Source organism: Castor canadensis, chromosome 5 (genome assembly GCF_047511655.1).
Source record: "Castor canadensis chromosome 5, mCasCan1.hap1v2, whole genome shotgun sequence".
Lineage (NCBI taxonomy): Eukaryota > Metazoa > Chordata > Mammalia > Rodentia > Castoridae > Castor > Castor canadensis.
In genome coordinates, this window is record NC_133390.1 from 76,458,014 (window position 1) to 76,529,125 (window position 71,112).

General features: G+C 46.4%; 1 protein-coding gene and 1 long non-coding RNA gene across 3 annotated transcripts; one reads left to right on the top strand and one right to left on the bottom strand.

Annotated features, from left to right (window-relative positions):
• Window positions 1–24,721: 24,721 nt before the first annotated feature.
• Window positions 24,722–27,261, bottom strand: Hes1 (hes family bHLH transcription factor 1). The gene is made up of 4 exons (XM_020181696.2): window positions 26,879–27,261; window positions 26,626–26,721; window positions 26,290–26,377; window positions 24,722–25,633 (listed from the first exon to the last, which is right to left on the bottom strand). Exons 1-4 carry the CDS (start codon window positions 26,984–26,986, stop codon window positions 25,083–25,085), a joined length of 843 nt encoding a protein of 280 aa, XP_020037285.1. The 5' UTR covers window positions 26,987–27,261; the 3' UTR covers window positions 24,722–25,082.
• On the top strand, window positions 25,629–48,453 carry LOC109697830 (uncharacterized). 2 transcript variants are annotated; one of them, XR_012447988.1, is made up of 6 exons: window positions 26,610–26,865; window positions 27,332–28,449; window positions 32,936–33,033; window positions 35,363–35,473; window positions 40,062–40,215; window positions 43,269–48,453. It is a non-coding gene; the product is annotated as an uncharacterized lncRNA (long non-coding RNA). The 2 variants fall into 2 exon arrangements; XR_012447989.1 differs by lacking the exons at window positions 26,610–26,865; window positions 27,332–28,449 and adding an exon at window positions 25,629–25,765.
• Window positions 48,454–71,112: the final 22,659 nt, after the last annotated feature.

Sequence of the window (71,112 nt, forward strand, 5' to 3'; positions counted from 1 at the left end):
TCGAATGGAGGAAGAGTTTCAGCTCCGGTCTGAAAGCAAACCCAGTGGACAGTGGAGAGTTTAAAGAATTACTCTCTTTAGAGAAGGAGCTGAGATCACCAGGCTGGAAAAGGTGTCAAGGAGCAGCAAAAAGGATACATTCCTGGTCTGCTTCATGGGGCTTTTTTCTTTCCCAAAACCCAAACTTCTTAAGAGCCTTGTTGTTACTCAGGAGAGAGAACCCAGGCTCTAGGTCCTGACTGTACAAGATTGAGAAGGCAAAGGCACTGAAATATTAAAAGGTGTCCTCAGATTAAATCAGAGCCAATTAACATATAAACTACTCCAACCAAACTGAAATAACTCATCAGTCAGAAATGCAATTTTTTAAAAAAAGAATTTGCTGGCAAACTCAAGTCCCACTTATGGAATCTATCCATCTTCCCTTCAGTTCAACCCTTCTCCACTGAAAGTCAAAGGAAATACATTTGCCTATTTAAAGGAACTGATTTACACCCAAATTTAAGCTTTCTAAAGGGCCACATGGAAAGGAAGGATTCTGTTGGGTTTCAGGATAGCACAGGTTCCTCTTGTGCTCTCCTGGTGCCTTCCCATTGGATTGAAGGCAGGCTTGGTGCCCAGTGGGAGTTCCCAAAAGAACTTGTCAGAGACTAGGTGATGATTACTACAAAGCAGAGAGATTGCCATACCAGTTGGATCAGAAGACCCCCTAGGACCCTTTGTAGTTCTGAGGTCTTGTGAATCAGTCCCATCCCAGATGGCCACTGCAATTCCAAAGTGCAAGCCTCAAGAAACTAGACTTATTGACCCCTGTCCCATGCAGATGGTCAAACAGCAGGTGTGGATGCTTAAGAGCACTGTGAATTAGTTACAGTAGGTACTGGGTGATAGTGGAGAATGCTGGGCTAGACCATGTTAAAACAAAACAAATAAAAACCTTTCACTTCTTTGAGTAGTGTCTCTTAAGTGAATCCAAGACTGAACTTCTAGATGACAGACTACAACTATTTTTTAAAATTAAGCTTCATTTGGATATAATTGACTTAAAATAATCTGTACATAAGGGCTGGAGACATGGCTCAAGCAGTAGTGCCTGCCTAGCAAGCACAAAGCCCTGAGTTTAAACCCCGGTACTACCAAAATAAATAAACCGCACATAAAATGTACACTGTGATGTTTTGACACACACGCATATACACACACTCATAAAACTATCACTACAATCAAGACAGTGATTAAGACAGTAAATATCACGTCCAGGTGCTGGTGGCTCTGTCATGTAATCCCAGGTACCCTAGGGGGCTGAGATGGGGGCAGTGAGAGGAGCGGGGAGGATTGAGAGCCACCCCAGGCAAATAGTTCATGAGAAACTCCGCCCCTCCCCCATCTCCAAAATAACCAGAGCAAAATGGACTGAAAGCATGGCTCAAGTGGTAGAGTGCCTGCTTTGCAAGGGGAAAGATCTGAGTTCAAATTCCAGTCCCAGAAAAAAAAAAAAAGACAGCGAATACATTTGTCACCCTCAAAAGTTTTCTTATGGCTAGGGGTATATAGCTCAGTGGTAAAGCACCTACCTAGAATACATGGGACCCTGGTTCTATCCCCAGGATCAGGAAAAAAAAGTTTCTTCATGTCCCTTTCTGATCCCTCTTGGCCCTTTCTGCATCCTATCTCTCTCTGTCCCTCAGTTGCTAGGCAACCCCTGACTTTCCTTATGTCATTGCAGATTTGTTTGCATTTTATAGAATTTTATATAAATGGAATCATGAGGGATGTGCTCTTCTTTTTCCAGCTTCTTTCACTCAGCATGATTATTTTGAGATTCATATATATTGTCATACAGTTATGTGCTACGTGAAGATGTTTTGGTCAACGACAGACTACATGCAAATGGTAGTCCCGTAAGATGAATTGCTTCGTGACACTGTAGTTTTCTTAGTTTGCACAAGTCCACTCTATGATGTTTGCCTAACAATTCATTTCTTAGAACATATCCCATCATTAATTGCATCATGAACACATGGATTAATTATATTGATAGTTTATTTCATTTTATTTGCCGAGTAGTAATACATTGCAAGGATATACCACATTTTGCTTATCCATTTAATTATTATTATTATTATTATTATTATTATTGTTATTTTGGGGGGTACTGGAGATTGCTATGCAAGCACCCTAACACTTGAACCACACTTCCGGTCATTTTGCTTTTAGTTTGTTTTTCAGATGAAGGCTCAAGCTTTTGCCCAGGTTTGGCCTTGGGATTACAGGTGTGCACCACCATGCCTGGCTCTGTTCACTTATTGATAGACATTTGGATGAATTGCTTCCAATTTTTCAGTAGGACAAATAAGGCTGCTTTGCATATCTCATGTAAAAGTCTTTGGACACATGCTTTCATTTTTCCAGGGTAAACACCTATGAGTGGAATGGCTGGATCAGATGTTAGGCATGAGAAACAGTTTTGCAAAATAGTTTCTATCATTTTACATTCTCACTAGTGGTGTGTGAGAGTACTGGTAACTTCACATCATTGTCATGGTTAGTCTTTTTAGTTTTAGACATTCTAGTGGGTCTGTAGTAGGTTTGTGTCTCCTTGTGATTTTAATGTGCATTTTCCTAATGACCAATGATACGCACCTTTTTGTTTGCTTCTTTTTTTTTTTTTTATTTGTACTGGGTGGGGGTACATTGTGGCATTTACAAAGGTTCTTATAATGTATCAAATATATCGTACTTGAATCCCCCCCTTCACTGCTCTCCTCATCCCCCCATCCCTGATTCCTGGATTCTTTGCTTCTTTGGATGAAATGGCTGTTTAAATCTTTTGCCCATTTTGTAACTGGTTTGTGCTGTGCTTTGGATGTGGTTTGTCTCCCAAAGCCCCATGTGCTGGGTACTTGATCCTCAGTGTGGCAGGGTTGAGGTGGTGGAAACTTTAAGAGGTGGGGCCTATTGGGTTATGGGAGCTCAACTCCTGGAAAGGATTAATATAGCTTTCAAGACACCAGGTTAGCTCCTGAGAGAATGGGTTGTTATAAAAGAATAAAACTGGTCATCTGTGTTCTCTTGCTTCCTCTCTCACTTGTATGCCCCTGCTGCAGGCCATACAGTCCCCTTCCACCATATTGTGATATAGTGAGTGTGGTGACATGCTCTTTGGATTTTTCAGCCATCAGAATCGTGAGCCAAATAAACCTCTTTTCTTTATATGTTACTCAGTCAAGTATTTTGTTATAACAGTACAAAATAAATTAAGATTGGTTTTAATTTAATTTGGTTACAATTCCGTTATCAGATCTGTGACTTGTAAATACTTTCTCCAGATTCTTTTTTTTTTCCTCTAATGCTTTTCTTATTCTTAAAGCCATGTGCTTTGAAAAGAAGTTCTCAATTTATTAATTGTTTTAACATATAGCACTGTGCTTTTGGTGTTTGCATCTAAGAAAGCTTTGCCAAATCCTAGGTCACAAAGATTTTTTCTTATGTTTCTTCTAGAAGTTTTAGAGCTTAAGTTTTTACATTTAGGTCTAAGATCCATTTGGGGTTATGTGTTGGATATTATGTGAAGTATAGACAGAAATTCTTTTTATAATCTTCATTATTTATCAATTTTCTCAGCACAATTTAACAGATTATCCTTTCTCTAATGAATTGTTTTACACCTTTGTCAAAAAAATCAATCAATTATATATTTGATCTATTTGTCCTTGTCACAACACCATACTGTCTTAATCACTGTAACTTTAAAATAACTCTTGAAATCAAATTGCCTAAGTCTTTCAACTTGTTCTTTTCCCAAAAGTGTTTGGCTATTCTACTTCCTTGCATTTCCAAACTGGACAGGAAAGATTTGAGAATTGAACCAGTAGCACTAACTTAGCCACCTTGTGCTTACATCCTTTTACAGAGTCAGTCACATTTACCTGCCTGGTATTGGAGTGGGAGGAGGATGAGGGGAGGAAAGAGGAGAGAGGATGAGAGGGCTAAGACTGTGGGAGAGTTGATTGGAAACTGGACTTTAATTTCAATGGAATGTTTTCATGGGCATCACCTTTCCCTTCCTGGATGGGTGGCTGAGCAGAGGTTCCTTGGGAGTATTTTTCTTGGGCACTTTTATTGGGTTTTGCCTAAAAACAGGATATTGGTATGGATCTTCATGGTTTAGGATGAATTGCAGTCCACCTTCAAAACTTCCTCGAGGTTACATTCTATCCAATTCTTCTCATCATTCAAATGCCTAACTAATAGATTTACAGAATGCTGAGGCTGGAAAGGCCCCAGAGACCATCAAAACCATCCTTAGCCTCTTAGTCCTATTCTAGAAGAAATTAGAATGAGAGTGTATAACTCAGTTCCAAAATGTGAATCTGACACCATTGACCTCTATAAAATCCTTCCATGGCAACCCAAGATCTTTAGCTAGAGTGATCAGATGTGCTGGTGTGCTCAGAATAGCCCTAGTTCTTGTTTAGTTCTTGGGTGCCATTATTGTTAATAACCCTTTTGACTCCCCAAAATGAATCAGGGTAGATACTACAGTATATTGTCACCCTAGGTAATACTTTCCAACTCATGTGCTCTGATGTGGAGGCAGGCATGGGGGATGTCTCAGAGTTACATCCATAAGCCTGTATATGTATACATAGCTTCTCAATCAGCAGAGAGAAAGTAAACTACTAAGTTTTAAGAGTTTAGGAAGAATGTTGAAATTAAGGATGGGAACTACTTGGAAATAGGTCCATGTTACCTACAAGACCCAGTCCTCCTTACCCGGGGCCCTCCCCTTTCCTATTCATCCCCTGATGTTCTGTCTCCTCCTCATGGTAAAGCCAGGAGGAACAATTTGTGGTTCCCTGACTGTGCCTGTGGCATCAGGGTTTTGTGTACAGGAAGATACTCACTGCTCACCCCACTCTGCTGTCTTGGCACCCGTCAGTGCTCTATATTGGTTGTATATGTTGAGCAAGACTGTCATTAAGCTCTGAGCACAGTGACTGGCAAAGCAGGGACACAGACAAATATTGCCTGGTGCATTCCTTCTATAAATATTTATTGAGCGTTAACTTTGGTGCAAATGGGACATTAGAGGGGACGCAGCAGTGTACACAGCATCCCTATAACCAGGGGGTTGCTGCCCAGTACCTGACTGGACGCAGTGTGAATGTGTGGACAAGCCCGTGCATCACACATGTGTGTCCATGTGTACCTTGTCTGTTCGTTTCCTAGAACCCTGTGTTCTTCTAAAGAAGCCAAAAAAAATGCTTTCCGGCAAATTAGTCTTTTTTCCAGGCAGTTTCTTTGTGAATTAAGCAGCATAAATCTCTATTCTATTTAAAAACAGGGAAAAGGAAGTCTAGGGAGGCTAAAATAACTTTCTCAAGGTCGCTGGTTTAAGTGGTTGGTCCGCTGGGAAGGGAGCCTTGTACCTTGTGCTCCGGCTGGCCAGCCCCAGTGAGGAGGGGGCGCCTGCACACAGCCTTGCCCTTGCCCTCTGGGTCGAGGCCCATTTGCCTGGAGTTCAGGGATCCTCAGTGTCTAGTGTTTGTGAAAGGAAGGGCCATGTTTGTGCCTGTAACTAGGCAAGGGCTCTTCTCAGAAGCCTGTCCAAGGCCTCAGAGGCTGAGCAGAAACTACGCTATCTGTTGTGAGGACAGCTCTGTTCTCAGTGATTTATTAGTGAAATTCCTGCAGTGGGGAGGAAAACTTAACAGCAGGACTCAAGTGAATTCCAGGACCTGAAAACCTTGGCAAATGAGAGTGAGAACCACTGAAGGAATGAAAGAGAGAAAAGGAAGGAATGAAAGAGAGAAAAGGAAGGAATATGGGGTGGGGAGACAGAGAGAGAGAGAGAGAGAGAGTCAGGCTGAGCTTTGGAGAGGGAGGCAAGATTGGAACTTTTAGCTCTCAGCCTACTATAAGTCAGTCACATTCTCTCCACCCACCACCAGCCCACTGTCACCCTAATTCCTTTTGGCCTTTCAACAGTCCTCTGCATGCCAACTTGACAATTTAATTTTTCTTCTTTCACTCAGAAGTTTGGCTGCTCTGGGTCCCCTGTTCACCTCCTCCTGCCTTCACCGCCTCTGTAAATGAACACTCTTCAGGTCAAACAAGAATGTGGTAAGATGTGACCTCGCCAAGGACAGAAGGAAAAGGTGACTGCCGTAGGGAGACTGGGGGCGGCGGGGGAGGGGGGAGGAGGAGGGGAAGGGGGATGGCCAACCCATCTGTCACTGGCCTGGGGAGCTTGCCTTGCCTCCCTTGAGGTGGACCCCATTTCACCACAGCCCATTCCAGTCCATAGCAAGTATGAAGCCATAGGGAGGGGACAGAAATACCAACTGCTGTCAGGTAACCTGACCTCAGAAGTGCAGATTACTCAACTACCCACTGAGTTTGCCAGAGGCCTTACTCCAACTGCCTGGGGCCTTAACCCCCACCACACCCCACCCCGCCTCTCCCACTATTTACTGGGTGAGAGAAAGAGAGGAGTTTTCCCAAGCCTGAGGGGACAGGAGAGATGTAGGGGAGGGACTCACAGTTTCACTTGGAAATGCTGAGTCAGAGGTGTGACAGGACTCTCCCGACTATAACACCCGTACCCTTCACTCCAGGAAATCTGGAGAAAATCCAGAAAGCCAAGGGCAGCTGCATGCAGCCCACACAGCAGGACAGCCCCTCCCCCCAGTTCTGGGTGGGAGAGCTTGAGCAGCTCCAGGGTCGGGGCTGAACACCAGGTTCCTAGACCAGCCTGACCTGTAGGTTGACCCAGCCTCCAGGCCTCTCCCTGCCTTGTCTTTTCCCTTTCCACTTAGCAACTTCACCCCAGGGCAAGGTCAGGGATAGGTCTTGGTACCCAGTATAGTGCTAGTACTTAAGAAGTATTCCTTGAATGAATGAATGATGAAAACACGAACCAATCAGAGAGAGGAATACAGGGAGAAAAGGAGGGGAGATCAGGATTGAAAAGGCTAGGAATTAGAGTGGACATGTGAGATTTTAAGGCATTCTGGGTCTTGCGGTAGAACATGTATATCTGCAACTCAGAGACCATACCCATCAGCTACAAGTGCAGCAACTGGCATAAGAGTTCCCTAGCCCACAATGTCCACAAAGTTTGACCCCATGCAAGGGAAGGCCTATTGGATTGTTGTTCAGGGGATCCTGGTCTTACACTGGAGAAACCACATGCACCAATGCTCCCATTTTTAAATAAGGGCCAGTGACATTGCCAAGGTCACAGTGATTTGGGGCAGGGCCTATCTCAGGTCAGATATTGCTGGTTCCACCTTGCCCCCTGCAGGGGACTTAAAGAGACACTTTTTCCTGGATAAAGATTGGTGGCAATGACTATCAGCTCATGAAACCTGTTAGACCTGGCCTGGCTCTGCGCCCCCACCTTACCCCAGCCCCCATCTGAATCACACCCAGTCCCTGGGCTCTTCTAACCCATCCTCTATTCCAGGTGACCTATGAGCCACCTGGAATCTCTGTCCCTTTTAGAAACATTTCATTTTGTTGAACTCTCCAGGAGGCCCCTGTTTTTCTTTTAATTCTTTATTTATACCTAAATTCCCAGAGACTCTGGAAATCTGGGAATTTCCTACTCTGTTCACAGTCAGAGCACACACTAGGTACTCAGAAAGAGTGTAGTGTTGGGAGGAGGTAAAAAAGATGGTGAACAAAACTCTCTAGCAGCCTAGGGAGCTATGAGTTTTATGATCTTTGTAGATTTTCGCACCTGAACTGGTAGTCTGGAAAGGAGAAGCACAGGCTTTCTGTGCCTATTAGTCAAGCAAAAAGTGTTTGCTATTAGATCTTCACTTGTTATCAAATATGTGCAAAGGACTGAAGAAGGTTAGGAAGCCAAATTAAACAAGCCAAATCAAGATGGTAGCTAAAACATAAGGAATGGGACTCCAATTGGATCACACTTGTGAACTCCTTGCCTTTTAACACTTATTTTCTGAAATCTAAGTGCAAGCTTCCTTCAATAACAATTTATGACTCGATTCACTTTCAGTCTAATTTAGGAGTGAAAAATCCCACATCCATAAATAGTCAAGAACTATGTTCTGGCATGTGGATATCATCTGAATTTCTTATTGATGACTCTTTTGCAGTGGAGTCTACAATAATTATATATCCAGTTAGTTAAATGTTTCAACTAAGGAGAAAAGAAAACACCAGGCCTTCTTCCATACTTCAAGATGGCAGCTAGGATGCTCTTGCAAGGTCATAACTAAAGTCAAAGAGAATTTTAGAGATTCCCAGACTACATTTGTAACATCCTACAGTGTTTCTTGTAATTTCAAGTAATGGTACTGGTTACTCAAAATACAAGTATACTTTAGGTTAAAATTTCATACAGAAACACACATGTCCTAGTTATGAACATTTTCTTGCATTATTTTTGCTAGAGATTTACTTGGATGAAACTAAGAAATCAAGCAATAAATAGGTATCTCATATCCAAATGTTGTAGATTACTAGAACTAGCTTTAAAAGAAAAACACTGTGCAAATAAAAATATAAAGCTTTTCTTTTTTTTTGGTAGCTCAGGTTGGCTTTGAACTTAGGGTCTTTCTGCTTTAGCCTCCCAAGAGCTGAGATTACAGGTGTGTGCCTCCACATCTGGCTAAAAAACACTTTTTTGGGGTTTGGTTTGTGTGTGAGTGTGTGTGTGTGTGTTTCAGAGAAGATCATTATTATTAAAGGAAACAATAAGAAACAAACAAATTCTGAAAGCTTTCAGTGTTTGACTATAGTATTCTGTGTTTAAGAAAATTTAGGAAAATAGTATTGCAGAACTTTTCATTTCTTTCACAAGTCACAGGCTAAGTGTGATGAAGTGGACCAAGCTGCGACCTTACCTGGACTTTATCCATGTCATACAAAGGGAGCAGTGGGATAAGAGTCTAGAAGAAAAGTGGGCTGTTTAGTCAAGGGTCTTGGAGGCTCAATGCTTGAACTTCCGTGGGCAGTGGGAGCTATGGAGGATTTTGAAGAGGAGGGGAAAATGGAAGCTCTGCTTTAGCTGAACATGCAAGTAAGCTGATGGAAAGAGGTTAGAGGAGGGACACCAAAAGCAAATAGCATAGTTCAGAGCATGTAGCAATAATCAATGTGCAAAATACTGCAGATGCTTGAGCTGGTGTAAAGATGATGTGACAGATTCGAAGGTTTTTAGGTGGAATTATCTCAGCTCTTGATGTGTGGTGGTGGCAGGGAGGTATGAGGCAAAAGGAGAACTGAAAGACAGCTCTGGGATACCTGGGAGGATGATGATCATTAACGCCCCCCACCCCCGTGCAAGACTAGCCAGTATGGCAGCCACTAAGCGCAGGTGTCTGTTGAGCACTTAAAATGTGGCTAGTCCACATTTCTGAATTAGGTGTGCTGTAAGTGCACTCTACAAACTATTTAAAAGATTTATTACTTTAAAAAAAAAGTGTGTGTGTGTGTGTGTGTGTGTGTGTGTGTGTGTATGTAAGATAACCCATTAATACTTTTGTATATGGGTTATATGTCAAAATAATGCTCTTTTGGACAGATTAGATTAAATGAACTGTATTATTAAAGTAAATTCTGCTTCTTTTCACATTCATTCATTCATTCATTTGAAGGGTCTTGCTGTATAGCAGAGGTTGGCCTCAAATTCTCAGTCCTCTTGCCTCAGCTTCCCCAAGGTTAAGGCAAGGTCACTAACCTATTAGAACATTCAAAATTGCATATGCAACGCACATTTTTTTTCTCTTAGGCAGCACTACTCCAGGGGTTTTCTGTTATACATAGACTCACATTCAAATTCCTCATCATGACCTTCAAAACCCTATGTGAGCTGAACTCTGCCAGCTTTTTTGGCCTCAAGTTGGCCCATGGTCACTGTGGTCACCATATTTCAGCTCTCTAGTCCACCAAGTTCCTTTCTGCCTCAGGGACTTTGCACTTGTTGTGCCCTCTGCCTGTGAGCTTCCTTCCCTGATGCACCCAACTCAGGTGTCTTCTCAGGAGGACTGCCTTGGCCACTGTTTCTCAAACAGCTTGATCCTTCTGTCTCAACAATGCTCCATCCCACTTTCTTATTTTACTTTTATCAGTGTTCTTTTCATCAGTATTAAAATTACCTTGTGTCTTATTTTGTTCAGTGATTTATTGTCTATATCCACCTGATGATAATTTATGCTCCAAGAAAGCAAGAACCTGGTCTATCTTATTCTTCTTTGCACCACTCATGCATACCACAGTGACTGGCACATGACACGGGCACAATAAGTATTTGAAAAATGAATTGAGAATTATGGAAACATTAAGAGGCTAAAGGTTTCGGGAATGTCTTGATTGTTAGTTGCCGTGTAACAAATCATCCCACAACCTACTCCCCTGAAAACAAAAACCAAGTGACTCCTGGACCTTAGAACACAAATCACATCTCACTGTCCATATTAACACGACGTCATGTTACTTCTCTGTCTTCATTCCTATTGCTATTTTTCCAGGAGTCTCCTGCCCATGTAAATGGTTCGATTCTTCATTAAAGGAAATTTTTATTAATTCTTCATTGAAAACATCAACCCAGTTTGTGCCTTTTGTTTCTTTGAATCCCTGGTCTTGAAATTCTTGCCTTACCATTCCCACCAATTTTGGATTGCTACATTGTAATTCTGCCAATCCTAATCCAGTCCCCATATTGAAAGACTGCCTTAAAACAAACTTCCAATCATCAATATATCGTGATCTCCCTTTCTCTCTTGGATATACTGCCAGTGCTTTGCCAGGTGGTAGTCTCCCGAACTGTGATAAGTAATCATCTTAACTTTGTCTCATCAGTGGTTAGTGTTGTTATTTAGAAGCCCACTTTTTTTCTTTTGGTGGTACTGACATTTGAACTCAGGGCCTACACCTTGAGCCACTCCATCAGCCCTTTTAGGTGATGAGTTTTTTCAAGAGAGGGTCTCATGAACTATTTGCCTAGGGTTGACTCTGAACCACGACCCTCTGGCTCCCTGCCTCTTGAGTAGCTAGGATTATAGTGTGAGCCACTGGTGCTGGCAGAAGTCCACTTTTGATAAGCATAAAACAACAACCATTGTGTTGCCAACCATTATTCTGTGTGTGACTGGGTTCTGAATCATGCTGAGTTTCTTAGGACTCCACCAACTGCAATATTCAAGATGGCTCCCTCACATGTCTGGTGTGTTGGTGGTGGCAGCTGGGTTCAGCTGGGATGATGGAATGGATAGAGTTTCTCTCTCCACATATGCTGAGCATTGAACCCAGGGCCTTATACATGCTAGGCACTCTAACACTGAGCCAGAACCTTGAGGCCTCTTTCTATGTGGCTGCTCCAATTGGTGTCTTAGCTCAATCCTTAGATCTTGGCTCAGGGCTTGCCACTGTGCAAAAACAAAAGCTCCCAAGCTTTCATAAGGCTTAGGCCTAAACTGGCACAGTGTCACTTAATACTAACTTTTATTTGTAAAAACAGTCTTGGGGGCAGCTTAGAATCAAAGAGAGGAAGAAAAATACTGCAGTTCTTGAGTAGGGGAGTGACAAGTTCAGAATGCTGAATTCAGGGGCTGGTGGAGTGGCTCAAGTGGTACAGTGCCTGCTTAGCAAGCGTGAGGCCTTGAGTTCAAACCCCAGCACTGAAAAAAAAAAAAGAAAGACTGAATGCTGAACTCACAGACTGAGACACTTGTCAGAGACACTTGTCAGCCATCATGATCAGTGGAACCCGAGGCCAGGCAGGTGGGGAAGGAGGAAAGTCTTCTCCACCGTCTTCAGGCAGAAGCCCTGGGGCTGTCTACTAACCTGTTGCACAAGCCAAGGAGCCAAAAACTGTTTTCTGAGTGGCTACAACCTACCAGGCAGGTGCTGGGTTGATCTCAGTAAAGAAATGCGGAGAAAAGCAGCCAATTGTCTCTGCATGCCAGCGCTGCAGTGAGAGACTCAGCAAAGACACTCAAGATACAGGAAAAGAGAAAATAAATGCTGTGCTGAGCTGACTGCAGACTACAGCATAACTGTCATTCAGAAGCGGGAAATAGTTTCTCCAAGTTGTTGTTAAAGATTCATTTTTTAAAATATAGAGGCTGGCAGAGTGGTTCAAATGGTGGAGTGCCTGCCTAGCAAGCATGAGGCCTTGAGTTTTAAATCGCAGTACGACGGAAAAAAAAAAAAGTAAAAGAAATACATAAGATGTATGTAAAGTAGCCTAACTACTTTGGACAAGAAAAAAGTATCACCTATATTCTTTTTCCCTACCCTGGTCTCCATCTGTGAGTGGATACTGTTAGAGCACTTGGTAAACTGGGAAGGGACAGGTGGCTTGGTGGTACTGATCTGTGCTTGCAGGAGAGGACTCCCTAGTCCTTGCCGAAGGGATCTAGCTGGGGAGAAAAAGGCTGGGCTCATTAAACTAGAATTCCCCAAACTGGTGGTGGATAAGCACAGTGTGAGTGGTCTCCCCAGGCACTTTTCTGAAGGCAGGTGTTGGTGGAGCCCTAATTAAGTGAACAGGTGCCCCAGGATCTGAGGAGAAGTTAGGAGGTGGGAAAGGGAAGGAGAGGACAGAAGGAGGGGAGGAAAAGCAATGACAAAGTTAGCACAGGGGTGCAGGGTGGTACCAACATGCTGAGTACATGTGTCTTCTTACCTGCTGGTTTAACAGAACTTTCTTTAGCCCCCATTGCTTGCCAGGCATTGTACTAGGTCCTGAGGATGCAGGGTGACATGAAGAATGTTCACAGAACCATGTGAGCTGGAGAAATGCTGATGGCAGAAAGCACACAATGAGCAACAACAAAATGAAGTCCAGGAATAGGAGGCCCAGGCCAGGCTTCTGAGGCGGTGGAGTCTAAACTGAGATGTGAAGGCTAAGTACCGGCAGGGAGGGAGGATAATGGGGGACCTGGGGAGTTCTTTTATGTGGATGTAACAGTAAATACAAAGCGGAGACATTGGAGGAGAAGAAAAAAAATGAAGCAGAAAAAGGCCTAGAGTCAGAGTGTGTAGTCCAGGTTTCTGGTCCTGGCTTGCCCCTTGCTAGGTAGATCTGGGTGGGGTCTTAGCATAATGGCTGTGAGCACTTTCTCTCTAAGGTGTTTTACAGTCTGTGTTCCCACTAGACTGGCACTCCCAGAAGATCTTTTGCATTTTGTTCATCTCAGCATCTCCCATGGTTCTCAGCACAAAGCAGAAACTCAGAGAAGTCTGTGGAAGGAGCCCACGGATGCAAAGCCAGCCAGTGTCATGCATCATTTCTTCACATGGGAAACAGGGATTGAATGACTTTTGGCTTCCACCTTAATACTTAGAGTGCTTTGCAAACTATAGAGAAGTTTGTAGGAGTTGTGTGACCCTAAAAGCAGTAGCAAATGAGCTGGGTGCCTGTGGGTCCTAGCCGTAATCCTAGCTGCTTGGGAGGCTGAGATCAGGAGGATCATGGTTCCAGGCCAGCCTCAGCAAAAAAAAAAAAAAAAGTTTCCAAGAGACCTCATCCTAACAGAAAAAAAGCTGTGTGTGTTGGTGGCGAACCTGTCATCCCAAAGGCAGGAAGCTTAAAATAAGGGATCACAGACCAGGCTGGTGTGGGCAAGAAGCGAGACTCTATCTCCAAAATAACCAGAGCAAACAGGACTGAGGTGTGGCTCAAGTGGTAGAGTGGCTGCCTGAGTTTAAATCTCAGTTCTATCAAAAAACAACAACAAAAAAGGGCATTTCTTACTCTTCCTATAGAACTGAGGACAAGGAACCTGAATGAAATGCAGGCCATGCTGGACCTATGCAGGTCATAGCTAACAAAACACTTCCCAGTGGATGCCACTGGTCATTCATCTACCAAGGTCTGGTGCAGCATCAGCTCTGTGCCAGACATTGTTCCAGGCACCAGAGTGTCTGCAACCAACACAACAGGCAAGGCCAAGGCTCTCATTCCACCACAGGAAGAAAATAAATAAATGAGTCAAAGACTGTCAACCCACGGTAAATACTGTGAAGGAACTAACTAGGATGGTGTGTTAGAAGGGGCTGATGTGGGGGCGGTTAATTCGGAATGGGTGGACAGGAAAGCCTCACAGAGGAGGCAATACTTGAAGCCATGAAGTACAGCAAAACAAAGTTGAACCACACCTCCAGCCCTTTGTGCACTGGCTATTTTGGAGATAGTCTTGCTTTTTGCCCAGGACATCCTGGACCTTGACCGTCCTCTCTTATGCTTCCCATGGTTGCTGGGATGACAGAGGAGTGCCACCATGCCCAGCTTTTGGATGCTCTGTTTTTTACATGGGAGTCTACCTGCGTTGTCCAGGCTGGCCTGGAACTCTTGGGCTCAAGCAATCTTCCTGCCTCAGCCTCGGTTGCTGGCACTACTGGGGCATACCACGGTGCCTGGCTAAATGCTCTCTCTCTCTTTAATTTTGTTGTTGTTGTTGCAGGAGTTCAAATCAAGGCTTTGCACATACTAACCACGTGTTTTACCACTGAGCTATACCTCAGTTTTAAATGTTCATTTTTATCTACTGCAACCCTGGATTACAAAATACCACCAGTCACAAACAGAAAGAAAAGTCCAACAATTTTATCTGGAAAGTCAGTGACTGCTTTGTGACTAGGGACACTTGGTTCACAGAGGTTGTACTGATCTTGTCACAAATGGTCATCTTATATTTATGGATTTTCTGGTGTGACCTTACCTATAGCTGGTGCTTGGAATCACTTGTAACTCTTAATGACTTTTACCTGCTTCTTTCTGTAGGTTACAGAGTGACTCATTCATTTATTAACAGATGACTTTCAAATCAGTCTCACAAATGGGACCTTCAAAACCTGCTACTTTTCTTACTTATTAGAGTTTGGGGTTTATTTTCACATTATCTCTATATAATTTTTGATTTTGAAAAATCCTGCTAATTAATTTTCATTAATTATTAATCTTTATGTTTAAAAAAGATTGTACTTGATTGCATTAATTTCATGCCATTTGAGAGACAGGAGGGAACTCCCTCCAGATCCCATTCTCTGAGATTTGAGTCACCCATGTGTTATGGCAGCAAAGCAGGCGTGAGAACAAATTAGTTCTGGTTATATATTCAGCAAAAGCGCATGGAACACAGATATTGAAACTAGGTTTATTTGTTATTTGCCTGCTGGGGGCAAATAAACCTCTGTCATCATGGAGAACAGCTTTAATATGGTGCACACAGCCAGAGATGTGGATTCCAGAGACTCCCACTTGTGTCACTTTCTAGCGGTCACTGTGGGCAAATCATCTACCCTTTTTGAGTCTAGCTATTCACATTTGATGTGAGCATGACAGTATGACTTCTTTTTATCTTTCTGGATTGGTTTTGGAATCAAATGAGATGATGTTTAATGACAGCATTTTGTGAACCTGCGGGTATTTCCACATGTGAGTTGTTTTCACCATCCTTCTTCCTATACTAGTAATACCCAGCTTCCTGAATGGATTCTGCATGCCAGCCACTGTGCCAGGTGCTGGGAGTACAAGAAAAAGACATGGTGCTTGCCTCCCAAACTTCCCTAGTCTGGAGTATGGAGTCAGATAAACAGACACCACAGTCCAGAATGAGTATGTCACATTAGATGCCCCAGGATGAGGGAAGGAAGGGTGGAAGGGGTCAGAGCAGAGGACTGGGAGGCATCAGGATGAGCTTCCTGAAGCAGATGACCTGAGCCAAGGACACTGAATGTGGGAGGTCTCTGGGTAGAGAATGGCTTCCGGCCCAGGGACAGCATGTGCAAAAGGACAAAGCCAGAGAGTATAGAGGGCTCAGGCACTGAAGCAGCTTTGAGTGTAGGAGGACAGGGCAGGAGAGGCCTCCTTTCAGGGGATGAGGCAGGAGAGCCCACCACGAGGTTTATTTTTCTTTCTTTTTAAAAAATTATTGTTGTTCTGGGGATACATTTGTGACATTTATCAAAGTTCTTACAAATATCATAGCTTAATTCACATCCTCCATCATTCCCTTTTATCCCTCCCCCATTCCTGGAATGGTTTCAGCAGGTCTCATTTTTCCATTTTCATACATTTTCACCATATTCAACCCCCTACATCCTTTCCTTATATCCCTGGAGGTTTCAAATGCAAGTTTCTCCTGGCAAGAAAGCAGATTTCTAGCAGAGACATGATGGCTTGGACTGAAGTGAGTGACTGGAACGCAGTCCATGGATTGCAGGGAAGGCAAGGAGACTGGTCTGGGGGAAAACAAAAGTAAAAACTCAAAATTCTTGCACCAGTGCAGTGACAATGGGGGTTGATAGTCATGAGACAGGGAGGCCTAATGGCTCTGGTGATCTGAGAGATGTAAAGATAAGATGGGGTAAGTTTGAGGAAGACACATTGAGCTCAGGAAAACTGGGGTGGGGCACCTTACAGGGTCATACACAGAGCTTTGAGACATCCCGATTGCCACGCAGAGATGTCCCATGGACAGTTGAGTCCATGGTTTGGGAATTAAGGAAAGAACTGTGGATTGAAGATGCCAGGTAGTATGGTCTTAAGTGACAAGAGAAAGGAGATATGTATAGAAAGTAGAAGGAAAGAATTCCATGGTGGATATTGAGAAATCACCAGAGGGGTTGGAAGAACTCAGAAGAAAGAGATGCCACAGTAGGTAAGGAAGGAGGGAATTTCAAGAATGGAGTTTTTATGTGGTCAAACACGTAAAACAAATGTTGACAGAAGAAAGGACAGAAAGTGACCATCTGGTTTGTTCACTGGGTTGCCCTGACCACAGGAAGTCAGTAGAGAACAGGACATCGAGTGAATGTGGTTGAAGGAACAGGGTGAGATAGGAAAGGCAGTGCCAGCTCTGAGCAAGATTCAAGTGTTTGTGGTGAGGCGTGATGAGAAAGGGCCCAGGGAGGCTCTTAAAGAGTGCAGAAATGAATGTGCTTATTTGTTGGGGGTGCGTTTGTCACTTGTTATACTACCAAGTACCTGAAAAAACGATCCACTTAAAGAGGAAAGATTTATTTTGTGTCACAATTTTGGAGGTTTCAGTCCATGACTCCATTGCTTTGGGCCTGTGCTTCTGGGTAGTGGAGAGGACCCATTCACCTCCTAACCAGGCGTGAGGGAGACAGGAAGGGCTAGATTCCCCAATAGCCCCTTTGAGGGCAGGGCTTCAGTGCCTAAAACCTCCCACTAGTTCATTTCTTAAAGTTTCCGCCACTGCCCAATAATACCATTGGCCATCACACCCTTAATACATGGCCCTTTCGGGCGGAAATCCCAGATCCAAACTATAGCGGGGCAGGAGAGTAAAAAAAGGTAGAAAGGTGAAAAATTCAAATACAGCAAATGCTTAGTGGGCCTGATGAAGAAAGGGACAGGACTCAGATCCTGAAAAAGGAGGGAAGGATGGAGAGGAAACCAACAAGAGTCAAGTAGATGGCACTGTGAACTGGTGGTTTGTTTGTCTGCTTTTTTTTTTTTTTTTCTTGGTGGTACTGGGGTTTGAACTAGGGCTCACCTTGAGTCATTCCACCAGTCCTATTTTTGTGATAGGGTCTCGAGAACTATTTGCCTGGGCTGGCCTTGAACTATAATCCTCCTGATCTCTGCCTCCCGAGTAGCTAGGATTACAGGCCCTGAGTCACCGGAACCTGGCTATTTTGAGACAGGGCTTTGAATTGACTATGTAGCTCAAGCTGGCCTCCAGTTCTCCATCCTCCTGCCTCAGCCTCCCAGGTGTTAGGATCAAAGGCATGTACCACCATGCCTGGCCCAAGGACGAGTTTTTACATGAGGAAAGAGGAGCAATGTTTTGGCAACTCCAAAACAAGAAAACAAAACAATAATAACAGGAGTCTTCAGTTGTATAATGTTTTTACAGGCTTGTTTTTGCTCTGCAAAATATTAATGACAATCCCATGGGTACTTAATAAAGCAATAATACTACTGATGCAGAATTTTAGGAGAAATACCTGTTTGATCCTGAAAGACTCTATTTGCATGAAAATGACCACATGGGTCATAATTATGGATAGAAAGAGGGGAGAATAGCTTTGTGTCCTCAGAGCATTGATTCTTTACAAATCTGGTGTGGGGAAGCCTTCTTCAAGGTTTGTATCCTATCCCTCTCCCCAGAGCTCCACTGGGTATTCACTGAAATGAGGAAACGATTCAACCACTTTTACCCTTATGTATGAGAATGGAGAAGAAATAAGTGAAAAGCTTATACTAGATGTTTCCTTTTCTCATCCCAAGAAACAGTTCTTGTGGCCATTAATACATTAAACGTCATACGTGACCATTGCTTCTGATACTGGTTTGATATCTTGCATTTGCTCTCCCCTTGCTCCGTTAAGGAATAGGATTCCTGTTTTACAGTTTGATGCCCTTTGGGTCAAATTTTGTAATTATGCAGGTAGGGGGAAAAATCTGATCAAGAGAAACTATGCAGCAGAATACATGAAGTTTGGGGTAGTGTTTGTCAATCATATCAGCTTTCTCTAGGCCGGAGTTTTTTGTAAGTTGGATTTATAAATTTCATGTCTCCTATCAATGACTAAATTAGCAAAGTAGGTTGAATATGAAAACAGAACACATTTGTGAGGGGGAAAAAAATTCAAACAAAGAGTGCTCTTTTAGTAATGTGGCTTTCACTGAGTCAAAATTTGCAATTTTAAGGAAAGAAAAATTGCATTGATCCCTGCTAAAGATAATTTAGAGCTGGAAACATATCCAGAAATAGAATAGCTACAGTAAAGCCTTATTATTAATTTAGATTCTAATTATTTACTTAGGCTGCAGTCATGGCTCCTCTTATTCTTATTATAAGGATTTATAGTATAAATAATATCACCAGAGCCATGTTTAACTGCTTTAAAGAATACATTCTTTAAATGACTTTAATGCATTAGTTTTATGAAAGCAAGTGCTTTTGTAAACTGTGAATTCAGACTCACTACATGTATTTGCAGAGTTAGTGCTTTTCCTCCTGGATATTTAATTTTTAGATTTCCCACTAATTCAGACAGACATTTTTGTTTAGCCAGACTAGTTCAGTAAGTTTACTTAATTCAGTAAATGTACTAGAGAAAAAACCATAGCCAGTTGGGGAAATATGCTTTGTAAATGAAGAGAGTCCTGATTACCAGTGATCACATTCTCTTTTCAGAAAAGAAGTGGGCAGATGACAAGAGCGGGGACACACATTTTAGTATGAAGAAGGAAAATGGTAGTAATTTAAACTCTCCCTGCTCTGATATGCCAGCAGAGGATGGGGTCTTAGTAGCAAATAAGCAAGTGAATCCTGTGAGATTCTGTCTGGCCTTCGATGTGCTATGCGGTGAACAGGATTCTCACTAGCATGGCAGGTCTCCAAGAATCTAATGTGTTGCCTGTTTTCTTATAATGGTGCTCATCCTTTAGGTCTCAGCTTCCCCATCCTTCAAGGCAGAAGAAAATACTTGGTTGTAAAATAGTCCCAAAGACTAGTTGAAAGTTCAGAAATCTGCCTCCTATAGAGGCAGAGTCAAAAGGACTTCAGAGAGTTCCTGGTCTAGTCTTCTCACTTTGCTGGCAGGGAAACCGGAGCCCATAGACTTAAAGGGGACTTGCTGTTCATCTCTAGATAGCGGTCAGTTGGGAGCTAGAAACCATATTCCCTGATTAACAGTAACATTTTCTGACCATGTCAAGGTGACTGTGCTCCTTCAGATGATAGCAGTCTCTTTCTCTCTCTCTCTCTCTCTCTCTCTCTCTCTCTCTCTCTCTCTCTCTCTCTCTCTCTCGTGTGTATGTGTGTGCACATGTGCGTGTGTGTTGCTGGGGATCAAACCCAGGGCCTTGGGCATGCTAGGCAAGTGATTTACCAGTCAGGTACATTTGACAATAACTTTTCTTAGGTAGAATTTGGCTAATTAGTGATTGTGCCAGCAATTTCTATGGTCACAAATGAATCAGAATTCAGTGGACTGAAAATTTACCTGTTATGATAGATAATTGTCTTTTGTAGCAGCACTGAGTAATACCCTTTTTTTTTTTTAACAGCATTTAACACAGAGTGATTATTATTTTTTTACCCAACTGTCTTGGATAGCCAGGTTGTCTATCAGGCTGTAACTTTTATAGCTACAGAAATCAAGCCTTTCTTCTTCCTTTATTCCCAAAGCACCTGGTCCAATATTACCAGATCAATGCATGAAATTCAGAAACAAGGAAGAAGTTGTGGTCCTCTCCCAAGTGGCCTGTACAATTACAAGTAGACCCTGAGATCCGTGGGAAAGGACTCGGCTGACTTTCTGATTTGGTGGCCGTCCTCACTATGGTTGTTTAGGGATCATAGCATCAGACATATACTGCCAGCTTACTGCCAAGCACCATTCTAATTTACTCATTTCATCCTCACAACCCTATGAGGTTCCACCCTTATGAGCCCTAAGTTACAGACCACACAAATTATAAAATTGAGGCCCAAAGTTGGTGCCATGAAATAGGTCTGCAATCCCAGCTACTCAGGAGTCTGCCACAGCTTGAGTCCAGGAGTTCGAGGCCAGGCCCAGAACCATAGCATTGTCTGTTTCCCACCCCCTCAAAAAAAAAAAAAAGCACAAAGAAGTTAAATAATTTTGCCTCGGGCTCAAAAACTTAAGCAACGTGGAGCCAGATCGTATGATTCTAACTCACGGGCTGTGTGCAGTAAACCAAGGACAAAGGCAGGCAACTTAGCCCCCCTTCCTTTTATTCCAAACTTTAAGACAATTAGTATCTTTTAAAAAAACACTTAAATATAATAAGCACAGGATTGGCAGAGTGGCTCAAGGGGTAGAGTGCCAGGCTCTGAGTTCAAACCCCAGTGCCACCATGATCAAGCTGAAATTTCACCAAGCTAGACCTACATTTTTACCATCTCTGTGTTTTCCCTCACCTTCCTATTCCTAACTCTTCTCCTTGTGTCTTCACCCCTGGGTTTCAAGGGCCAACTCTCTTAAAAACTTTCCTGGTTTCTTCTCAAATCAGAATTCCTCTCTGTCCTGGGTGTCCTTTGTTTAAACCTCAGTTCTGACACTTAGCACATTGAGCGTGGGATGAGTCACTTGTGTGTCTGGCTGTCTTCGTGGTTAAACAGAGAGCTCTGTGAGGCCAGGGGCCGTGTGGCCATCTGTGTTAGGGTCTTAGCGCCTGCCGGGGAGCACTGGGTGCTTAGTAGGTGCTCAGGGCTTGGAAGACGAGTCTTTTTCTCGGGGCGTGCAGCGTCGCTGTCTGGTGGCAAGGTCTTTTTTTAGGACGACGCTGTGGGCTGACATGGCCGGGCCCCCGCCCCTGCCTGCCCACTCCTGCCCGGGCCTGGCCTAGCGCCTGGCAGGGCCCTGCGGGCCACCAGGCCCTCTGGTGCCCTGACACTGGCCTCGGCCCAGTTTCCCGGCTTCTAAATGCGGCCGGGAGCTACCGGGGGAACTGGAAAAACACTGGCAGGCAGGCGGCCCCACCCCGGGCCCCCGCGGGCCGGGCGGCCGCGGCTCTGCGGCTTGGGCCTGCTGCTTGGGAGGCGCTGGCCCCGGGCGGGGGAAGCGGGGGAGGCGGCGGGCGCGGGCGGCGGCCTGCCTGTCAGCGGGAGCGGGCGCGGGCTCGTGTGTCAGCGGCTCCCTCCTCCCGCTGCCCCCGCCGCCCGCCCGCCGGGCCTCCCGGCCTCCCGCCGCCGCCGCCGCCGCCGCCGCCCGCTCCCCCCGCGGCCTGGCAGGCTGCCGGCTGCACAGGCGGGGGTTCGCGCCGTTCTCACGACCTCTCAGGTTGCCTGAGCTCATCTGGGAGCTATTCATTTCCTGCCAGAAAGCAGCCGGGCCTGCTAAGCAAGCCACCTTGGCCGCAGGGCCGCCGGGGCAGGCCCGGTGTGGCCGCCCTGGCCCGCTCCTGCCCGGCTGCGGGCCCCGCAGGCCTCCCAGGAACCTCGAGCCGCCCGGGCGGGCTCGCGGCGGGGGCAGCTCATCCGCCCATCTGGTTGCACTTAGGAGCCCGGAGGAAGCTAGCAGCGGGTTGTTACCGGCCAAGGGGTGTGGGAAAAGTTAATTGACTTTAATGACAGGTTCCCCGGGACAGTGGTGACAAGGAGGGGGTCCAGCTCAGCTCTCGGGTCCCCACTGCAGAAACACGTAGGGTGGGAAGGAGCGGGATTGGATAGAAGGAGGGGGCCAGCTTTAGTGTCTCCCTTATGCACCGCTTGAGGTCTCTAGTTTTAAGGAGACCCCCCCCCCACCTCCGCCTTTCCATCTGCAGATGCGGCTAGAGCTAGCCGAGGGCGGGGAGGGATGGAGAGTGGGGCCCCCAGGGTCTCCCATGAGAGGCTAAGATGCAGGGCCGCCAAGGCCCGAGGGCCACATCCGGACACAGAGCTGGAAGATGTGCCTTATCCCTCAGAGAGGTCAGCACTGCCCAGTTGGAGAAGTGCCCCGGGGCCTATAATTAGGCAGGGCCTACAGGACCTCCAGGGGGACAGGATGAGGTCCTCTTTGATGTTGCACCTCTCCCCAACCCTACTGACTCCAAAAACAGCCAGGATGCTAGAGGGGCAGTGTCTTACAAATAAGTCCTTTTTATTTGATGGACTTGGAAATGTTCCAAAGAAGGGAAATGACTTACCCAAGGGGACACAGTGAGTTTAGTGGCTTATCAGAGCCTGAAAGTCCCCCTTAGGACCTAGGCTGTCCACCTCTCTTCCCATATTGTTCAGGAACAAGTGCCTCGTTACTAAACTATTAAGTGTAAACCCAAATCTTAGGGTAAAAAAAAAGATGTGTTGTTTCAAACCACCAGTTCTTTTCAAAAGAACAAATGATGACTCATTTTCCTTCCATTTATCCCCTTCCCCAGGAAGATGCCATATCCATGTACTTTTGGTGATTTTTTTTTTTTAATGCACGTTTTCAGTATAAGGGAAGACACAGAAATTTAACTCCAGTTGATATTGAGTTGTGCTGGGGTTATTTTCCTGGTGAATTTTAAAGGACATCAACATAAAGGAATTACTTTCATAAAAGCTGAGATCAGGAGGAAGACGAGAGGGTGATGGGCAGAGAATATGATCCAAGTACATTGCATACAAGTATGAAAATGTTTGTACAATTAATATATACTAAAAACCAAGTTGAGACCCTGAGGTCCAGATTATTTCTACCAGGAGAGTTACCAACTCCTAGTGGGGGACAGAGGACAGCCTTACCAAAATGAAGCTTTTGACTTTGGCACGGGTGTCTTAATGGAGCAGTTGTTATTATGTTTGTGTTTAAACAAAAGGGAAAACGTGGGAAAATGAAGAAGGGTGTGTGTGTGTGTTTCTTTGGCAGAGGATGTGTTGGACACCTTTCATGTACACAAAATAAGACAAGTAGGAGCCAAATTCAAAAAAGTATCTTTTAAACCTCTCCCTCTGGAGCTAAAGCTGAAGGTAGCTGAAGGTATGGAAGAGAAAACCAACTGCTGTCTGCTAGCTTATTTCTATGATAGAGCTGCTCCCCACACTGGCCTGTGGGAAAGGCCAGAGCCAGGCGGGGGAGAGGTAAAGCTTTTGAAACAAGACAGAAAATCGTTGGCTTTATCTTTGTTAGGAAAGCTTCAAAGATTGATCTCTCCCGCCTCATCCTTCTCCTCCCAGAAGCCTTTCTAAGAGAAGGTTGGGGGGGAGGTGAGAGAGGCGGGCGGGAGGGGTCGGGCAGGGAGAAGGACTGGCCAGCGGTGGGGGAGGAGGGACCGCCGGCCAGACCCACAGCGCGGCTGATGTGTCTGGTCTCGCAGGGCTCGTGGTTTTCATTTCCCCAACACCTGGATGCAGTCAAACACCTGGCCAAATCTGACAAAATCTGACAAGCCTTTGTGATGGGATTTGGAAGAAATTCCCTGCAGATCCTGGCACAGTTTAAAGCTGTCCGCTTTGAGTTAGGACTTGTTAAGGAGGGTTATGTGAGCTGAAACCTGAGACAACCCTTTTGCTTCTATCTGGAGCCCACATCTTGCCTGGAAATGGGGCATGACCAAGCGAAGGGGTCGCTTGCTGTTTGTATTAAAAGGGGAAGATGGCCTGTGTGCCTGCCAGCACAGCCCCCACATGCTTTCTCTATTAGAGCCAAGCACAGAAACTTATCAAAAACACATGTCTGGTGTTAATCATCTAGGCTGGGGCTCCACTTGGGAGTCTAACAAGCTGTCCCTTGGCAGAAGGAATCTGTTGACCTTTGCAGCTTGCTTGAAGAGGATGCTGAGAGGCATTTTGGAGACTTTTGGAGGCTGGGGCTAGGGGATATCTAGCTGTATCTAAGGACAGAGTAACTAATGAAGACCCCAACACTTGTAGGCAGAGGGCTTATGCCTTGAGTATGTTTGTACTTTGGATGTTGGTAGCTGCCTCAGGGAGTCGGGCTGCAGATGCCCTTCATGTGTAAGGGAACTGGAATTGTGGGCGTCAAGATTTCAGTCCTTCTCAGAAGGAACTATGAAACAAGGACTGAATGACATTAAACAATTTTTTTAAAATCCTCTAAAGAGAATGACCACAGTTTATCAGTTTTTGTAAATTAGGCAAAACGTAAGTCTTTTTAGTTCATAGAGTGTTGACGAATGGTTTGATGGATATTTTAAAATGCTGTCTTTGTAAAAAGAGCCAATTTCTGAATTCCTAAATTATATGTAATTCGAATTCCACCAAGAGCTTTTTACATTTTCTGAAATAATCGGTTCTAAGACATAAAAGACTTCACTTTTTTCTTTTATTATATTTTCTCAAATAAACTTCCCTAAAGGAAGATAAAATTTTAAGAGCATTTTCAAACATCTTTGGCATCACATAAAAAAGAAATCTCGTGTAAAAAACGAAATGTCATCTCAACTTTTATAATACAAAGGCGCAATCCAATATGAACATATAAAATATATACAAATATAGTGCATGGTCAGTCACTTAATACGACTCTCTACAAAAAAGTAACTTTTTAGAAATTAAAAAAAGTAACCACTTAATCAGAAAAGTCTTGTCTCCTAGCATCCAAGTTCCTGTGTAGTGTCCGGACGGAAGAGATGGGTTGGGGAGTTAAGGGGCAGAGGTGGCCTGAACCCTTCAGTTCCGCCACGGCCTCCACATGGAGTCCGTAGTGAGAGAGGGGCCGCTAGAAGGAGACACTGCGTTGGGACCCACGGAGGTCCCGCTGTTGCTGGTGTAGACCGGGATAACTGGGCCGTTGTGCGCGAAGGCCCCGTTGGGGATAAGGAAGGCAAACTGGCCGTCTGGAGCTGGCACCACCTGGAAGCCGCCGAATACCTTGGCCGCCTCTCCAGCCTGGCTGCCCAGCTTGCAGGGAGCGCCGCCGGAAGGGGGCGCCGCGCCCCCGGGGATGGGCACCAGCGGTGGCGGCGGCGCGAACGGCGCGTGCTGGGGACCTCCGGGTCCTGGCGGGGGCGGCGGCGGCGCCTGCAAGGCGGGGTGCGGCTGCCCTGGGTAGGTCATGGCGTTGATCTGGGTCATGCAGTTGGCCAGGTGGCCGAGCAACCTAGTGCGCACCTCGGTGTTAACGCCCTCGCACGTGGACAGGAAGCGGGTCACTTCGTTCATGCACTCGCTGAAGCCGGCACGGTACTTCCCCAGCACGCTCGGGTCTGTGCTTAGCGCCGCTGCAGGCCAGAAAAGAGACGGGTCACCGAACGGCCCTGGCCCCGGGGCCACCGCCTCCCGCCTTGGGAGGTCCCAGCGGCACGCCTTCCAGACCACGCGCCTGCAGAACTACCTCCGGCTAGGAAGGTGGGGTAAGTTTGGAAAAACCAGGCACCTTTCCGCACTAGAGTGGCGAGCGAACCCGACACTCCCTTTCTCATTCCCTGTCATTCCACGTAAACCAGTCTCAGCCCCAGATCTGCCACCTCCACCCCCGAGTGCGATGTGACCTTGGGCAATGCCACTCAACCCGCCTTCCTAGCCTCATTTCCCCTTCTGCAGTGGGGGTTGAAGGTGCGTGAGTGCTAAACCAGATGACTCCTAGCCTCCACTCAGCTTAAAACCTCCACAGTCCTAAATCCTTTCGCCCCAGTCGGCTTCCTCCACAGCCAGGCTCCCGCCACCCTCACGGCTACAACCTCTCTCCCTCCCTTTCCGGAACAGTAACAACTTGGAGTTGTGGCTATAAATAAGTCCCAGACCGTGGGAACGCGAGAGTGAGCCAAGGCTGTAAAATGTAGCTGAATGCCGCTCACAACCGCGGGCGGAAGTCTGGAAGAAATCACCGCGGGGCGAGGGGGACGCCCGCAGAGGGGGACGCGCGAGCCGTCCTTACCCGTCATCTGCGCCCGCTGCAGGTTCCGGAGGTGCTTCACTGTCATTTCCAGAATGTCCGCCTTCTCCAGCTTGGAATGCCGGGAGCTCTGAGCAGAAGAGGAAGCAAGGGAGCACATGAGACCCCTGTCAGCTGCCCCGGAGTGCTGGGGGGGGTTCCCTTTCCTCGGCCCCGGGTCCCACATCAGGAACCCCAGCGAGAGGGCTGAACCCCTCTCGTAGGAGTAAGATTCCAGCACCGCAGACGAGAGGGTTTCATTCTTTGGACTGAGAAGTAGCATTTCATATTTTTAATTAATGGGGGGGGGGGGGGGGAAAAGAAGCGTTCTCCACTTACATCTTTTTTAAGAGCATCCAGAATCAGTGTCTTCAGCTGGCTCAGACTTTCATTTATTCTTGCTCTTCGTCTTTTCTCCATGATAGGCTTTGATGACTGCAAAAGAAAAAAAAAAAAAAAAAGCCTGAGTTCCTATGGGATCTGCCATTTCACGCAGGGGTTTTAAGAGAGAGAGACAAGAGGTTCTCCCACCCGCCCACAACCAGGCATTCTTAATTTCTTAGGGCTGCAGAAATACAGGTACTGTCCTTACCTTTCTGTGCTCAGATGCAGTCTTTGGCTTATCCGGTGTCGTGTTGACACTGGCTGGGGTAGCAGCCACCGGGGAGGAGGAATTTTTCTCCATTATATCAGCTGGCATTTTCTTTCTTTTCTTCCCCCTCAATCCCTAGAGAATTTTATTTTTGGAGTCCCCTCACGCAAAACAAAAACAAAAAAGCCTTTTTTTTTTTTTTTTTTGCTTACGTCCCTTTTATTTGAGACTTTCATAAAACTGAGCAAGTGCTGAGGGTTTACTGTATTTTATGGCTACTTGGTTATCCGTAGCACTATTCCAGGACCAAGGAGAGAGGTATACGGGGGATTCCGCTGTTATCAGCACCAGCTCCGGATCCTGTGTGATCCCCAAGCCCTGGCGGCCTCTATATATATCTGGGACTGCACGCGAACGGCTCGTGTGAAACTTCCCAAACTTTCTTTCCCACAGTAACTTTCAGCCAATGGGAGGAGGAGACACGCGGCACCGCTCGTGGACCGCGCCCCCCCATTGGCCGCCAGGCACAAGGTCTGGCGGCCAATGGCGCGCGCCTGAGCCCGGGGCACAGGAGGCTACAACGTCAATCAAAAGGATTTTAACCCTTTGCTACTCACTTCTCTGGGCTTTTCTTCAATGAGGATTTTTCCGCTTTGGTTTTGGTCTAGACTATTCCGTTCGAGGCCAGGGTCTTTGCTCCTTAGTCTCTTTGCTCTTTATTCTCTTTGCTACGTGCAAATAGAGCTACTTTGTAATAAGTTCATTTGAGATATATTTAGAAAAGGTATACAAAGACGAGAAAAAAGACAATTTGCTGGGGGTAAAGCGAATGGGGGAGAGGGGAAACTTGTTTGAGGGTTCATTTGTTGAAACATCTGTCATTTCGCGCTTGGATTCTATTCAGAGAGTGAAAGCAGATCCTGCAGGGAAAAATATTCAAATTCCTTTTTGTAAAAAAAGAAATTCCTTGAATTTTATATTTGTAGATTTTTTCGGAGCAAGGTGGTTTCTGAATGCCTCCCTCCCTCACCCTGTCCCTCATTCCTCTTCTGGAGTTGGAGCTTTGGAACTCAAGCTTCCCCAGGAAACAATCAGAATAATTTCCAACTGGGTAGAAAGGAAATGGAATTTCAAATGAAAAAAAAAAAATGAACAAGGGGGGCTTTGATGGCACTGCCACAGAGACACAAGCGCGCTCCTTCGCGACTCTTTCCCTTTGCACCCGCAGGCTCTGTGTTCAGCTGCACGTAGAGGCGGCGGGCAGGGAGGCAGCCTCTCCCCTCCTCGCCGCGCGGGCGGCCAAGGCGGCCTAGACACCCGGCGCGCGGACCCTTTAAGAGCTACACCAGCCGAGCTGCAGTTTGACATCAGCCGGCCGGCGAGGGCGCGCCTGGAGCCGGAGCACGTGCCAGGATGTTTTATTGCCGCCGCGGCTGCGGCCGGGCCGGGAGGATGTGTGTGTGCGTGCGTGTGTGAGTGTGTGTGCGCGCGCCCCGGGGGCAGGGAGGGGGGACGGCGGCGGGCGGCCGAGAGCGGGGGCTGGTTCCTAGTCCCCGGGAGAAGCCAAGAAGGTAAATAGCAGCTGCTGTGCTCGAGCCTGGGAAAACCCCGCCCCCTGCGCCTGGCCCGGGCTCATTGGCGCGCGCTGCGTGTGGGGTGTGTGTGTGTCCGGGGCCCCCTCCCCCGACCCCGCGGGGCCAGGAATCCGAGGGGGCGGCGGGCTGGGAGTCGAGCCCGGGCGATTACCCTGCCCCCTCCCCTGGCCAAGGTCAGCCCTTCCGGGCGGGGAGCGCACGCCCCGGGGTGGGAGTGGGGAATTAGGCCAACCCCACCAATCCCCCAATTTTAACGTGGCCAAAAGCCTCCGTTGCAACAGCCCGGAGCAGGGGTGGGGGCCTCCTTGTTCGCTCCTTGCCCTAGCCTGGCCGCCCAGCCTCCCCCCGAAGAGCCCCCGGCGCCCGCCGCGGTCACGAGATGCCTGACCGCACTTAGGAAGCGGCCGGGTCAGCCTCCTGCCTCCGCTCGGCGGCTGTGGTTAAAGCGGCTTCGCGCCGCCCGCCCCTTCCCCGGGTCCAGGGCAGCCGGGCAGCTCCCCCTCGTTGCGCCCGGGAGGCCGCCGGCGGGCGGCCGGGAAGAGGCGGGCGGCTGCGTGTTGCCGGCCGGCCGGGCCGCGCGCCGGGAGGAGCCGCCGCCGCCGCCGCCGCCTGGTGCCACGTGGCGGGCGCCGGGCCGGGAGCGCCAGGGCTCTGGCGGCGGCCTCCCTGGGGGATTTGCCGTGCAGGGCGGGCGGCGCGCATTGCCCCGGCTGGCCGCCACCGCCACTTCCCTTCTTTCTTCCCTTCTTTCCTACCCGGGTCGCCGGCCTCCTCGCTCCCACCTGGTGCAACCCCCGCCCTGCCCAGCTTTCCAGCTCCCACGCCCGGTGCCCTCCCCCGCAACCTTCCAGTCGCTTGGGAACTTTGCTCTTTCTGCTGTGGTAGTTCGGGGTAGTGCGGGATCCCAGCGTATTGTTTGATGTCAGCTTTCCCACCTCCCCCTTCCCTTCCCCTTCGCGCACCTTCCCCCCCACCCCAGCCCTTCCAGCATCCCAGAGGCCTGGCACGAATTTCTCGGACACTTCATTCCTTCCTTCCTCTGAGCTCCCCACTGAGATAATGTTGAAAATGATTTCGCCAGATCTCATCCCGGATGAGATTCAGCGGTTCCTTGACTCTGCATGACCTTGGGCAAGCCCCTGTCTTTGTTTTATGATGGAACGCAAGCTCAGTGCCAGACACTGTGCTAAACCCTGGGATTATCACGATGAGAGATACAGTGGCAGCCTGCAAGGAGTCCACGTACAGTCGGCTGCGAGGCAGACAGACCCTGGTTTTCTGACTTGATGAGTGGGCACTCGTCTATTTTTCCTTTCTTTTAGGACATAGTCTGAAGCATCAGGAGTAGTTAGGTAGGTAGTTAAAAGTAGGAAGCTGCACCTGCGTGAGTGACTGTATTGCTGGTCTGTTTTGGGGACATGGGACCCAGTAAGACAGTTACTGCCCTTAGGAAGCCCACAGCCTCTGGATACATGTATACATGTACTCAAGAGTACCGCTGACATGGATTTCCCAAAAGATTCCTTTGGAAGGTCGTGGGTGTTAAGAGAGACAGTAATGTCTATAGATAGAGGGAGAATGCTATATAATTTCCGAAGAATTAAGTTACTTGTAAGTTGGAGTGTTTTGGGAAACTTCCTGGTGGAGTTGGCCTGTGCTTTGTATCTTGGAAAATAAATAGGATTCTATTTCATTAGAAGGGGGCTGGGGAGGAAGAGAGGACCCATAGCATTAAAGGCCCAGATCTTGGAAGCTTGAGGTCTTTATTTGGTGAATATGGTCTGGTGCTCAGGGTATAAGACGGGAAGAGGAAGAAGCTTAAGATCATGACACAACACCTTTAAACAGCTTACTTTAGAAAGGACAATAGAAGGCCACAAAATGTTCATAGCAGAGAAGGGACATGGGTCTCCTTTAGAAGGATGGCCCTGAGCAGGCGTGGCTTATGCCTGTAATCCTAGCTACTCAGGAGGCAGAGATCAGGAGGATTGAGGTTTGAAGCCAGCCAAATAATTCTTGAGACCTTATCTTGAAAAAACTCATCACTACAGAAAGGCTGGTGGATTGGCTCAAGGTGTATGACCTGGGTTCAAACTCCAGTACCCTAAAGAAGGATGGCCCCGGCAGAAGTGTGGAGAATGGATTGCAGGATTTGAAGCAGAGGCTGATTAGGAGACAGTTCCTAAGTGACATATAGACTGGCACTCCTCCAGAAGCATCTGCTTGGGTCCAGCTTACCTGGGCATTGACTGCACACTGTCCAAAAACCTTAGTTCAACAGAAGCCTGCATACCCTTTTTTGCAGTGTTCCCTGTTACCCCACCACCTGCAGCCTGACTAAGGAATTATTGTGGCTCTGACCATATTTACCTTTTAAGCCTCATTTCCACCTTCCAGGACAGCCCTGGAGTCTGCAGCCAAACTTTTACCTCATCGAAGTCTTGGTTTACTCACTCTTGCCCCTTGGGCTACTCTCTGGGATTTTTTTTGTGTTTTCTTAACACACTGCAGAATGGGCTGTGCCCTATCATGTTCAGAAGAAATGATGAACAATGCCTCCTTTGTTGACCTGCAACCTGCCAATGGGGTAGAACTTTTCTTTCTTGTTTTAAAACAGTTGAAAGAGTGGTGATAACAGAAAACTGATGCTTTTGCAAAGTGGGGTTTTCCTGTGTGTTTGAAATCCTCTTGGTGAAAGGTGATGAGCCTGTGAAGTTACCTTCCTTTCTGCTGTGCACCCAATAAACTTCCCAAGCTTCTTAAAATACTTCTACCCAGCATCTGACTTAAAAAAAAAAAAGGCACTTAAACACTGACTCAGATTATCCCAAGAAACTAAACCTTTCCCAGGGTCCCAGGGAAGCACTTTAACCCCTTCTAGGTTCCCCCCATACCCTTAAGAGCCAGGACCTCTTCTTCTAAGCTCTGTTATGACTTTGGCTGCCGGCTGCTGTTGGGCCACCCTGCAGCTAGGTCTTTTTTTCGGTGTGATTCTCATGTTACCTCAGGCTTTAGGCTCCCTGAAGGTACATGGAAGATGGAATATAGTCCATGTTAGGGAGTCCATGTTAGGCTCATGGACCAAAGAGTTAATCAGCAACTCATTTATTGACACTTTAAGTGCTTAGTCTGCCTGGTAGAATGAGCAAGTGGCTACACACACACACACACACACACACACACTTTTGAGATAAGAGGGAAGAGGGCTTAAGCAATCAAAAATTGGCCATGAATTTCTACCTGGCCAAAAAAAAAAAAAAGAAATCCCATGATCCCTCTGTATCGCCAAGAGAATTTCTTGCAAATGTGCTCATAAGCTATTTTTCAGTCTCTTTATCCTGGTCAGTAAAAATTGGACCAAGTAGGCACTTTCTCCACCCTTCTCCAAGGAGCAGTGAGCACCTCAATTCTAGAAAGACTTCTGGACTTGGAAGGCTTCTCAGGAACAGCCTTTATTTTTCCATCGACTTAAAGCCCTATTTCCTCTCACTGTGGTATCAGCAAAACTCAGTCCTTCCCACTGCATCATGACCCCACCCAGTGAAACCCCTACCCAGGAAGGGTTTGCCTTTAAACCATAAGTAAACACTTGCATCTCTAGAGAGATTCCCCTTTGTATCGGAAAGGTTTGTGAGTTTGGTTTAAAGCCACAAGAGAGAGGAGAGAAGTAGAAAAAAGGTATTTTGCCTGAGGACTCTAGCTCTCCCCCGCCCCTCCCCTTTTCCTCCGCTTGACTGACTTTCTCACACTCAGATTCCCTGCAGCCTGCCAGGGACGTGGTAGCTGGCCTGCCAAGAGCTATCCTGGGAGGCTATTGAAAGAGCTTTGATTAAGTACACACAGGGCGGATTTTCTCCTCCCTTTGGTACCTGCTCCGCACCTGTACAGGGAGCAGTCCCACACATATCACCTGATCACAGCCCTTTCAGAGACCGTGAGAAAAATAAAGCCCCGGATGGAAGAACCATGCTTGTTGTCCTTCCAGGGCTGTGGCCAGCCCCTTGCAGCCCGAGTGCCCAGAAACAGCACATTCCAGGCTGCTTGTGCATGCATGTTTGCCTGCGCATGCTGGGTGGCGACACTGGGGCAAAAGGGAAGCTGGAGATCACCTTCCTGATGGCTGCCCACTGCTCTGTTTTCTGGCTGTCTGATGGCTTTATGATCTTTTCCTCATTACCATTGTCTTTCTAGATAAGAATCTTATGTGCTCATCCCAGAATTCATAATCATGATTTTTGGAGCCTGTAAAGTCCCTGAAAAGGAATTCTAAATTGTGCCCATGTATGCACCTTAGCACTAACTTAATAAATATTTCTCTCCTTTTTTATTCTTTCCTAATAAATACTTCTTGAATGAATGAAAAATGCATCACACCCCCTACCTCCCAAGAGAGAGTTTACAAGCTTTCAGCAGACTCACAAAGTTTTTTTTATTTTGTTTTGGTTTGGTTTTTTGTGACCAGAAATGGTTAAGGAAAGCTGATCCAGGCAATCTGTGCTTCCTACTGGGTACTCTAAGTCCCTGAGAGGAGAAGAAACTGACTCAAGGGCCCACAACAAGGTAATACTGGGTTGGGGATGGACAGAGCCAGCTCTGGGGCTCTAAGGTGCACTGGTCCTTGGTAATTTTAGGATAGTGCTCACCAACCACAGTTGCATTTAAAGTAGCAACATTAATACAGCTATTTTGAAATTGCTACAACTTTGCCTTTCTTAATTGGGAGGTACTTGAGCAGTGCTATGCCCCAATGTTTGGATAGAGAAAAGGAAAAATTGTCTACCAGGAAAGGAGTTCTCAGCAATGCTTGCAAGTGCCTGGTTGCCATGCCAAGGCATTAGAAACAACTGCACGCTGCTGCATTCCGTCTTTGATAAAAATAAGTTGCCACTTCTAAACAAAACGCCTGGTTGATTCCTGGCCAAGCCAGGACGTGCTTAGCAGGGTGGGGGTGGAAAGCAGAAGCTTTCAACATTGGCTAATAGCAGCCTGTGATGCTCCCCTGCCCCCCAACACTCCATAGGAGCCAGTAAGACTAAGGGAATGTGCAATCTAATGGGCTCTGAAGAAGGATGGCTGCCGAGAAAGCCCTTCCCATCAGGAATGGCTGAACCCTACATTTGGCCCAGCCACAACCGTGAGATGAGAAGGCTGTAAATGTGGTTTTAGCTAACTCCTGACCTCTGAGCAGGACTTCTGTAAGGCATGCCTCCAGGCCCAAGGATGAGGAGGGCGGTCCCAGCCATCATGGGGTGCTACTTCAGGGGCCAGTGCAGAAAAGGCTCAGAGCTGTGCCAAGGGCTGGGGCTTGTAAGGGCAGGCCCAGAGGCCTCAGGAAGGCTCAGGAATGTGGGGGTGAAGCCTTGCCCCTCAAGACCCAGGGCATGCAGTTATTTGGCTTGCTAATAAGCAACTCCAATTTTGACAGACCAAATCTCTCCAAAAATAAAAACCAAGAAAACACAGCTTCCCAGAAAAATCATTTGAGTAAAACTCAGGGTTTGAAAGTGATGTGGGGTGTGTATATACAATATATTTTTAACTACAGTCCTTCTCCAAGCATTATCTCACAGAGTATAGAAAAGTGAGGGCTGGGGACAACAGGAAAAGAGACCTGAGAGGTCACCAAATTAGCCCACACACTTAGTGGGTAGGGAAACAGCCCAGGAATAAGTGTCTTACACAGGCAGGCCAGCTTTCCGAGAGAGGGAATAGCAAAGCCTGAGTTAAGCTGCTCATGATTTCCACCTGGCAGTCTAGAAGCTCGCCCCATCATACCTCTACAGGAGAAAAACATTTTGAAGCATTTTCTACAACAGGTGACTAACATTACCCCAAAGATGGATTTTATGACGGAAAACAAGCTATCTGCTGGTGAGAGATTTTGGTAGTGTTTCAGAGAACAGTTTAGTGTCAGGTTTGCTGCACTCTGATTCTCGGATTTGCTTATCATTCTGTATTCTCTAGAAAGGAAGGAATCTTGCCATCTGAGTTCCAGAGGACAAGAAGTCTTTTGCAGGAGCACACAATAGGCAGCCCACTTCCCAGTCAACCACACCGAACCAAGCCACATGTCCTCCCTCTCTCCCTTTTTCTTTCTTTCTGTCTTTCTCTTTCTCTCTCTCTCTCTCTCCTTCTTCTCCCTCTCTCCCTCCCTCCTTCCCTCTCTTCCTTTTTTTTCCTTTGGCAGAATTTGGATTTGAACTCAGTGCCTCATGCTTTCTAGGCAGGCACTGTAGCACTTGAGCCACACTCCCAACACTTTTTTTGTGTTGAGTATTTTTGAGATAGGGTCTCTCAAATTATTTGTCCAGGCTGACCTCAAACAGCAGTTCTTCTGATCTCCACCTTCAGAGTAGCTAGGATTACAGGCATGAGCCACTGGCTCCCAGCTCCATCATTTTTCTCATTATTGCCAGCCTCTGTTTGTGCTCTAAAAGGAAAACTGAGGCTGGGTGCCAGGAGCTCATGCCTGTAATCCTAGCTACTCAGGAGGCAGAGATCAGGAGGATCATGGTTCGAAGCCAGCTTGGGCTAATAGTTTGTGAGACCCTATCTCAAAAAAACCCTTCACCAAAAAAAAAAAAGAAAAGAAGAAAAAAGAGGGCTGGTAGACTGGCTCAAGATGAAGGTCCTGAGTTCAAGTCCTGGTACCACCACCACCACAACAACAAAAGAAAACTGAGGGAGAAAAAGAGTTCTAGCTCCTGAACCTGTGCTCCACTCATGCTAAACTTTCATCTTAGCACCAAAAGGAATGCAATGAAGGTGTTAGAACACAAAGACATTGAGCAGCTGGCTGTCATGTAGGAGGAAGGAGAAGAGAAAAATAAGATTTCCTAAGTGATTGAGAAATGATGTTCACATGTGAACTATTATATTTTCCTTTTAGATGTCAGGCTTAGAAAATAAGAGATGGGCCAAGAAGCTACCAGAGGTGCACCTCATTGTCCTGGAAGTTCAAGCATGGTTGGGACCTTCTGGTCTCTTCTACAAGCTGGAGGTATCTGTCTCCTTTCTTCATAGTACTTTTATGTCCATTTTAGCATTTTGTCCTTGTATTCTGCCTTATGACCTAGATTGTCTGGACTAGAGGGACTTGGGTAGGCAGCTCAGGGAGAGAGAGAGATTGATATGGCTAGCTCATGCGCTATTGGGACACAGGCATTCAGGAAAATGGTACCTCTATAGAGGCAAGGCAGGGCAGGGAGTTAGAGGCCAAGAGAAATCTGACTTTTCTTTGCCAGGGAGAGCCACAGGCAAGAGTAGGATTTCCAGGATCTGAAACAGGAAAAGAGAGATACCTATGCAGCTGATATAAGAAGTCAGTAATTCAGAGACACATTTTGGGGAAGGGGCAAGGAGAAAATATCTTTTTTTTGTGGAAGAAAACCAGAAGGAATGATTTAGCAACATGACTGAGAAGATTCTGGAAATGACACAAGAGGTCATGGCTTAGGCTCTCCTAAGTGGAGGACAGAGCTGCTTAGTTCAGCACCCAATGTCTTGCAAAGGTTTCCTAGAAAGGAACACCAGCTTTGCCACTGAGGGCCCTTGAACAATTCTGGCACCTGCATTGCTTAATTTTTTCAATCTGTGTGGTCTGTATTGCTGTAGCCATAACATAAAATCCCATAGACTGGGAAGGGTGGGGTTGTTTGGCATGATGACAGGGAAGGGGGACAATGGAGAGACTGTATCCTGCTTTGTAGTCAGTCTGAGGGAGGTGGTTCCAGAAAGGAGGAGGTGGGGTGGCTCAGAACAAGGGGGAAAGGCAGTACCAAACATTAATCTCTGCTATCCCTCAACCACTGTGGACATATGCCTACATGGTGGAGTTCCTTTTGGATCCCCTCAGTGCCACCATGTATGTGGACATTAGATGCAGCAGGGAAAGCCCTCCCACCCCCAATGCTCGTAAGCCAGCCTTGGCTGAAATCTGAGGGGACTCGTGGAGGACAAGCTCTCTGGAAGCACTCTGGTGCGTGCCAAGCTGTCCTGAACTGACAGAAGGTCTCTTGATAAAGTCCCATCATGTTGTTGGCTCTTGGAGGAGGTTGCCAGGCTATGCGTGTATCACATATCCAGCTGCAGCCTTAAATCTCAACAGGCTCCCACAATCACATAGGGACCCATGTACTCAAGTATTTGATTTCCTTGTCCTGGGTGTCTATTCAACCCTCTACACCCTCCTCACCTGCTCTCCAACTCCCACACATGGGATAGACCTAGACTTGGTTTCTGCAGCTACTCTTGCTTCTGCAGAGTCCCAGTTTGCTGTGTCAAGTGAAGCTGTGTTGTTAGTTATCAGACAATACAGCAAGAGAACTGTCAGTTCCAACAGGTTGCTTATTTAATTCTGCTCAAGAATTTTTTGAGCACCTGCTATGTGCAAGTCAGAATTATATACCTGTTTTGACAGTTGCTTCCATCTTTGCCCCACTGTTCAAATGCTATTCATCTGTGCAGAGTGGTAACATCAGAAATATGTCTTCTTTACCGCTCATATTCTTCATCTCTCTTGCTTATCCAAAAAAAGAAACAACAAATCTGTTTATGGTGTTTGGTGAATAGCTTACACAAAGTAGGCACCCCCAAATAGTCAAATGTATGAATGAATTTGGACTTAAGGATATAGGTTTTATTGATGATTCAAGGAACCCTCAGAGGGTCAGCATATTTAAAAAAATTTTTTTTGATTGCTTAATCAAATAAAAGGGGTGGGTTTATTTTTGACTACTCCTGGTGACCAGCTCTGGGCAGCTGGGTGACCCCTGTAGACAGCTTCTCTCTGTTGCAATCAGGTGAATTTAGAGGAGTCTGGGCTGTTGTGTTTTCCCAGGCCTATCTTTATTGATGGTTATTAAAGACACACTACCACATGGCAATATGCAAGTACAAAGCAATTCCCAGGGTAAGGTACGTGGGAAGAAGGGAGATACTGAGCTCCCAAACAATTCTACTGTAATCGCAGCCTGCCATATCTATGTATAGTTAATAAGTAAGATTTAAGCAGTCAGGTTCCACCACTGGGCAGCAGATGGAAAGGGTAAAAAGGCCAATGGGTAGACCTCAGCACTTTTGGGAAACTGGAAAAGAAAATAAGGAGGACACATGGGACAGGTAAGTCTGGTGGGCTGTCAACCAGGCAGTGCACAAGCCCAGCAAATGGTCAGGACGTCAGGAGGTAGGGCTCTACTTCTTCTCATGCCTGCACAGTTCTCTTTTCATGCCAGCTTCTCAGGGAAGAGGCTGAGTAGCCAAAAAGTAAATAGTAATCATGCTTAGACACACAGGGTTAAATAAGTGTAGGTGGAACACACAAAATACTTGTTTTTACAGAGCACCCCAACACACCTGTTGTTTTATGATCTGAGTGATATTGATAAAGGGGGCTATAAAGTTGAGGTGCAATGTCCTCTAATATTTAAATAGAGCCTTCCTCTGTGAGCTTCAATGGTTTACAGCTGAGATTTGACAGACATGGTGATTATTTCTAGTAGGAATGTTGAGCTTGTATCTTTAGGAAAAATGGGATAGCAGAATGACTAAAAAGCAGACTCTGGGATAAGACTTTGTGTCAAAGCTTCTTTGCTTTCTAGCTATGTGACTGACATACAGCTACATGTTTTACTTACATGTTTAATAGGAAGAAATTCACACTACTTACAGGATTGTGTTGAGGACTAATCTACTTATTGTGCTTAGAACAGTGCCTGGTAAATTATAAATACAATTTAAATCCTTAGATATTTTAATTTTTCCTATATGTGTATCTCTGATATATAAGTCATCTAAAAAAATCCACAAGCAGTTAATAGTCTCTAAGAAATATTGGACAGCACTGTGATAAGTTGACCTGTGAGTATATTTGGCAAACTAAAAACTTCAGGCAGCCTTTCATGAATCAAAGGCTCTGGCTGGAAGAAACTTTAAAAAATTATCTGACTCTACCTCCTTTTCTAGGGAGGAGGTCTCTGCTACCTGTGCATTGAGGTTAGGCCTTGTTTGCTGGCAGATAATGGGGCTCAGAACTTGGTGTGGCCCTTCCTTTTAATTGAAATAAGCCTCAGGTTCGTAGAAAGGAGAGATCTGAATGTTGCCAAGGGCATCAGGCACTGATATGGCTTGGCCTGCAGGATGGGGCAGCTCTCCCTCTCCTCCACCCCTGCGCAAGGAGCCTGGAAGGCATAGAAGGGCCGCAGAGGGACACTCAAATCAAAAGACTAACATGGGCAGATCCTCTCTGGATCCCAGTCTCACTTAGACAGGATTAATGGGAAACATGAAATTCCAAGACCCTTCCTGCTTCCCTTCTGTGTAGGTGACCATAGAATTTATGGCTTCAACTGGAACAGACATTTTGAGGGTGAAAGGCAGTGCTATTAATAATTATGTCGGAGAACTGGCATATCCTGGCACATGTCCATCCTAGTCCTGTGGACCTGTGATTGCATATCCTTGATTGCTCATCACTTCATTCAACCATCTCCATGCTGCCAGAGGGAAAGTGAGAGGAAATATTGTGGAAAAGTCGCCTGTGGAAGGCGATGTCATTGATCTACCATTCACTGAGGATGGAGCCCTAGTTTCTACTCTAAAGGACCTCATTCAGTGCATATGGGACAGAGAGAAGGAGAGAAAGGCTCCATGGTGGTTGTGCTCATGGTGTATTTGACAGGGCTTGGTTTCTTCTTCAACAGAGCAGGTGTGCTCTGGATTCCCCCATTCCTCAGTTTGCACCCAGGTGTCACTACAGCATCATCGTTAACTACCATGGACACTTGTATCTACCATTTTTCTTTGGAGTGTGAATATGGAAAAGGCGGATGCTACAATTTGAAATCCAATCCAAGCCATTGTTCAATGACTGTGGGAGACTCCAAAGGAAGGAGCACTTTCCCACCTGAAATGTTTGCCCTGTTACCCTTGAATTTGACAAGTCTTTAATGGTTAATATATATATATATATATATATATATATATATACACTTCTTTTCTAAAAAGGTCAAAGTCAAGGTTTATGCTTTGTTAATTTCATAAAAAGAAAAACAGACAAGAAAGAAAAGAAAAATGGCTCCCTTTCCCAAGTGTTCATCTATGTGCCTATTTAATGATTAATAATACCTTGTGGGTTATTGTTTGATGTGGCGTCTACTGGTTTGAACAGGAGAATACTGATTCACTCTTCAGGCATTTAGGAATCACAAGTGTTTACCCTGAGACAATAAATGAAAGGGGGAGATAAAAATAACACCCACATATGCCAGAGTTCTTTGAGTAAAACCTGGCGATAACATGGGATCTCAGTCTTTGATACCCTGTGTGGGGCCTGCTGCTTTCTCTCTCAGAACAAGATTGCATAAGAATGACCAAGGGGCTGGGGAGGGTTGGGGTATTACAGATTTTTCCTTTGACTTGTTGATAGATTTGAGGCAACTTTTCACCCGTTTTCATGTCATGTGCATTCATACCCTCCTCCCCCAACTGTCTCTGTAGGTGACTCCTTGCTAGTTGTTTGCAAGGGAGTCCCTTTGGGGTCCCTTCCTTAGAGTTTCACTCATTGCTGTCTTTTACTTTCCCTTATGCAGGGGAAGGCTCTAGCAGGAATCCACATGGGAAGAAGGAAGCCTGCCTGAGAGTGGGGCTGTGACCACAATGGAGGGGGGGAGTTCCAAAGATGGCACCAGACTTCTACCTCAGCAACAAACGAGTAGACCCTCTTCCACAATAATGATTCCTAGGGTAATTTTCTTTTTTAATAGTGACTTTTAATACTGACTCCTCTGCTAATTTTCCCTCCTCTCTACCAAAAGGCCCAGAGTTCAGTACAAGAAGCGCTGTACTCCCCAGGACTAAGGCAGCTCCCTCGGTGCAGAGAGGCCACTGCAGCATGGTTCACCTGCCATTTCTGTTGTTGTCTTTGGTTCAGACCAGGTAGGGGTTAGTTTGTAGACTCCACACTCTAGTGGAATTGGGGTATTTGGTGCCACCCTCCTTGGCTCTGGTCTGTGCCCTCCCATGGAGTTTTGTTGTCAGTGAGATTCCCCAGGCTGCCAGTAGTCTTCTTTCCCTCCAAGTCAGCCAGCCCAAGAAAGGAAGGCAGCCAAAAGCTCCATCAGGAAAGGCCGCAGGTGGGAGAGAAGGGGTGGAGTGTGGCCCCTGCAAGAGATTTCAGGGGGAACTTTGTCATCTTTTCCCACTCCTCCTGTGCACCTGTCAGCCTTCAGAGGCTCACCTGAAAGGCAGTACTTCCCATCTACCTTTCCCGTGGGAATTCAGCGCAGCCACCATAACCCCTGAACTCTGCTGGACCACTGCCAGCAACTCTCAAGTCTTTCCCCTGCTGATTACAGTGACATGATGTCATTTTTATTGAGGCAGATTAGATTTTTTAAAAGTTTTTGAAAGGGTGGTTCACATGATTTCTAGTACTTTTCCTATTGCTTGAAGACCAGAGCTGCCAATTTCAATTTGCTCCAGCTTTTATCACCAGAAGAAGCTTAAAAGAAAAAAAGAGAGAGGGAGAAAGGGTGGATGAAAACACTTCCCTTCCCTGGCAGGCAGTGTGAGGGTGGTAGAGGACACCCGCATGGCATCGCCACTCCCTTTGTGTTGCTGCTGTGATGCAAAAACACCAGGAAGCTGGGGCCCTGATGTCTGGCCTGGCTGCCCAACAGCCCATGAGATCCACTAGACCCAAGAGGGAGGGCACAACCTTGAGCCAGGCACAGCAGTCCCTAGAGTGTTCAGAAAATTATTTTTCCCATGATCTACTGATCATGGGAAAAATATGCGGAGAAAAGTTTCCTTCCTTTCGATTCTATCTTACTAATTTCCCTCCATAGAGGAAAGATTTCCCCTTCATTCATTCATCCATCCATTCATTCTTTTATCTATTCAGCGTATTTATTGAACACCTGCTATGTGCTTGGCTCCACAAGATTTGAAAAAGCAAATTTGGTGCCATTTGTCATTTTTAAAGAAAATGGAAGAATGCCTATTTGTGTGGGTCATAGTTTTTTCACATGCAGTTTAGCCCTCAAAATGGGTTGTGTGATGAAAAAAATCACAACAAAAAAACCATCAGAGCTAATTACAATGTTTTGTTATAAAATCAGAGAATGAGAGCTGAGGACTAAGGGACATGCAGAGAAGATAAATGCCTCCCACTCTCTGGGAGCCTTGTAGTAGACAATATTTACACACTGTGACTATTTAGCAGCCACCTTCAGGCCCATAATAGTCAGATACTCATAACAGCCTGAGAAGCAGGAAGGGGCAGAATGTATCATCACCCTGCACCTGGCATGTCATAGGCACTCAGTGAGGGTTTGTTGAATGAATGTTGAGTAAGCCTGCAATTTACAGCTATGAGACAGGGTCAAGAATAATCAAGGTATCAGCCCTAAGTGTTCCAGTCAGTGACAGCCTGACCTTGAACTCAGATGTCCTGACTACACACATCGAGGCCCATAATGACTCCTAGAAGCACCATCCTCTGGAGACTTCTTCTACCTTCCCTTTGACTGCAGGAAAGGGACTCCAGAGACCATTTCCTTAAAGTCTTCAGTGCGTCTTTGCAGAGTGGGTGGAGGTCAGAATGACCTCAGATGTGCCAGGGAGACCCCTGCCTCCTTGGAAAGTACCCTCAGGGTTGAGTCGGTTGGACTAAAGGCACTGAATATTATCGGTCTTTGGGGATGAATTTCTAAACTGCCCCCAATCCAGTTGGAAATAACCTCGGGAAATCTGCGCACCTTCCACCCCCCAATGGCTCGGTCGATTATGTGAATCAGAGAAAGGTGGATTCAGAGCAAACTGGTGAAGAAACTCCTCTCCAGTTGTGTCTCCTGGCCCTTTTTTTTTTTTCCCCTCCAGAGAGGGATGAAATTGTGGGACTGAGGTAAATCCCAGGTAATTTAGAAGGCTTCATCAGAGTTATGGAGCAAGGAAGCTGAAGAATAGAGCTGGGATTTGGAAGCCTATTAGCCCTATGGTATCACTAAGCTGGAAAAAAAAACCCCCAAAAGTCTTTGATTCCATTCCTGGCCTCCCAAGGGTGAGAATTACAGAGCACGTCCAGGATATGAAGTTGGATCTGAACGTCGCTCGCTCTTCCTCCCTCCACAACGGAAATGCAATGTGGGGACTGAACAGAGGCTGCAGGAAAGGAGAGCTGGTCTGGTTGAAAAAAGGAGCCCAGAGAGCATGGAGTCCATCTACTTATCCTCTTTACCCTAACAGCAGGAGATAGTACAGAAAACTTTGCACTAGAAATCAGAGAGGACCCAGGTTCTAGCCCTGCCTCTGCTGTACAGTCATTATGTATAACCCTGACAGGGTAGTCACTGCTGCCTCCCTTGGCCTCAGTTTCACCATTGGCAGTCTAATAGTGTTTGAACCAGGCCTGGAGGAGTTACCTCCTAGGGGAATGCAGGACCTGCAGGTGGTAGTGAGCAGGTGGGGCTTTTACAAGCCCTTTCATCTTCTATAAAAACCTTTTGGCTTTTGTCTGTTGACACATTGCATATCCTCATAAGAGTTCGTCAAAGAAAGTATCCCATTGTGTCTCACTGCTAGACAAGAGCTTTACCACTGAGCTATGCCCTCAGCACATGTCCCATTGATTTTTATGTTTAAGTTGGAAAATCCCTAACTAAGATGCTCTCGAAAAACCTCTCCAGCTCAGGAGTCTTATGATTCTACCCTTATGTCTTCCTGGCTTTAGGACCTGTCTCTTCTACTATGTAGAAAATTGTTCTTTAATCATTATTGTGCCTGTTTTCTCTTCCTAGTGGTTCCTTGCATCACACTTCCACTGAGGAGTATGTGGCATGCAGTTCAGTGATTGCCTGGGACAGGGTACCTGGTGCTCAGACTGCTCACATGCCACCTGGACCTGGATGAACAAAGAATTATAAACGAAAGTGTCTTCTGGTATTTTCTTTCTCCTCCTGCTCCTCCTTTTTTAGTAGTACTGGGGATTAAACTCAGGGCCTCACACTCTACCACTTGAGCCATGCTTCAGTGCGTCTTTAATTGTGTCTTCCGTTTTTGCCCAGGGGACTCGGAATGCAATCCTCTTACCTTTGCCTCTTGAGTAGTTGGGACTCCCTGCATGTGCCACCACACTCAGCCCTTTCTAATATTTTTCATCAGTGACAGGGACCTTGTCTTAGCTATCTTACCCATAGTTAGCATACCTAGGATGCTTCCTAGTTGCTTAGTAAATACTTGCTGAAACAACTGGTGAATGAATGCTTGTTCTCCTCTTGGGGGTTATCATTGGCTCTGTTATGTGAAGGACCTTCCTAGGTTGACAGCAGCTAATGGAGGTACTGGGTTCAGTGTTTTTCTTTTATCTGATTACACCTGTTGGAAGCTGTCACATGTTATGGGTTAAATAGTGTCCCCAAAGGACACTATTTAGCCTCAGTACCTCAGAATGTGACCCACTTGAAAGTAGGGTTCATTGCAGATATAATTAGTTTATGTGAGGGCATAATGAAATATGGTGGGCCTTTAATCCAATCGATTGGTCATAAAAGTAGAAGAGACACACAGACACCTGAAGGGAGATGGTCATGTGATGACATAGGCAGAAATTGGGATGATGCAGCTGTGGCCAAGGAATGCCGAGGGTTGCTGACCACCACCAGAAAAGAGGGAGCGGCAAGATGCATTCTCCCGGCAGGTTTCAGAGGGAGCATGACCCTGCTGATAGCTGGTTTTAGACTTGCAGCCTCCAGAACCCTGAGATAATATGTTTCTGTTACTTTATGGCACCCAGTTTGTGGTACTTTGTTATGGTACCCCTGGGAAATATTACATTCTCCCATCTACAATATTATTCTGACAAAGAAAATCTGCAACTTCTTTTTCTTTTATCCTCTGTGAAATACTCAAAGAGTATTTGGCTAAAACTTACTTTTTGAACCATTAATCACAGTATCTTATCAAAACATGTCATGTGTTTAAAGCTGTATATCTCTGCATGTTGTGTTATTGGGTAATTAAATAAATAAACAACTTCCCCCCAGCCGAAATGGAAAAAATGATCCAGCCACAACCCACCCGTTCCCCGGCCCCCGAGTTTGGTGCTGGAGATAAAACTCAGGGTATCATACCTGCTCTACCATGAGCTGCATCCCAACTTCCCACCCCTAGTCTTCTTAAAAGTAAATTTTGTGAGAATTGGCTACTTCCTGTGACCTGAGGGTCTGAACACATGTACAGTCTGGGGGAGTTACATCTCCCCTCTAGGACCTGGGTGTGGTTGTCTGGGTTAAACAGGATGCAGACTCATCTTCATCTCTGCCACATCCCTCTGAATAATTTTCTTGTGTATTGTTTCACCGACCCATCCTCCTGGGGGCAGGTTTCCAGTGCTGGTCTCCTTGAGTACCCTTGATCAAACCCACAGTTTGGCAGACAGACCCTCCCCATGCATCCCCATGGAGATGCAGGAATTTGTAGGATCCGCCCCATTTCTAGTTATTGAGTAATGAGCTGGGCATCGAATGTCAGGGCTGAGAAAACAGAAGGGCCTACCTGTTGAGCCAAATGATCTCATAGCCCAAGCTGTTCTCAGGGTGTCGGCTTGCTCTGTCTGTCAGTGACTTTCATCACAAGCCCAGCTTACATCATACTGTTCTGAACACCTAGCCTGCTCATTGTCGTTGTGCTTACAACACTGCCACCGACTGTGACTTATGTCTCTGGTTAAGCCTGGAGTAGCCTTGCATGCGTGGGGGGAAGGGCCTTTTTTTTTTTTAGCCTTAAGAATGAAAGCCGTGAATGGGGAAGGAATGAAGGGGCTTATTGTGTTTGAATTCCAAATTCACCATTAACCTCTCTCCCTGGATTTTCAGCTTGAGTCCTCACTACGCAGAAGAGCAGTCCCTCTCCTCCCTCACATCTCACCTGGTCACCAGGGCTTCCCTGTGAGGAAGAGATGGTTCTGGTGCTATATGTTCTTGACTGGAAAATGATCTTCTGAGTCTTACTGGATAAATAGAGGCCCTCCCTTTGGTTGTATTTGTGGAACCCCTTTTCTCTGCTGGGGCTGGATTCCTAGGCAAAGACTCTTTAAGAGGGTCCCACAGAAACAAGAAGAATGGGAACCTATCTTGAATAGTAGGTCATTGCTTCCTCAAGTTAGACTGGAAGAATTACATGGGCGGGGGTGGGGGAACTGGAAGGGAAGAAGTCTGTGTATTCTGTGAGATCTTAAGTCTTCGCTCACTCATTCAGCCTCAAATTCAGCAGACACTTTCTGAATGGCTAAAGTAGGCCATGCGTCTTTGATACACTGGGGAAATGAAGACAGTGTCACCGTTAAGCAACACTAGTGCAATTTGTACCTAAGGAGACATTCATCTGTCAGGGGGCTGACAGAGTCACGGGGGAGAAAACTTGACTGCAGTCTGAGGAAGTAGGGCAGAATTTCAATTTGGGACAAGAAGAGAACTTTTCAAAGCTGAGGCCTTAGGCACGTAGGCTAGTGTTTTATCAGTCCAGGCTGCCATCACAACATGCCATAGACTGTTGGCACAGTTCTGCAGGCTAGAGGCCCAAGAGCAAGGTGCTAGTGGGTCAGTGTCTGCTTGGTGAGGTCTCTCTTCCTGCCTTTTGGCTGTGTCTTTGCATGGCCTACCTGGGTGCTTGAGAGCAAAGAGAGATCTCTAGTGTCTTGTAAGGTCACTAAGCCCATCATGAGGTCCCCTCCCCATGACCTCATCGAAACCTAATTACTTCCCAGAGGTCCCATCTCCACATACCTTACACTGGGGATTAGGACTTCAGTACGTGACTGAGGGAGACACAATTTGTTTCATCACAGGGAGTTTGTTAAAATGCAGATTCTGGGCTTTGCCCTCACCTACTGAGTCAGAGTTTCTGGAACTTACCAGGAATCTGCCTTTTGATTCTTAGGTATGCTGAAGTTGGAGCAGGTTCTCCTTAGGATGCCTTATACTGCTATATCAAAAAGGATGTTTCCAGTGAGAACAGCAGCCAGTGAATGCATACACGATCCAGGAAGTCTGTTCTGGAGAAAGACTTAGAGATCCATGCATTGGTGAAATCATTTATAACGAGACCTTGACTGATGTAGAGCTGAGTAAAGGATAGGCTGTGATGTATTTTTGCAAAATGCAAGAATAGATGTCTAGTTCCTGTAACTTGAGTATGCCTGAACATTCTAGGGAATCTCTCTCTCTCTCTCTCTCTCTCTCTCTCTGCCTCGCTCTGTCTTTTCCAAGGAAATCCTTGTATAAGGAGACTTAAAGACATACCTGCAATTCCCAAGAGGTGGAGTGGTGGTGGATTTCTGTTTCCCGTTGCTCAGTCCCCTGCTTGGGGAACCAGTTATTACTAGTCTCAGATAATCGATCTTGAGCTTTGGAGAGGAAACCCCAGCAGTTCTCTGCTCAATTAAAAAGCAAGAGAAAGGGCAGTGGAGAGGTAGGGCTGTAGGACACTACATGGAATAGACTTTTGCTCAGTAAGTAATTATAGTCAGAAGAGATGAAAATAGGTTTCCACCCACTCATTGCTTCAACAGAAGTAGCATGCTGTGAGTTTCTGGGGATTATTTGGGTGAATAAGACAGACACAGCCCCTCCTAACCCTCATGGCATTTATAATGTATATGGGAAGAAACACAAATAACCAATGGATTGCAGAAAAGGGTGGTAGGAATTATGCTAATTCACCTGCGATCCCTTCATGAGAGACTGCAGCTAACCCAGGCTCCATGACTCAGTAATACATTTGTCATGTGTGTATTTGTTTCTTCATTTGCTAACATGTACAGAACCCCTATTATGTGATATGTTGAGTGAACGTGTCCCAGACACTGTGCTAATAACCTTAGAGGCAGATTTAAAAATGAACACTATGCAAAACACTGTCCCAGGGAGCCCAGCGTCAGGTGAGGAAGCTAGACTAATAAGCAAATCGCATCAAGGCTGGGATCATGACTCAAATGTTACCGTGGTGATCTGTCCAAGGCCAAAGGGGAATTTGGAGGCAGGGAGAGAGTACAGGAGGGCTTATCTCTACCACATAAAGGAGTAAGGCCACAGAAATCCTGTAGGAGCCACTGAGGAGTGGGTTGCATGCTGGACCTTAAAGCACATGTGGGGGGTTTGTATTCTGTCATTACTTCCTACTCCTGCAATTAAGTGATGTCCATCTCATCCATTCAGCTGCGCAGTAGCTATGTATTGACTACTTGTAGTATTCTTAGTGGACCAGCTAGAAAAATCATATCAACCAGTCAACCCAATAATTGGTTGGTCCCCAGTCAGGTGACAAACTACAGTCAAGCATGGGTGGGGGGATAAAGGAAAATGGAGAATCCATCTCTTTCCTTCAGGGAGCCACAGCTAACCTGAGATGGCTGAAAGTGTCTAGTTGCTTTTAAAGCTCTTTTTAAGAAAGGGTGGGCCTGTCAGTTAGTACAGAGAGTCTCCCTCGGGAGAAGTGAGAGGCCCTCACCTGGGACATTTTTGTAATAGGATGCCAGCTCTGTTGTCCTCCAGGCTGAAGTATGAGGCTTTATGGGTGGCTAATATATACATATATAAAAATAATAAAGTTCATTTGACTTTATCCTTATAAAATAATAGGTGCTCTTTGAAAAATACAGAGAAGGTAGAAGATAACTACTCATTAGTTGATATTTTTCTTGCTTTTCTTCATGATTTGGTTACGATCATACGATGTGAAACACATTCACTGTATACAATTTTGTAATCTCTCGTCATTTAATATTGCACCAATATGAACTCCTCATAAACTGCATTTCAAATGAGTGCGTCATTTTTCACCATTTATGCACCATGACTTTCTAAACATATTTAAGCACGTTTTTCTTTTTTTTTAGAAATTTGCTTTTCTTAAGATAAATTTGCAGAAGTAGAATTGCTAGTTAAACAGAGGGGCACTAGTAAGGTTTTCATGTGAAATTGTCTTCTAAAGGGCACACCAGCTTTTATTTTCATAATTTTAAGTCATCTGCTATTTATTTCTTGCTTAACATATGATTGAAAGATGAACTAAGACTTTTCCTTATATTTGATTAGGTCACAGAAAGCAATAGATATTTTGTCTGTCTGTTTTGGTGCTAGAGATCAAACCCCAAGCCTCACACAAGCTAAGTTTGAGTTGCATTTGTCCAGCTCCCTTACACTGAATAACAAATTAATACTTTGACTTTAGTTTTTATTACCAATGATTGCAGAAACTGGCCACATATAGACTGCATCTTCTGATAAAGTGTCACTGAGGACCCCATTGTCAATGGGGGGGGGTCTTTCATGTTAGAACATATTTCTCTTTAACTTTAGCTACATTTCTGTAATGGAATCTTGCCATAAGAAGCACAAAGCTTCTGGAAGTGAGGGACTCTACAGCCATTGCTCCTTGTTATAGGTGACTCAGAATAGACCAAGGTCACTGGCCAACTGCACTTCACTGTGGGCTTGATCCATAGTGGTGAGCTTCCAAAACAGCTGTGTTGGGAAGTGGGATGGGCCCCCCTACTCCCTCCATGACCTAGGCTTTGAGAACTCCGTGTTCTACCAACCAGGCCGTAAGTCCCCATAGTCAAACTAACATGAGCTAAAAATGATGGGCCTGCTTCTGTTAGGCCAGGTAATAGCACTGCAGGAGGAGACCAACCTGCTCAGTGCTCTGATGAGGAGCAAAACAAAAGGAGCGAAAGGCAGTGACTGTATCAAAGTGGCCCTTACTGATGTCTGGCAAATTTTGTCCACACTCCTCAGCTATTCTTTTCCTCATGGGAAGAGAGATGGGAAAGTCTCACCCCATTCCTCCTTGAGGGGGAAGCTGGGGAGCACATGTGTCCCCTCTTCAGAAATGTGAATGACCTTCCCAGTAGCTGGAACTACAGATGTCCTCCACTGCACCTGGCTCACTATCCTTAGTGGGCCAATTTATCTGAAATCTGGTCCCTAGTAGTTGCAGCATTTCTGCATCTCAGGGGATTTCCCTGCCCCTCTCCATAAGCAGAATTGGGATGAAAAAAATGAACTAATGAATGACTTGCCTTTGTTATATTCAATGACTATTTACTGGGCCCTAACTGTGTGCTTGGCTCTGGGCAAAACTGGTGGAGCAGCAGAAAAGACTCCACATAGAAGCAGCTGGTTAAAATGCTTGTGGCAGGAAGGGGCTGGGGGTGAGGGCTGTGGAGGATGGGAAAGAGGGAGGAGCTTAGACAGGGACCCAAAAAATGCAGGAGAGAATCAGGTATGGGTCCAGCTGCAGAAGTGAGTGTCCCACTCTGAGGCTGGTTTTGCCATGTGATCAAAGGGTTATTGCCTAACTGTCAGCCCCTACAGAACCTGTCCATGGAGTGCCTATCTGCTCTGCCACGGACCATGGCCTCTGGCCCTCTGAAACAGTTGCTGTCACCCAGTCAGTGAGGAGTTTGCTCTTCCTCCCACCCTTGGATGTGCTCCCTGGGGGCTGCAGTGGAGAGCCCCACCCTCCCCGGGGGAAGTCTGTGCTGTGAGGTGCAACAGGACACCTGGGGCCTGGTGACAATGACTCACTGTGTGTGGCAAGTTATTTCATCTCTTTGGTTCCTTCCTCTTTCAGAATTGAAGCAGCACCTTGTGTTTGATGTTTGTGTGTGTGTGTGTGTGTGTGTGTGTGTGTGTCTGTGTGTGAGTATGTACTAGACTTGCTGTTTAATAGGGTGCTAAGACAGCAGGGAGGCTGTTCTTCCCACCCCCAAGCCCCACACGTGTGGCTCTCATTACTGTCAAGAGGCGTTAAGTTGGCCCCATGAAGATGAGAATAGACCCCTTAATTAGGCACTGTTCCCACATCCAGAGAGGGACCAGCCTGGGCCTGGCTGCCCTGGCCTTGCAGGGAGCCCAGCCTGCAGGGCTAGAGGGGGATGGGAGGCAGAGGCTGCGGCCAGGGCATCTGAAGGACTCAGCAGGTTTACACTTCGCTGACCTGATGGATGAATGGGGCCCTGTCCACCCACATGGGGCCTGGAATCTTCAATTATGGCAATTACATCAACAGGTCGGAAGGGCAGCACTTTCCACTGAAGAGGTCCAGGGCTTAAAAGAAAAAATACTAAAGCCAATGGGTTTTCTCCCTCTTTCTTTTAAAGGGACTGAGTCTCCAGTCTAATTGAACCATGGGTGGAAAACAAAGATAGGCAGGTTTCTGTGTAAGATCTGGCTGGCACGTGCTTGCCCACCTCTGGGCTGCTGGCTTCTTTCCCATTCCACTTTGCATTAGAGTCCCTGGTGCACGTGCATCAGGCTCATCACCTCTCTGAGGACAAGGCATGGTGCCTTTATCTCTCAATTGCCCCACCATGTAGGGCAGTGGGTGGCAGTTGAGATGGCACTGAACTGGTGTCTGAAGGATGGATTTCTTGGAAAGATCACTTGGCCTCTCTGACCCTCAGTTTCTTCCTTTGTAAAATGGGCCTGATGCTATCTACCTGTCCTCTTCCCTAAGGTTATAAAGACTCCATTTGTGAACACATACTCGAACTAACTGGGGATTTTCAGTTCAACCTGTTAGGTCGGTAAAACATAAAGTGTGGTCCTTGCACCTGTGGCATTGATAAAAATATAGATTCTCAGCCCCATCCCAGATCAACTGAATGAGAATCTATAAGGTACCAAGCTCCCTTTCACATTCACATTAAAGTCTGAGAAGCGCTTTTCTAGACTGATGCTTTAGCACATGAAATGTAAATGAGGAGGGAGCCTGTGGCCTTGCTCTCATCTGTATAATAAGGGCAATAATATGTGTTCTTTCTTACATGAAGGATGCTGTATCAAGTAAAGATGTAGTTTATAACTGTAAAGGTATTTCATTTACTCACTCACTAATTCAATCAACAAACACTTGACAAGCAGTTATCATAAGACAGATTTGGAGTCTGTAAAATATACTCTCTGCTCAGGAACAATTTTAAAGTATTGTAAAGGTTGGATATTTAGAAGAACTGAGTACAATAAAATGTGGTAAGTGCTGTCAGATAGCTATACTTAAAAAAGAGGAGGAAAGGGCTGGGAGGAGTGGCTCAAGTGGTAGAGCACCTGCCTAGAGTTGAAACCCCAGTATTGCAAGAAGGTGGGGAGGAAGGACAAGGGAAAGAACAAATAATTCTGAATTAGTTAGAGGAGGCTTCCCTGAGGTGGTGACATTGAGCCTATGTAGGAATGAATGAGGCCAAGAAGCTCCTTCTAGGCAGAGGGAGACATAAACAAAGGCTCCAGTCTATCCAAGGGAATGGGAGGAGGCTGATGGTGACGGTTAGTCTCAGGGCCTAGCAAGCAGCAGTGAGGTGAGATGCATCGTGTAGTTCCAGATGGTACCATGATTGGATTGATAAGTACAGACAGACAGGACTTGCTGCCTGGGCAGGTTCCTTCGGACTGATGTTTTGTATTAGGTTCAGTCATGGCCTCAGCCATCAGCCTGAAAGTTACCTCTGTGCTACACTGTCAGTTACCTAAGAGGAAGATGCTTTTTCTCTCTTCCTTCCTCCCTCCCTTCTCTCTCTCTCTCTCTCTCTCTCTCTCTCTCTCTCTCTCTCTTCCTCATATACTCTTATTTTGGTGTGACTGGGGTTTGAACTCAGGGCTTTGTACTTGCAAAGCAGGCACTCTACCATTTGAGCCACACCACCAGACCATTTTGCTCTGGTTATTTTGGAGATAGGCTCTCGAGAACTGTTCACCTGGGCCCGTCTTGAATCACAATCCTCCCGATTCTCAGCCTCCCAAGAAGCTAGGATTACAGGTGTGAGCCACCTCTGCCCAGCTCCTCCTATACTCTTAACAGGCAAGGGTAAGACTTACTGGCAGTGCCATGCCCTTCTCCCTGAGATTTTAAGATGACACTGAGTACTATCTTGGGAACAGGTCTCCAGATATGGCATTTATGTGAGTGACCCAGTTAGAAAGGCAAGGGGACAAATTGTGGTGTTACCTGAGCTCAGCCACTGCTACCCCAGTCTGTTCACAACAGAAGAGGAAGGCGTCTGGCTCTGAGCAAGAGGGCAAAGGACAGAAGTAAAGATGCCACAAAGGCCCAGAGAACAGAAACTCAGATACACCCAAAAGAGGTGACGCCCATCCAAGAGAGTGTAAACTGATCATGTCTCTAGAAAAGCCACAGTGATGTCGAGTCTGCCTAGTCACAATTGGTGACACTGGGAGTGACAGTGGGTGACACTCATATTGCTACATGCAGATGCAAAATCACTTCCTGATATGGATGTCCTAGCAGCATGGGAGTAAACCCAGTCCTCCTGCGTGGTAGGGGACCTTGAGTCTGACCAGAGGGTGAAGTCTTACTGGCTTCTTTAGGCACAAGGGCTCCTGGGCTGCCTCACGTTGCCCCGTCATGGTGAGGGGAAAGGCACCCTACAACAGTACTGGCAGTGTGCCACCTTCAGGCTCCTTCTGCTTGGTTCTCAGCAACTAAGCTAAAGACAAGGACTTTGTTCTGCATGTGCTGGAGAGCACCCTTGGGTGCTGAGTTAATGTTTGACCTAACTTGCACATAAGGGTTGTGTGTTTGTCTCTGGCAAGGACATGGGGGCAAAAGGCTTTCTGCAGCACTGCCTTCAGTATTCATGCTCTCTCTCTTTGGGTAAAGGAGCTTGACGGGGGTCCTTTTCAGTTCTCTGTTGATGTAGGTGGTCAGTGTTTAAAATTGTGGTCGCAGGGAACTATCGCTCCAGGTGGAGCCTTACTGCGAGTGTGGGAAGCAGCAAGGTGCAAGAGACATAGCTTGAGATTGGCAGCCAGGGTGGACTGGATTTGAATCTGTTATCTTCATTTTACTAGTTATGGAACTTGGGAAAGTACATTTACCTGTTAGAGCCTCAGTTTCCCCATCAGTACTGCAGGAGTGAACTGCCCCTTGCAGTTCCTGAGTACTAAAGGAAACAGTGCAGCAGTAGCTCTGAGCTTGCTCTGAATCTGGGTGTCATGCAGTCCCTGGAGTCTAGGGATGGAGAATCGAAAGGAGTTCAGTTCATGAAACCATGTCAGTGTCAGAGCTGGGGGCAAGAGAAGGAACCTAACATCAACCCACATCAGCCAGAAAAGGAAACTGCAGTCAGGAGTGCCCCACCCTGCAGGGCCCCTGTAGCCACCACGGCTGTCCTCAGACCCACACAAACATCACAGAAGGGGAGGCCCCCAGCCTTCATGTTTCCTGGACGTGTTCTCACCTCCCACCTCCTGCCTTCCACCTCCTGACCAGGTGCTTGCTCTCCCAGGTCCATTTTGCCTTACCTTTTGAGTTTGGTCCTTGCTAGTTTCCAGTGGGTCTACTCAGTAGTGACTGATTATAGCTGGTGCATTGCTCGAACCACTCCTCTCCAGGGGGACCTGGGGCTCAGGGCATCAGAAGAAGGCTTCCTTCTGGCTTCTACTCCTTTCCCTGGGTGTGGTGTTGGTTTCTGGGGTGACATGTCCCCCCCTTTCCTTATTTATTTATTTGAGACAGGGTCTTGCTATGTAGCCCAGGCTGGTCTAAACGCACATCCTGTCTCTGCCTCCCAAGTGCTGGGCACACAAGTATGCTCTCTGGGACTCTTTTTTTCTCAGAGCTTGAAGAGCTTTAGGGAGAACGAGCCGAGTGCCTGCTTCATGGAGCAGAAGGTTTCAGCAGGAGGAAAACTCTTGTGAGTCTTCTGCAGTAGGCCAGGGGGAAATTCTGAGCCAGCTGCTTCCACCCATGAAAAGCCCATTCCCCCTGCTAGGAGCCTTCCTTTCCTGCTCTGTAAAATAGGACATTGTCAACCCAGATGATCTCAAGTGTGATACAGCAGACACTGGAGGGGAAACTACTCCATGCACTACAACCCCTGTGCAACATGCAGCTCCATCCTGGGCTAAGACTCCCATGGAGGGGCTCCTCGGTTTCCAGGACTAAAGAATGGCAGCTCCCAGTTGCACCTGATTCTCTCTCACCAGTCCTTCTCCCTGGTGAACTGTGCTGGGTCACCCTGCTGGAAGTCTGGCTTTCCAGATGGGCTCTCTCATGGCAAACACATCGGAACCAAGAGCCCCCACTTCCTCAGTGCTCAGTTAGGGGCATCACATTCCTGGATAGGAAGAGTAAAAAGGTTATCCCTTTTGCCCAGTTGTGACCCAGTATCCAGAAGCATCTGCATAAGGCTTTTGCATTCACCATAAAAGAGCTGCGAGAATTGTCACAAACTTTCCTTAGAGAAAGCAGCTTCAGTTTGGAAGTACTTACTAGTCCACTCATTCATTCAAGCATTTGTTTAAATGTTTCTTTAACGATGGAATATTTGTCACTTACTACGTAGCAGAGCCGTGCTGAGGGCCCTGCATACCTTTATGTCTTATTTTAGTCAGGATGGGTTACACAATGCTGTCATAACAAATAGTCCCCAAATCTCAGTGGCTGAAAGCAATAAACTTCTATTTCTCACTGGTGTGATATTCTCAATACAGCTCTGCAGGGAAGGGTTCTGTTCTTTGCTACCAGTGTGCCAAGGTGTGAAGTGCACCACTGTTTCCTGGTGTCACCATCTCAACATAGTCTGTAGGACCCACTTCAGCAGAGAGCATGGGGAATTGCACACCAGCTCAGAATGCATCTGCCTGGAAGGGACACCTCCCACTTTACAGGAAGAGAATGTCATTGCCACATCCAACTTCAAGCAGGGGTAGAGCAGTGGACTCCTACCCTGGGCCTTTGAAAAAAAAATATGGGAGTAATCTGAATTCTCTGAGTCTCTACCATGTTGCTAACCCTTTCAACAAACTGCGACAGTTGTTTTCCTGATTTTACTCGAGAAGAAATGGAGGACAAGCTCTTTACATTCATATGGCAGGTAAGAGAGAGGGAGATGTGGGCTTTAAACTGGGAAGTCTGACTGTAGAGCCTTTGCTGTTTCCTCTGGTCCGTGATCCCTCGCCCTGCCCCCGTGTTATGCACACAGAATGCTGTATCGCACAGTAAAAAACTGTCCCCCAACCTGGCCCAGCAGTCAGAGGATGGATAATACAGTGCTTTGGAGTGTTACAGGAGGGAGAGAGAGAATGTCTTGCTGGAGAAATCCACATAGCCTTCATTGAGGAGGTGACTCTTGCCTCTAACTCTTAAATAGGCCAAATTTGGACATTCAGAGGTATTTATTCTTTCCATCAGTTGGTTATGTGTTCTGTGTCTAGGTGGGTGGCTTCTCACTCTTGGGGAACCAATTCTAAAGTGCATTTAGTGCACACTCTTGGCTTCATTCATACCGTTCTCTCAGAAGAGCAGTCTGGAGGGATGGGGGAGGAAAAGTAGTTTCCTGGAATAGGCCCTGGGGAGAAATCTGATGCAGTGGGTCAATTAGGAGCTGGATTTGATTGCACTTTTAGTGAAGCCTCCCTCCCTCCCTTTCTTCTTTTCCTGCTTCCTCTCCCCACCCTTCTATCCCTCCTCCCTCTTTCCCTTTTTCCCCCAGTGCCTGCAGTCTCTGCCTGCACCAGTGCTGCATGCTGGGGAGGGGAGGAGGGAGCCACGGTTGGGCTCTCTGGGGTCTCACAGTGTAAAGAGGGGAGAGATGAGGTTGCAGGGCCCCAGGGTCCTGGTGTTTGCATAGAAATTCAAGAAGAAACCTCCAGTGTGAGGCAGAGTGACCCTGTGCAGGGGATGAGGGTAACTGGAGTAAAAGAAAATAAGCTGGCACATGGAGCACACAGAAAGCAGCCTGCAGGTATTGGGGGGTGGGGTGGGGTGGAGGGAGAAGTTCTAGGCCTGCTACTGGGGCGGGGGGGAGGTAAGAGAGGAGGAGAGGGGCAGGAATGAGTCATGGGTGTCTGGTGAGCAATGGGGCTGGGGCAGCTGCCCCTCTGTGCTCATCAGCCATCTGTCTCTGGCCTTGCCCACAGTGTGCTCCAGCTAGCTGGTCCCTACCAGCAGCTAGGGCTCATCACACAGCTAGAGCAGAAGATGGAGCTTCACCCCTCCCTCCCTCATTTCAGGGATACTGAGTACCTCAGGGATGATTTGGATAAACCAGAAAGTGAGAGAGGCTTTGACAAACACCCTTGAGTTGCCCTTCCCAGTTCACAGGCTTTGCTCTGGAGAAACTTGAAAGTGCCTTTCTGGGTCTCAAGGGGTGACAATTCCACTACTTAATTGTGTCTCTAGATCTTCCCCTCTGTGTCCCTCTCCCATTCGTACCATCAGAGGACATCTCGGCCAGTGGTGGTCAAACAGGATGGATCATTACCTGAAAAGCTTTTAAAAAGACTCTGAGCCCAGAAGTTCTGACTTAGGTCTGGATCTTACCCCCTCCTAGCATTTGACTCCCCAGGTACCATGCTCAGAGGGGGGGTTCCTTGGGGCCTGCGGAGCCTGGGAAGTGTGTCAATTATGTGCTAGGCAACCACTTTCATGTCAATTTATCGTTCTCATTAAGAGGATGGCTCTCAAAGCCTGCCAAGGGGACCAACACCGGCTCGTTGTGCTCACTCGTGCATACACACAATCTGAGGACAGCTCCCTGGATGCAGGTCCCACAGTCAGGACCGTTTCAGCCCTGACCCTGTTCCAGTTCATCCTGGGGAAGGAGCCCTTCCCTGGGTGGACAACCACTGCAGTGGCCTCAGTGGCCTTCACGATGCTTTCCGTAACCTGTGAGGAGAGCTGGTAAGCCGGATACATGGTCACTAGGACTCTGATCTGTTCTGTCACCTGACAGAGAGGAGTGGCTGCAGTGGCCTCCCACAAGCATGCGCACAGGCACACACACACACAGGCCTGACTGAGGGACTAGGGACTGAGAACTAGGGCATCTCTGTGGGCAGACACTTTCATTGTCATTTCTAAATTCAGAGCTTTAAAAAAAGACAGCAACAGCTTCATTCCAGGTGTCCAGGACTTGGTTCCTTGTAACTTCCAGGGAGGGGAGGGCACAGAGTAGACATTCTGCTGTGTCTCCAGGGCACACTGAGCTCAGAGAGGGCATGTAGTTCTGAGGATCTGTTGGTAAAGGGCTCTGGTACACATAATGTGTGTACGCACAAGTGTGCACATACAAATAATGTGTGATGTGTGTGTACACACGTGGTCAGCCTTTCATCTCCATGGGCTCTTCATCTATGAATCAGACCACATCCATAAATATGTCTAATTAAACATGTACAGACTTTTCCCCTGTCTTTAGTCTCTAAAAATACAGTATAACACTATTTAACATTCACCTTGTATTAGTAATCCAGAGATGGTTTGAAATATATGAGAGGATGTTTGTAGGTTACATACAAATGCATTTTTTGAGATGGGGTATCACTGTGCTGCCCAGGCTAGTCTCAAACACCTTGGCTCCAGCTTCAGCCCCCTGAGTAGCTGGGACCTCAGATACGCATCACTGTCCAGCTACTATGTCATTTTATGTACAGGACTTGAGCAGCCACAGATTTTTGATATCTGTGAGGTGCTGGAGTCAATCTCCCACAAATGCTAAGGGAAGACTGTACTTGTAGAGATGAAGAAATAAACAACTGATAAAGCAAATGGGGCAAAATGTTAACAATAGTGTTTCATCTGGGTAAAACATAAATAGGCATTCTTTATACTAGTTTTATTTCTGCATTTTTCTCAATTTTACATTGATTTCCAAATAAAAATTAAAGGGCATGTGGTTTAAAGGACACAGAGCAAGCTAACAGTTGGGTCCGGGGGCATCATTGTCCATGAAAGTCCCACTTGTTACCTCTTATCATCTCTGGATTTGCATATTTTAGATTCACCTTAAATGCTGATTCTTGTGGGCACCCTCCCCTGGCCTCCTAGTTTTTGTGACTCAACTTCATGTACTTTTCCTTCTACTTACAACAGGTAGAAGTGAATTATTTTTAACTTGGTATATGTTTCTCCTACTAGACTGGAAGCTCCATGAGGACAGGACCTTGTCTATCTTGTTCCTGACTGAATCCCAAGGGCACACAGTGACTGGAGAGTAAGTGCTCAACAAATATTTGTTGAAAGAAAGAAAGCAAACGAATGGAAATGAATGAATGACAACATGGGCCACAGGTGCACACAGGTGGGCATACATGCGCTACTATTTTAGTTCTATTGCTCTCAGGGCATGCCAGGATTTAGAGGGCAGCTGCCAGGGTGGCATCATTACTCTGGAAAGGACATTCATGGAATGAATGACATCCTTTGGGAAGGAAGGAAGTTCCTCTTCCCAACCAGGGCCCCTTCCCTTCCCTACCTCAAGCCCAAAGGCTCTTCTGGGGGACAATGATGCTCTTGCAGCAGGTGGCATGGGGATCCCAGAGATAGGGCTGTGAGAGGGGGCAGGGATGCCGAGTGGAAACCACTGCCTCTCCAGAAACAAAAGAGCCCTTTAGAGACACTCGATATCACGTCTTCCTGCCCTGGGCCTCTGCCAAGCCTCCCCCTTTCTACTGTGGACCAGCAGCAACAACACAGACCTGACCTGCTTTTGCTCCTGATACATAGCGTGGGGAGTGGGGGCAAGTGGGGGCAGACCCATGGCCAAAGTGTGCCCACGACGAAGGAGTTTTTAAACTTTTCAATACCTAGATGCACCCACATATTCAAAATTCAAAAACCATAAATACACATGCTCTAAAATGTCCCCCTCCCATCTCTGCCCTCCATCCATCCATTTGCCCCTACTGATGCTTCTAGTTTCTCAAGATTCCTTTTATGGCTAGTTGAAGCATATATAGCACAATGTGTGTGGAATTCCATTTCCACTGTTTGTATCTTGCCTTGCTGCCTTTATGATAGGTCTTGGCCGTCTTTCCATGAGAGTCCATAAAAAAGTATCTTTGGTTTGGTTTTGTTTGTTGACTGCATAGTTTCTATAATGTCAGTATACTAGGGAAATGTCCCTTATAGCTAAGGAGCCAGGTCCAGCCGTACTTTGCTGTGCCATGTCTGTGTGGGAGGCCCAGCTGCTGGCAGTCTTAGGCTTGCACTCCCTGGGATGGTAACCAGTAACTATAGTTCTATTCAGCGCAAGATGCAGCTGACCAATTGAAATGTGCTACCAAGGTAAAATGCAAATGGCATTTTGGAGATTTAATTTAAAAGTGTGAAATATCTTATTTCATAATTTCTTACCTTTATAACAAATTAAAACCAGAGTATTTTTGAATATACACATTAAATATAAACTCTATCATTGAAATAAATTTCACCTGTTGCTTTTCACTTTTTGAAAATGTGGCTGCTAGAAAATTTTAAATTATATGTGTGGCTTGTGTGCGTGGCCAGCATACTTCCATGGGTCTAAGTTTCCCCAGAGACTTGGAACCCAGTGACAGCTGAAAGTGGGAGGAGCTAAATAGAGCAGGAGGGGAAGGCAAAGGGCAAAGGAATAGGAAGGAGGTGATGGGGGGGTGCGCTGAATTTCCCACCACCAGCCTCCTTCCTCCTCTGCCTCATTTCCTCCTGTGTGTAAGATGATGAAGAGGGTCAGAGGATGTGTCCTTTATGGGGGCAGGGGTTCCTCTGTTTTGTCCACAGCTCTACCTAGAGCTAGAACAACGTCTGGCATGCAACGGATGTTTGCTGAGTGAAGGAATGAAGGAAAGTAGAAAGTAAAAGGGGAAATTTGAGTTTTTCTATGCAGAAGAGTATTAAACTCATAGAAGCATCGGAACTTGAAGGCCCCTACAGATCATAAAAATACTTCCCAATATGAAGCCAAGACTCACAAGGCAAGAGTGACTTGTGTCAATGGGTATTGAAGGCAGAACCAGGGCCACCTCTAGGGTCTTCAGTTCCATGGTCAAAGAATCACCCAGTGAATCCTGTCCACTCTTAGTAATGTCTTCTATAAAGGAGAGTCTGGCCAGTGCAGCCCTCCTTCTTTCTTCCGCCCTTTTCTGCACAGCCATAGCCAGAGGAAGAACGGACCCAGCAGGAACCCATGCAAACCAAAGGTTGTGCGTTTTCCAGGGCCTCTCCAGTGCCAGATCTCCAGACAGGGGCCTGTCATCTTTCTTAGCCTCCATGGCTAGGGGCCTCTTCCACCCTGGCCTGTAGAGCTGGAGTCATTCCCGAGGGAGGCAAGGAGCCGGTAGGCTGGGCTCAGCAGTGAACAACTCCTAAATCTTCATGCCGGGGTGGGAGAGGGGATTTTCATAGATTATATTGAAAGAATTACAATGGTGAGAGAAAGGAGCCGAGTTCCCACAGTGTCCGGTCATTCCTGTGGGGAGCTGTGGGAGCCGGGCCTGGCTGCCTCTTTCTCTCTGGGCAGCAGCACACACAGTTTTTAATAATTAAGTAACTTTAATTGTCCTGGGAAAGCTGAGCTCGCCTTGGGGCACACTGCACAAACTCATAATTAATGTTACCAAGAGAGATTAGCAAATGAGAACTGAGAAATGATTCACTTTTTAAAAAGTGCCTCACTGTTAAGCCTTATTATCCTAAGTTTAGAACCTCATTTATCTGCTTTGGGAGAGAGTGAGAGAAAAAGGCCCAAGACCGAGAAACTAATGCATGTGAAATTAAAACTCCATGCCTTTGTGATGTGGTTTAAAAAACAGCAGACAGGAAAATGTTGCCATTTACTGATTCCATTCTGGTGAGTGAGGGAAAATTTAAGACAGAGGACTATAATTAGTAAATAATATTATATTAATGAAAACCAACACTTTTTAGTGGCTCTTTGTTGCTTAGAAACTATCTCATTTGGGGATTTTTTGGAATAACTTTTTCTCTCTCATTCTTTATAAAAGATGTACCAAATTCTGTATAATTGTCAATGATTATAAATGAAGTGAGCTAGGAAAGGCTGGCACATGAGTATTCAGTAAATACTTGATGAATTAATGAGCACACTGATGAAAGAGGGAGGGACCTCAAAAAGGAAAGATAGTCCTTGCACAAATACCCACAAGCCAGTGGGTCCTGGGGGAGAGGTGCAGCAGCAATGGCACAGCTGGGTGTGTGTGTGGGAATTGAGGAGGAAAGAAAAGCCTTAAAATTAGAAGTGGGGTAAGAGTAAGATCCTTACACATAACCATAAGTAGCACAGGGTCGATTCCCCTAAACTGTGGGTATATTTCCTAACCAAGTCCTCGTGTCTCCATAGTACTGCCCTTTTTCTTCCATTCAGGCAACAAATATTTGTCTCCTAAATTATATTAGTGTCCCAATCTTTGCTAGCACCATTGCAGGTTTTTTTCTAGTTAGTCAACTAACATTGACTGAATGGCTCCTCTACGTTCCAGGCGCCATTTTACATGGACAGAGATGGAGAGACTTTGGCTCCAAACCTGTATATCTGATTCCCTTTTTCTCTGTTTCAGTTTCCTCATCTGTAAGATGGGAATGGTTGCACGTAGATGTAAGTGAACTCCTTGAGAGATGAAAAGATGATAATAGGCGCTCCTGAAACAACTTTTCCAGGAAACTCTGTGGAGGAATTTTTTTCTTTCCTTCTAGCTTCCCAGCCTCAGTCCTATGTAGAGTTACTGTTCTCACCTGGTGCCTCCTCCACCTCCAGATATGGCTCAGATGGCCCCTCCTCCAAGTCCTGGAGTGGGAGCTCTGAAGCAGTCTGGGCCCTTTCCTGAGATTGTTGTACTCTGGGTGACAGTTAAGACTGGTGGGTAAATAAAGAGGTGATGGCTGATTAAACTCAAGGTGTGATTCCTCTCAGGGTCTTTATGTGTGAATAGACAACTCACAAAGACCAAAGGCTGCTTCAGACCCAATGCTATTCTCTTCCTGGTGGTCTGTATAACTTCAGGCAAATTATGTGTCTGAGCTATAGCCTCAAGGGAAAAGAGAGAGGGGGGCCTCCTGGATCTTCACCCAGAGTTCCTCTACATGGAGGCTACTGAGCATCTGGAAACTGAGGCAATGAGTGGTAAGGTGGCCGATGCCAGGAAAAGCATTCAGACCCCCAGGTGGAGGAGAGGGGTGCAGGGCGGGCCCAGCTCAGCAGCAATCGGAGTCACTCTCTTCTGACAAAAATTGACTAGCTAAAGGCACTGGTCCGAGAAAGCACACTCTGAGAATAACTAGTGTCATGAATAACAACCACAGCCTTTCAACCAATTCCAAACATTAGATAGTAAGAAGTATCTCTTTCCCTATTCCACATGGTAGCAAACCATATGTACTGCCTCCATACCTTGGTTTCTTGCTCTTGAAGCTGTATCATGGGGACAGCTCCATTATCAGAATGTAAACAGTGGCGCTGATCTTTACGAATGGTCCGTTAGTATTCCATTAGACTTAACCACCATTTTTCAAAATACTTGTCCACTGGTGGACATTGGGTGTTTTTCATTGTTCTGCTAGTCATGTGTTTCCTTAATAGGCAAGCCTTGACTTTATCTGCTAATGTAATTTGGTGCAATGGAACTTTCTGGGGACAGATCATGGAGAGATAAAAGTTCTGTCCTAGTTCTGTATTAATTAGCTGACTTTGGGCAAGTGCTGTGGACCTCAAGATTCACTAGCAGTCGACCAGGGACATTGGGCCCTATCCAGAATCTAGCGTCCCTTGCAGGATGTCTGTTTCTGACCCCTTGGGTTTCCCCAAGCTCCAGATGTATGAGGGCACACCACAGAGGGTCAGCTCCCAGCTGTGGCTGTGGGCAAGGCTCCATGACTGTGACCAGGTAAGCCTCTCCCATTGCTCATTTCCATGATGCAATATTGAACTCAGGCAAGTTTGGCCTTGCTCTCCCTGGATCCAGTGTGATTCAGGGCCTGTAGCATGGCTTCCCCACCAGCAAATGAGCTGCAAGACACCTTTCTTGGCAATGGGCTTAACAAGGGCTCCCGGAATGTCTGATTACTCATCTGTTTTGCAACAGCAACAAACTCCCAGCGAGAAGGAGGCAGCTAGCGTGGCTTCCTTCCTGAATTAATGACTTCAGCAGCACGAATGACTCATCAGTTCAGTGTGGAGAAGAACTGGATGGTCGAGTTGGGGTTGGGGATGGCAGTAAGGAAGATGGTACCAGGTGTGGGGCATGCTTTGACTTCTTCAATACTCCTCTTGGATGCTTTTGGGTTTCATGCTTTTTTAGGGGGTCAGAACTGAGGTCAGACATCTTATCCAGACATTCATCTCCACTGTCTTCCAGGTCTAGGTGCTGTCAGCTGATGCCAAACTTCCTTTGCAGTCTTAGCTTCGGTCATGCAGAGGGAAAGCAAAATGCTTAGAGAGAAATCTGAGGTGAGAAAGCTAAATGCATGTAACAGCCTCTGCTTTGTACCTAAGAGGGACTTTTGAAATTAACCTTTTACTGGGAGAAGGCATAAAGATAGTGGTAAGAGGCAGGTGTTTGGGGCAGGAACTACAGATGAAGGACTTCCTCAAGGGACTTCCCAGCATTTTCCTGGCTAGTTTCTTCATGCCTCCTAATCTCAGACAGATTATTGCAGACTCTAGGATTAAATGGGGACCAGGGGACCACACCTTCTCTAAAGAAGGTCTCTGTCCTCAGTGTTATTCATGTCCCCTTTTCTTTTCTTCAAGGTGCCACTTTCAGTCCTGCCTGGCCCAGCCCTCTACTTTCCAGTGCATGGGTTAGACAGAACCCCTTTTGATGGCCTGAGGTCATGCTTTTGCTGTCAGAGTTGCACATGGGCCTCAGACTGCAGGCTTCCCCTGGCCTCTGTCCTAGAAGCCCATGGTCTAGGTGCTGAGTCCCCTGTGGGTCTCCCTTGTTTTCACCCAGGCCCAGGTTAAGTCCTCCTCAAACCCCTGGCCCCTCTGAAACTGTTCTTCCAACTGGTCTGAAAGATGTGCCCTCTAAACACATGCCATTTTGAGCTTAGCCTATAGACAATCTCCAAGCATCCTGTGGGTGTAGACCACCTGTCTCTAGTCACATATATTGGTCCTGTTTCGGGTTTGGATTTAGTTGTTTTCTCAGCTCTTCCAGGGTCAGCTCACTTCTAGGGGATTCTCTGAATTTCCCTTATTGCTACCATATATACTTTCCATGACCTGTGGGATTACATGGTCTCTCGACACTGAAGTGACTCACCAAATAATTCAGGGCCTGGCCCAATATGGACACTTGACTGTTGAATGGATGAATGAGTGGATGGTTGCTATCATGGTCAAGCTTGCATTGCCTTAAAAAGAAAAATTGCCTTTTGCGCCATCTACCTGAACCATCTCCTCAATCCTGAGTCACTTTCTTGACAAAGCCCTGCCTTCTCTGGAATAATGACAGCCAAGTTCACCATGTCTAACTGGCCTTGTTGCTTCATCAGCTTCCCCCACCAAGCCCGGGGATTGGGATGGCATCTATGGCAATCATCTCTAAAGACAAAGTCTTCAGGAATTCAAGATAAGTTCCCCTACTTGGCCTTTCTCTAGGAATACCTCCACAAACTAACTTTATATGCTCAGAGTAGACCAGAGAGGATCTCCCCAGGAGGGAGGCAGGTCTCTGTGAGGCAGAACTTCCCAAATATCAGGTAAAATTCATCTTTTCCAAATTCAGAGCCTTTTAACATCTGGACAAGCCAAGGTCCTGGGTTCAAATGCCCTAAATAGAGACCCCCTGTTTCTCTCTCCCCTGCCCAGAGCCTCTGAGCTCTTGGCCTGAGCTGCTGCCTCTTCCCCATTTCCTATCCCCACCTTTGTGCCTGGGGGAGGGGGACACATAAGCCCTGCTCCTCAGTGCAGAGATAACACTTTTCTGAGTAACAGAACTAACATGTACATTTCCTGAGACTAGAGACAAATGCTATTGCTTTGTCTGTTTGATTAAAGAGATTTTTTTCCTTTCTGTTCTCCACCCCTTCCCCTTCCCCTTCAGAGTGCTTTTTACACCAAGTTGCTGAAATCACAGGACGTGAGTGTACTTTTCTCTTTGGAAATCCTTTTTCAGGCAACTGTATCAAAAATGTTTTCAGACTTTGGGTTGGATGGGAGGGAAGGGGGGTGTGAGATTTAATTCCCCAAGTTGAATATTTCTCTGAAAACAGACCTGCAAAAGCTAGACTTGTCAAACCCTTAAATGTTTTCTATATTCTTGAGAATTATGGCATCCAATCTGCTGAACTTGGGAGACCTGACAGGCTGGAGAAGGTTGCCTGGATAGCCCAGCAAGCAGAGTGTGGGAAAGAGTGGCAGAGGCACGTGCCAGATGATAGGGACAATGAGGGACAACTGCCTGAAGCACCAAGCCACCCATCCTGGCCTCTCAGACTCTGTGAGGTGGGGCTTGCCTTCTAGGAACTGGAGTTGAGAACACAGAGGAAAGCCAGATGCCAGCTCACAGCCTCAGGATTGCTCTGTAGGTGGAGGGCCTGTTGATATCACTTGGGCAGTTAGACCAGCTGGTGAAGTTAACCTGAGTGTAATAATAGAGACTTAGAAAGAAATCATCTTGCATGGGCTATTCACTTGAGGCTTCTGGAGTCTACTCAGCCAGGGAACTCAAGAGAGGGTGAGGGGGCGGAGTTAGCAAGTACTTCCTGAGAACCACTAAATAATTGCAAAGTACCTTACTAAGTCTCACTGTGGGGTCTTCAGAGTTAGATCTGCTGTCTTTAGATGATGAGTTCACAGCTCTGTGGGAGAGAGAGACAAGAAAACATGCATGCTAATGGAAGACAGCCTGGGCTAAATGTAAAAAGAGAAGTGCAAACATTTGTCCCTCCAAAACACGGTTATACCAGGTGAGAACATGACTTAAATTATTCTACTGCAGTTCTAGAGAGAAGCATTCTAGATTTTTATTTATTTATTTTGGTTTCCTGCCTCTTAACTCTTTGGCCCTCCTAATATAGGACAGAAACAGGGTGGGAGGTGACACGCTGTGGATGGCGGGGATACTTGGATTGGGCAAAGGGTTGGGAGAAGAATCATGGAGTGACTGCTAACTGTCCTGTCTCTTGATTTTCATTGTGAGGATCAAATGAGATAATGATTATAATTCTATTTTGCATATTATGAATCAGTAAATACCTTGCAGGTAGCATTATTTCCTTGAGAATTGCAGATGTGAAAGTTCGATGATGTTCTTAATTTTTTAAGCATATACTATGTTGCAGACACTAAGAATGTTACGTCTATTTAAAATGTAAGCTTGTTGATGGCAGGGACTTGACCTTGTTCCCTGTTGTATTCTCAGGGTTTAGGAGAGTGCTAGTCACATAGTAGGTCTTCAACACATACTTATTTTTCATTTTGTGTACTGGAGTTTGAACTCAGGGCCTTGCACTTGCTAGGCAGGTGTGCTACCACTTGAGTCACATCCCTAGCCTAACACATATTTTTTAAAGGTTGAAAAACTACTGCCCATAGGGCATTAGTCTTGATATACTGAGGGATGATGGGGGGGTGGTGGGGGGGGTGGTGCTGGTTATGGAGGCTCAGAAATGTTGAGTTACTTAACCCAGTTTCATCATTAACTAAGGAACGAGCTGGGATTAGAGCTCAGCCCATCTATCTGTGATGCCCTGTGGCTCTTTCCATGATGCCCAGGCTGATCTGGGATGGTACTGGGCTTAGTCATCCTTGACAAAGCAGGCTGCAATGCCAGGAGGGCATAGGATCCCAGGGAAAAAGATTCAGGGACAGGCAGAGTCTTCCCTCCCAGCTCCAAGTCAGTGTAGAAAGTCAGCTGCCCCACTTTACCATGTAAGTGATGAGCTCTTACTGTCAAAGAAGATGTACCTGTATCTGAGGTAGGCAGAATAATGAAAGCTCAAATGTCCATATCTTAATCCCTAGAACCTATGACTATTTTATGTTATAGGCAAGAAGAAATTAAGATTGCTAGTCATCCAATCTTGAGATGGGGAATTTAGCCTGCACTGTTCAGGTAGCCCACTAGGAAGGAGAGTCCATCAATATGAAATAGCAGAGTGATGCAAACTGTCCTGGCCAGCTCTGAAGATAGAGGAAGGGGACACTAACCAAGAAATGCAGGCAGCTTCTAGAAGCTGGAAAAGTCAAGAAAACAGATTCTCTCCTAGAACCTCCACAAAGAAAATGCAGCCTGGCAGACACCTTGACTTTAGTTCAGTGAGATCCATTTTGGATTTTTGACCTCGGTACTGTAACATCACACACTAGAGTGGTTTTAGGCACTGAGTTTGTGGTAATTCATCACAGCAGCTCTAGGAAATGAATACAGAGAGTATCAACAGCTGGCCTCTGGCAGGTGTGGCCTATGCCCTGGACTCCAGATAAAGACATGGCAGGAGCAGGTACAACACTCCAGAATATTCTGGAAAACTTTTCAGGTTTCCTCTCAGCACAGCCAGCAGACAACTCCCAGGTTCTGGTAGACTTTGAGTAGCTCCACTCAGCCCCTTGCCCTGGCACACACCATATTTCTCTCACTTCCTGCATCGGGGCCTTTTGTCCCTGTGTGGAACACATTTGCCAGTGTGCATCCTTTAACTGTGTGGGGCTGTCACCCATGGAGCTATCCTTGACCATCTGAGGACAGGAACATACGGGCAAGTGCCTCCCTCTCTCATCTACTGGGTGGGCAGTCCTAAGAAGTGGTTCTCAAAGTTCTTTAGAACAGAGCACTAGTTTCACCCATAGCAGTAATACCTCTTTGTCTTGGTTCTCCCCTCTTCTAACATAGATTTGGAAGAAACTGTTAAGACAACATGCTGGAGCCAACAGCTGCTCATGTAGGACTTGCTCAGAACAGTCCAATCTCACAGAGCTGCCAGGGGCTCCCCAGGGCTGCAGTGGCAAAGAGCCCTAGGATCTGCAGAGAGAGGAACAGCCTAGAGAAGGCCTCTGTCATCAGGTTCTGGCAGAGCACTCAAAAGTTGCTTGCCAATCTAGTTGATAGATACAGTCTGTTGGGGCAGTGTGGAGGCTGTTGGCTCCCCCTTGTTTAGTTGCCTGAGTGCCCTGTCACTGGGGAGCCCCCCTCAGAGCATAGCTGGCGGGGGGGGGGGGTGCTGATCATTCAGAACAGATGTTTTCCTGATGAACTTAATTGCATCATTAGCAACCTGGCTACAAAATGGGTGATTTGAGAGCTGCTGGGAAGCAGGGAGCCCCCGGCCCCTCCTGGGCAGCTGTTCCCAGAGCTGGCTGAGCATGCCTTTGCAGTGGGTCCTTCTGGCTCCCACCCCCACACTGGCCTCTCAGATCCTGAGGCTTTCTCACCAGCCAGGCCCAGAACAGATGGAAACAGACCTCTTAGCTCTCTCCAGCTGATGTGGATTTCACAGAGGGAGGAAGAGTGGGGGGAGCAGACAGCCCAGCCCCTTCCCACGGCCACTTGGGAGGCCACACTGGCTGTCCAGCTGTCCATCCTCACTCCTTGTGAAAGGGGTGGGACATGAGACTGGAGGATCCATTGCAGTGGTGAGGAGTGGGGAAGAATAGACACTAAAGATACAAAATACTCCAAGTCCTCTTGGTTTTAAACCTGGTCTCCTAGGAGCTGGGGAGCGCTGGGAATGACCATCAATGCTTTGGCCAGAGCTGAGCTGCTTTCTAGCCCCTTGTTCCGCAGGCTACATCTGAGCTGGACTAGTTATTAGTCCCCAGACACCGCCTCTCTGTTCCCCGCCCCCCTCCTGTTCAGCCTTTGCCCTTTGCTTGCATCTCAGTATTCTTTCTGCACAAGTACTTTCACCTGATTCCCCAGGCCTGGCTCAGATGTCCCACCTTGCTTGGAATCCGTCCCCTCCTGCTCCCCCCACCCCTAATTTTAGTAGTTACCTGTTCCTCTGAAGTCCCCATGTGCATTGCTCAAATTGAGCTGATTGCTTTATGTCTGGGATCATAACAACTTTCCTCTTGGTTATTTCTCTTCCTATGCTGGGTACTTTTTGTAGCAGAGAATGGCTGTTTCTTGTCTGCCTAGTCCCTATGGGAGGTACATGGTAAAAATGTTGTTTTGGTTTGTTTTCTTCCTTCAATAAATGTGTGTCAAAAAGCTGAGATCAAATGCTGCTCATCCCTAATAGCCTACTAGCCAGCTAGTATAACAAAATATCAAAGACTGGGTGGCTTACATGACAACCATTTGTTTCTCACAGTCCTGGAGACTAGGAAGTCCAAGATCAAGGCGGTAGCCCATTTTGTGTCTGGTGAGGACTTGGGTACTTGCGTTTGCAGAAGTCCACCTTCCCACTGTATCCTGACATGGCAGATAGAGGAGGGTCTTTGGTTGCTTCCTTTTTTTTTAAATAAGGGCACTAATCCCATCACAGACCTAATCTAAACCCAATTACCACCCTTAACCCCCTCTGCAAATGTCATCATATGGAGACTAGGTCCAATAGGAGAAGAACAAAGACATTCAGTTGATAGAAGACCCTGTCTTGTAACTTTAATAATCTTTGAATTAAATATGGGGAATTCTCCTCAAAGCAAACTTTCTTTAATGCCTTCTGTGCCACACAGGGCTAGGAGCTAGAGAAAGGTATTCAATGAATAGTGAGCCAGTCTCTGTCCCCAGGAGTTCACAGTGCAGCAAAGTTGTCACTGTACATGTAAGCAGTCACGTGTCTTCTGTGTTAGGATGAGGGTTATGCAGGGAAGCGCATGCCAGGGGCCACTTGAGGGAGACAAGACATCCTAGTGGGGCATGCTGCTGACAGCTGCATCAGGGTAGGCTCTGCTACCACCTCTGGGCCCTAAGGGACTTTGAAAATATAGTCTCAAGTGGTCACCAGGTAAGAGCTGAGAAGACTCTTCTTCCTTTAGCTGGTTTGTTTATTGTCTTATTCAGATTTTTTCAAAGCTTTACTAAGTCCCCCCAATACTTAAAGTTTTATAGATTTTTGGACCATGGGGGTGGATGTAGAGCAGAGGTGTGCTGTTCAACATGGTAGCTACCAGACACACACAGCCATTTAAATTTGTTTAAACTAATTACAATGTCATAACATTTTTTTAAAAAATTCAGTTCTGTAGTCACACTAGTCACATTTCAGGGGCTTGACAGCAACTAAGCCACCTTAGGGCTAGTAATACATGTCCACTTTGTCCCACCGTGATTACAATGGAAAGGGCTTTAAGCCATACAGAAGAACAAGTGGCCAAGAGGCCCAAGTAGCCGGGTTGCTCAGTTGTATCCACTTGGGGAGGATATGTCCTGTCTCAGGATGGGGCACCTGGTGCCTCTCTTCAGGTGAGGCTGTGAAGGAAGTCAGGGCTTTGGGGCCCAGCTTCTTATGTTCAGCCAGGATGCTTTCAAACACAGCCCTGTCCAGTGAGTCAGAGAGGACATCAAGAAAGTTTTGAGCCAGGCACCAGTGGCTCACACCCGTAATCTTAGCTACTCAGGAGGCGGAGATCAGGAGGATTGAGGTTCGAAGCCAGCCTGGGCAGATAGTTCATGAGACCCTATCTCGAAAAAAAAAAAAAATGGATAACATCATTCATTCCTTCCTTCCCTCAAACTTTATTGCTCAGTATACTTGTCACTGCTAGTAGTGGGCCTGGAGAGATGGAAGAACAGATTCTTATCCTCTACATGTAAAATTAGTTGCCTAGAACTTGGTAAGATGATTGGGTTTGCTGAAATAAAAAATATCAGTTTTATGTATCAGGGATCCACTGAGACACCTGACAAGATCATGCAGGACCTTTAAATTTGATGTTGACTTCATCACTATCCTCTG

What these genes read in the sequence shown, in the direction of transcription:
- Hes1 (XM_020181696.2), bottom strand. Translation starts at nt 26,986, where the DNA reads ATGCCAGCTGATATAATGGAGAAAAATTCCTCCTCCCCGGTGGCTGCT. An exon ending in TGGATGCTCTTAAAAAAGAT is followed by an intron (nt 26,378 to 26,625) that starts GTAAGTGGAGAA and finishes TCTTCTGCTCAG; the next exon opens with AGCTCCCGGCATTCCAAGCT. An exon ending in GCAGCGGGCGCAGATGACGG is followed by an intron (nt 25,634 to 26,289) that starts GTAAGGACGGCT and finishes TCTGGCCTGCAG; the next exon opens with CGGCGCTAAGCACAGACCCG.